This window comes from Ylistrum balloti, unplaced genomic scaffold, assembly GCF_031769215.1.
Source record: "Ylistrum balloti isolate Yb309-2 unplaced genomic scaffold, AGI_CSIRO_Ybal_v1 Utg370058, whole genome shotgun sequence".
In the NCBI taxonomy this organism is placed as follows: domain Eukaryota; kingdom Metazoa; phylum Mollusca; class Bivalvia; order Pectinida; family Pectinidae; genus Ylistrum; species Ylistrum balloti.
This window is the reverse complement of record NW_026782107.1, coordinates 19,534-80,481: the sequence shown is the minus strand read 5'-3', so window position 1 is coordinate 80,481 and position 60,948 is coordinate 19,534. Positions and strand designations below refer to the sequence as shown.

At 33.9% G+C, this 60,948-nt stretch overlaps 1 protein-coding gene across 1 annotated transcript; it reads right to left on the bottom strand.

The window, feature by feature from the left end:
- Window positions 1-6,477: 6,477 nt before the first annotated feature.
- On the bottom strand, window positions 6,478-36,000 carry LOC132549455 (centrosomal protein of 89 kDa-like). The gene is made up of 26 exons (XM_060213399.1): window positions 35,851-36,000; window positions 34,292-34,339; window positions 24,522-24,757; window positions 23,985-24,100; window positions 23,427-23,506; window positions 23,118-23,237; window positions 22,578-22,589; window positions 20,649-20,727; window positions 19,847-19,888; window positions 18,148-18,306; window positions 16,661-16,828; window positions 15,926-16,074; window positions 15,241-15,291; window positions 14,255-14,338; window positions 13,739-13,851; window positions 12,967-13,082; window positions 11,803-11,983; window positions 11,499-11,562; window positions 11,062-11,165; window positions 10,748-10,847; window positions 10,520-10,561; window positions 10,040-10,069; window positions 8,466-8,555; window positions 8,077-8,123; window positions 6,987-7,109; window positions 6,478-6,793 (listed from the first exon to the last, which is right to left on the bottom strand). Exons 1-26 carry the CDS (start codon window positions 35,998-36,000, stop codon window positions 6,616-6,618), a joined length of 2,682 nt encoding a protein of 893 aa, XP_060069382.1. The 3' UTR covers window positions 6,478-6,615.
- Between the last annotated feature and the right edge of the window lie 24,948 nt (window positions 36,001-60,948).

Below are 60,948 nucleotides of genomic sequence, written 5' to 3'. Positions count from 1 at the left end.
CTAAGTTGTTTAAAATTTGCTATCATTCTTGGATAGTTTTTTTAGAGATGTAATTTCTGAAATTCATGTATTCATGCTTCAGTGAATTCGGATGTTCAGGCAAAGTTAAAAAAATTTAGGTATATTTGAAGTTATATATTCTACGTTCATTAAAATATTTGTAAATATTTAAAAGTGATTTTACTGTACGCTACAAAACCAGTAGATATCAGTGATGGTAACACAATCTTTTTTAGAGATCAATAGAGTAAAATTCTGATAATAAATGGATACATTATATAGGTGAGACACTTCCTTTATATCAGAACTTTGGATCAAATCAACACCTCATCTGTAATTATATTCATGATAACATGTAATATACTTTTCATTTATGTAACAAACATGTAATTTTATACACAAAGATGAAATAAATTTACCATATTTTCTAGATAATATTGATTTGTGTTTTTATGACCCCTACTGACTTTAAAGTTGTTGGACGTTAAAGTTGTTGGCTGGTTAAGTTGTTGGGCGTTGCTGTTGGCTCGTATCCTCATTTGTCATGATTCCATATCCTTTATTTTACCCTTTGATGAATCATGATATAGAAGTGGAATTCCATAAATACTTGGTATATGGGGAAAATGCTGGTAAGTTTTCAATTAGTTTCAGTAAGATTATTTTTCCAGAGTTATGGCCCTTGAACTTCCAAAATTTCAAAACTCTGGTTGGTTGCTTTCATTTTCTCAAAGCTGGATGATGATTTTGAACAGAAAGATAGAGGACAAGATCATATGTTGTTCCAGTTGACTTGTATTTTCAGTTTAGTTTGTGCTTTTTTTTATCAGGATGGAGATGTCTGCAATTTGATATTTAGTTGTAATGTTTGCACAAAGTCAGCTATTTACTTGACGTGTGTCATCAGGCATGGTCAACCAATGACAGTCTAGAAAGCCAAGAACACAACTGTTTAAAAGCTGAAATTCTCTGTACACCAAATCTGTAGCCAATGCAGAATTTTTACCACAATGAAACATCTATTTTTAACAGTTACCAGGTATCCTTGAACTCGAATTTTTTTTTACAATTGTGACTATCCTACATCATATCGCCCTTTAAAAGTTGCTGTAATATTAAGACTTACCAGCATGACTTTACCATAGGCATGTACACTTACAGCTATTTCCTATGTTCCTCAACATGTAGACTGATAGCTATAACCTTATAGTTACATGTGGACTTCAGGCTATATCCTACCTTAGCGAAACACATAGACTTACAGCTATACCCTACCTTAGCAACACATAGACTTATAGCTATATCCTACCTTAGCGAAACACATAGACTTAGTTATATCCTACCTTAGCGACACATAAGACTTATAGCTATATCTTACCTTAGCGACATATAGACTTACCGCTATATCCTACCTTATTGTTACATGTAGACTTAAGGCTATATCCTACTTTACAGTGACATGTAGACTTAAGGCTGTATCCTACCTTATAGTTACATGTAGACTTAAGGCTATATCCTACTTTACAGTGACATGTAGACTTAAGGCTATATCCTACTTTACAGTTACATGTAGACTTAAGGCTATATCCTACCTTATAGTTACATGTAGACTTAAGGCTATATCCTACTTTACAGTGACATGTAGACTTAAGGCTATATCCTACTTTACAGTGATATGTAGACTTAAGGCTATATCCTACCATATAGTTACATGTAGACTTAAGGCTATATCCTACTTTACAGTGACATGTTGACCTATCGAGGCACGACCTCTAACAAATAATAAGATGGGACATGTTTCACTGAAACGAAAAGAATTGTCCTTGCTCAGCGATGCTTAGTTTCAGAAAAAGGGAACCAACTTCAGATTCATATCTACAAACTAACACACCTGATCAAAAAATCACTTCTCAAAATCTCTACCCAACATTTTAACCTTTGACCTACATCTATGAAAAATTTTGTGTGGGCCCGATCTTCAACACTGTTAATTATGTGAACTTTATTCTTATACTTAGTATGTATACAGGTTCGACTTGACAGTGTGTCGTGTACCAGAAGTACGTCACTTTGTCCTACATTTTGACCTTTGCCTTACATCAAAGGAAAAGCTTTGGCAGGAACTTGGTACTTGGGATATCAGGTCATTCTTTACTGATAAGGACAATGTGTATTAAAAATGTTCTTGATTTTGTTTTATCAATAATTGAACATTTTCACAAACCAAAAGTTAACTATTAGCTAATCTCTGAACAAGGGCCTGCATCCAGGAAACAAAACTAAGACAATGTTTGAATAAAACTGATTTTATTGATGATAAATTCATTCAACGATTTTTGTCAAATTTCACCAGAAACATACACACTGCGATTCCTCATATTCATAGCCACCGATTTCTCTCACTCAAACATCAGATTTCTATTCAGAAAAAAAAATGAATAAAAATTATTGATGATTAATTCATTCAATGATTTTTGTCAATTTTTTTGTTTTATCAATAATTGAACATTTTCACAAACCAAAAGTTAACTATTAGCCTCTGAGAAACACACTGTGATACCTCATATTCATAGCCACCAATTTCTCTCACTCAAACATCAGATTTCTATTCAGAAAAAAAACAGGTGTAAAAGTTGATCAATAAATCTATTGTACCCATAAATTTAAGACATAAATTATTTTTTTTGTCACCCAAGTATTAACAAAACAGAATTAAGATTGTATTGAATAATATTCTGATTAGTCCAGCAATTTCAAGTTAAACTTATAACCCCACCTCTACCCTAAAGACCTTCCACTACCTCGTTCACACTAAGTGAAATAATGATTGCACATATTCACATACCAACATAATAAATATCTACTAGCAAACCTCTTAATGTGAAAACTACACCATTATGTGACATTATTTACTATGAAATGAAAATTTGTGCTTGCCGAAATTTGAATTTTAACTCCTGACAACAATTTAGAAAAGTTTTGTATTTGAAAGGAAACTTAATCATCATCAGCGGTATTAAGAAAGCAAATTTTCAATTTCAATTTCAGTAAAAACCAAGTAAACACAAATGAAAATAATCTTATTTGTAACAGATCTCTCCGGTTGGAAGCTGAAAATTTAACAAGTTGTACCTGCCATGTACCATGGATTAGTATTTCTTAATCAGATAATTAACAGATAAATGGACGGAGCTCTTCTATAAAATTACACATAAAACACCATAAACACAATACTTAAGAGATAACAAGAACACATGCATAAACAATACACTAAGGAATATAAGGAAATTTGAAAAATTACCAAATTTAAACAAAATGAAACTATTCTATCACAATATTATAATTATTACATAAATAAGGATTATAGCAACAGAGAAATTAAATTGAACAAACAAGAATTAGATTCAAAGTGAAGCACCGACAAAGTACAACGTAATAGAGATATATCTATATACAACACGTGTAACAGACAACTATTAAATAATAAAATCCGTAACTTACAGATTATCTGACAAAAGATAATTGTATTCCTTACATTTTACGTAAAATAATCCATCGATCCACAACTTGCTTTTACTGCTGTTTAAAATATTTACATGTTACACCAATTTGGTATGGGATATGTTCATTTCTGAAATCTTTAAATCATGAAATTTTTGAATTCAAGAAATTCTTTCACTTCAAATCAATGAGATACGCGTCTAATCCTATATGATGTCATGATAAATGTCCATTTTACCTCATACTCACAAATGACATGTATGATTTTAAAAAAAATTATCGTTTACAATGTATACATCGTACTTGTTAATGTACCATGCCCAGGCATCGACCAAAACTTCACTTAGAAAATGTCCTTAAATATACATATACTTTATTCTATTTTAAATTTCATTTTTCCTCTCTTAAATTTCATTTTTCCTCTCTTAAATTTCATTTTTCCACAATTTTTTTTAATCTTTCAACAATTTATCCATTGTTTAATGGGTAATTTCTCTATTACAAATATTTTGCTTCTTCAACCAATGCCGAAGACATCACTAACCATGAAATTTGTCAATTCAAGCCTTGCATGGTAGAGGTGTTTTTGGTTCTAAGTATAGCACTGTGAATATATTTTTAAAATAATCAGTTAAAAAACGATAATGTAAAAGCTTTTAAAACTGTAAGATAAATTCTCATAAAGTATGTAGTATGAAAAAATTAAAAATTACAATTTTGGCAAATGAATTTAAGTCTACTGCAAGTAACAATTACTTCCATGTATCTTAGTATGTACATACAAGTTAATAGTTTTCTCTAGTGTCATTTATATAGATCATGAACACATAGTTATCTTGTAACTGTATTTCATACAACTGAATGTCTCCATCCCTTTTTTGGTAAGAGCATTCCAGCATTCAATATTGTCATCAGACAGTGCTTGTTTTGAATTCTGGGATGATGTGCAATCATTTTATTTTTTTCCAACAGCCAAACACTATGGACGCTTAAGTTGAAAATGGTTCCATGTTATATTCAGACTTGAAGTTTAAGTGTCCACATCACTGGTTGTATGGAGATTCAATTTTGCCTTCAGAATATTTGTAAAAGCAATATTTAAACATTGTAGTTTTGATGCCCACATATGGTTTTCAACATCGCCAGAAAAAACCAAAAACTAAAATTAACTACCTCTAACTCTACCCATAAATACTATCCTGATCATTTATCATTAACTAAATTGTCCTGTTCATCAAAATTCAATTTTATTTTACAAAAATACACATTTTGACAAAGTTTATTTATTCTTGCACCATTTAATTTTTAATGAAATGATGAAAAATTAAATGACAACGAATCATGACATCGATGTGATGCCTATGGATTTCTCCCAATCCATGTGTATTGTCTGCATCAACAAGCTATTTGGAATATTAAATGGTAACTAGAGGAACAAAAAAACTATTTTGTGAAATAATTGAAATCAAATTATTTTTTGAAATATGTATTTGATCAAATGATACCATCTATTGCTATCAATTATTGCTAATTAGAACTATGCCACATTTCTGATGTTTGCATGGATTTATGTAATTTGCGTTTCATTACATCGTCAATTTAATTTATCATAAAGATCGCTGCCTGATAATAGTTTAATCAAAATGACAATATGACAGTTAATATGAATCTTGCATATTTTTTTCGTGGCGTTAATCTCTTGCACAACCACCATAAATCTGTGTATATGATCAAACGTAAAAACAAAAAGCTGCACAAAAAATAATCTTATTCTATACAGTTGAACCTCCCTGTTTCAAACCCATATAATCCAAAGACGGCATTTAATTTGAAGCATTTCAACTTTACACAAAACATTCGCTCTCACATAAATGGCATACACGGTTATTTCAAAGATTTCCCATGGTCCCGCTGAGTTTGAGATAAAGAGGTTTGACTGTACACATCCTGGTCACATATACACAGAAAGACCAGCTCTCAGTAAAATACCTTGAGCAAGTCTATAAAAGAGATTTCAGATTATGGTACATAAGTTTATCTATTCACAGTAATCTGAATGATCAGCAGTCATTTGAAGGAAAAAATATTTCTACAAGCTGCGATAACTTAAATCATTCAGTGTTTTCATGTGCAGTGAATGACACATTGTCCTGCTGAACTGTATCATGATACATGAATGTAAAAACAGAGGAGAAACACATCACTCTGTATACAGAATTCTGAACACCTGATCAAACTATCACACAACTACAATGTAAAAACACTGAATATTTTGGCAGTACATATTTTGCTGTTGTTTTGAAATTACTTATCTCATTTTTCATGAGTTTTTTTTATGAGGAAAAACAATTTAAAACAAACATATACAAAATTGTCTTCTCAGTAGTGAAAAACATCCAAACAGATATTTTCATCGAAAAGCGAAATGAGAAAACATAAATATGTTATAACTTTTTGTAATAATGATGCCATATGGCAAATGTGGACGATTAAAAGCATGCAGAAGTGTGTTACATTTAAGTCATAGCCATAATAATCATGAAACACCTTTTTAGGAAATAAGAATTTGTGTCAAAGATTTTTTCCTTTCCAACATCATAAATCTGTTATTTCATGGCAATTGTGTCACAGCCAAGTTAACATACCATAAATTGGTTTGCTAATATAATATAAGCCTTTCTAACTACTTTCTGTTTAAAAGATATATAATAAAACACTGACTGAACTTCTCATATTTGTTAGTAATCTACATATAATTAAAGACTAGTGCATATTTTGTGGACGGAAAAATAACATTCAAGTCACAAAGCCATAAAGTTGAGGATTCTATAATTTCCAAAGCTCTCATTTTACTAGTAATCAGGTATTTATTTTTAAATCTTTTTACTTGTAGTCTGTGAATGAAAATTTCTATCAATATATCTTCCTCAATATTTTTTAAAATTATTTTTTGATAATCAAATTATCACTCTTAACACTTAACTTCTCTCTGCAAATTAATCAAAGCTGATTTTCAACTTAATAAATTAGGTGACATTGTGACAGACATTATGGCCAGGAGAACTGATAAGTAGTAATATGTCATAACACCAGAGATAAGGGAGACAACTCCTCCTAGTCCTCTCCATCAGAAGACACGTACAGGAGTTCCTTCTTTTCACTACTCTCCATGGCCTCTGACAGCCCTTCATGTTTCCGTAACTTTTTCATACTGTGTCGCAGAACCTCTTTCATGCGTTCATTTTCTGTGTTGGCTGACCTCCACATGACCTCTAATTCCTCTTCAACATCTCTGCAATATACACATATTGCATAAATTTTCTTCCTTTTGAAACCTTGTCACATTTATATTTCAAGAATCTTTATATCAATCAATGTAAAACATAAAGAAATAAAAATAATAATTAGTGGAAACATTACAATAATTTTACTCCTGATTATTCTGATAGGTAAACAAGTTACCAGGGTTCGATAGTCACACTTACTTCTTATCGTCCGCAATGTTGTTTATGATTTTTTCTTTCTCTGACACCAACAGTCTGAGATGGTTGATTTCTCTCTCATACTCCTTCTTCTGGTTACTGAAGTTAACATCTTGCTCTTTTAATCTGAAAACAATTTTACTCATTTAGCAGTAGATTATACAAGATATTTTTATTGTCGACAATCACAGGAAGGAATTCTCTTCCTTCTCCAACACTAAATGAAATATTTTCATTTTGATAAACACATTCTACAAATCTGCAGTCCACACCAATATATAATGTGTTTAAGCAAAGATTCATTAGAATCAAATATGTAATCTCCAAGTAAAAAAAAACACAAGGAACTTCAAATGTTATCTTCTACAACAGATCACATGACCGTTGACCCAAGGACATGAAGAGCAATCCCTTAGAACCCTTTCACACAAACAAAATGTGTACCAAATATGGGCATAAATTACCCAAAGGAACAGAAGCTATAATATGGAAACTGAAATATTATTGTTATTCTATCTTTAGTAAGAGGTTTTGCGAACTTTCGACCAACAAAGCTGAAAAGCAATGCTATGTGCCCTCTCCGCACAATCAACCAAATACAGTGTGGTCATGATAAGCCAATAAGAACAGAAGCTTGGAAACCTAAAATGTAGTGTTTTATCATAGAAACAACAGAACAATTAACTCTATTTCTATCCTTCCTTTAATCTACTGCTATATACTGTCACTCATTGATTTACCCATTCTACTCACATTCCTATCTTTTCTCACCTGCTGAAAGGTCAAAATATCTAAGGGCATATAGAAACTAGATTAACATCTGGCCCCAGTTGTTCAAAGCATGGTTCGAGTTAACCAGTGGTGAGTGCAAAATTTGAATTGTTACCACAGACAAAAATATGGAATTTCAGAGCAAAACTGGCACTAAAACTATCAATCTGACCTGTTTCAACAAACCTACAGCTGTGAAATAATAAAAAATGTTTCTAATTTCGTGTCATTCATATTGGAATATATTTTCTAACCACTGGGATAAGTAAACTTTTGACTTTTGAGGTCCTGGCCAACATTCTTGAATGTTTCATCAACTCACCTTCCTGCAACTGTGTTCAGCTTAGCAGCAGCCTTCATCTTATATAACTGTAACAGAATATACAGAATTTCAATTCAGAAATTCAATCACTTGACGGTTCTGACAATAAGCTCATGTATGGCAATAAGACCATGTCTGACAATAAGCCCATGTCTAGCCATTTGTCAATGTATGACAATAAGCCTGTGTTTGACAATAAGTCCATGTCTGACGATGTCCATGTTTTACAATAAGTCCATATATGACAATAAGTCCATGTCTCACAATAAGCCCATGTCTTACAATAAGTAAATGTCAGGCAAAAAGTCCATAAGATTGTGGCTTTATCATAGACTTGATTAAGATTGTGGCTATACACTAGTCAAAAACAAGACACCACAGACACTGACCTTTAACTTCTCCTCCATTTTACCCTTGGTCACGTTACCACTCAGTAGTCTATTTACAGCCTTTTTTGTCTCGTTTTCCTGCTCTCTTGCCTGCAACATTAAATTTGTTAAAAATCCAAATCATATTTCTGTTGATCGTAACATTTTAGATATACCAGTAACACTTCAATCAGAACAAAAACAACTTCGAAAGAAACTTTTATTGTTTTAGATATTGCATAAATTACTCGTCTTTTGTCTTTAATTAGCAAAATATAAACAGGTCTCTCGAGATACAGTAAATGTAGGTCACAATTTTTTTGTTTTTGTTTTGTTTTTTGATTTCCAAAGAGCAATAGAAGAACTGGGGAGGGATGTAGAACTTAAGGGCAAGGGAAGGGGACCTACAGGGAGAGGGGGGCTAGGGTGAGGAAAGAGAAAAAAAGGTCATCCATGATAAATACACAACATCCAATTCTGATATGGAATATAAATGTTAAGAAATCATGAGGATCGAGGAAAAGAAATATAATACAAATCCTAAAATAGTACCTAAATAGACTCCCTAATGTAACAATATATATCTATATTTATTTAAAAGAAATACTGTTACCTACATGGCATACACTTAAATACAATGTCCAATACATCTTTTCTCATTTCTTGTAGTGTGGTCAAAAATGAAAGCCAAACATTGTACCTATTTATTGTGTGGTCATGTTCAAAATGAAAGCCAAACATTGTACCTATTTATTGTCATTCGTCTTCTTTTGAAGATTTTAGTTAGTGTAATAATGAATTACAATGAGTTTCTGTTTATTTCTGATCTTGAATATTTAAATTACCTAATCCCACATCTGCAAATTTCGTTTCAATGTACATATTCCTACCTATCCTTTGATTGGTCAATGAAACATGATTATTCATGTCCTGTAATGTAAGGACAGCATGAACACTAGTCCTTGATCATAGATAGTACTCTGTGTAATGGTAGAACAATGTGTTACATGTAGAGCAAGTGAATTTTGTTGGTGCAAATGATAAATATATAGGTGAACACAGACAATACAATAGGACCAGAAACTTGAGAGTCCTTAAGGTTGGTGCATACACTTGGGTGAACAACTTGTGTGCAAGTTATGAATTTAATCAAAGACCTTGAGACTTAAAGACTCTCTGAGGTTGGTTGAACAACTTGTGTGCAAGTTATAAAAAGAACATCAATTTAATCGAGGACCTTGAGACTTAAAGACTACTAGAGGGTTTTTCCATCTGGAAATTATCCTAACTGTTCAAAGGGCCATAAATACAGCAAACAAATTAGATATTGAACTGAGCTATTCTAAAGCATGAAAGCATCATTTTCACTATCAGGTTTGTCCTCATAATGGGTTTGACTTCAGGAGATGGAGCTTCTAAACTAGTCTACTGGATCTTAAAACTTTCATGAAGGGACGACAGAAGCTAGGATTGAAAAAAAAAATAATTTAAATTATAAAATTTTATCAAATCAATATTCATAGAATTACAGAGAGATAAAACTTCACAAAAATATGACAACATCGATTTTTGAAATGTATCTGTGATATCCTTACATTGTCCCTGTATATCATTCTCATCACCAGCTGAAAAAACAGGACATCTTTAAACGTAATCTTGACTTTTTACTTAAAATTTCATGCTTGGTATATGTTAGTGATGCTTAATGACAAGTGTAATAACAAAGGTGTCGAAGAGACACAGCCAGACACTAAAGTTCCTTCACAGTCTCTGATACGTAACTATGACAAATTTGTTGTCATCAAAGGCATATTATAATGAGATTCCACGAAAGTCTAAACTGTAAGATTCCTGTATGGATACTGTAATGAGGGCACTGTTTATGCTGCTGATACAGCTTGTTACTGACCAATATATACAATGAACATCTGCATCATTTCCATCGTCGATGAACCCTATCATCAGTTGTGTAGATCATTTATCGGACGACAAAAGAATTTGGTAAATATTCTCCTGGTAAGATATTAAAACATATTACATCTGCTATATAGAATTAATTCTCTCCTATCACTTACCACTTTAGCGTAGGTGTCTCTCTCCTGAGCTGCTTTCTCAGCCTGTTAACAAAAACAGCTATAGTTACAGTATTTTTACAAAATTTTAGTCTTTGAAAAAAACCTGAATTTGAATAGGTATATATAGCAGGGCTTTTGAGTGTTTCTTGTCAATATTAATGATATCCATATCAAGGCAAAGTTTATTCAACAAAAAAATAGTTATTACTGTACAGTGTAAACACTCACCACTCGTATGATATTAGCCAGTTGTTCCTGTACGGTGTACTCTTTATTCTCAGATTGCTCCACTGCCTTCTGTAGGTACATGATTTTGGACTGAGCTTTCCTATGAATAATATAAATGTACAAACAATCAATTTTTTTAAAAAGAAAAAAAATTTGTATATTAAGATAATTTCTTAATTTCTGAATCTCCAGGTTACACTTTGGTATATATATATATATATTCACTGAAACTTTTTTTTTACAAACGTTGATAAACCAGCACAAAGGGCCTGTAATTTTATGTTCTCAAATCAAATTAATACTTCTCTAATTACCGAACAGCTTTTTGCATAGCCTTCATTTCAGCCTGTAGTCGTTTATTTTCTGCTGCCAGCTCCACATATCTGCCACTTTGTGCTTTCCTCTCACCCTGTACAGCCTGAAGAAATTTTTCAAAGCAAAACATGTCAACGAAGAAACAAGACCAAAAATTTGTGTTGTAGGAAATATCTTATCATTGTGAACTAAAAATAAGGCAAAATAATAAAATGACCCAAAACTAAAGTTATATGTTCACAATGGGTACAAGTTTGTAAAACACAATAATGCTAAGTGCAGTGTTTTAAAGATAAAAGTATAACAGCACAGAATTGCTATATGGTGGAGTTTTACTGATATAATTTAACTCTGTTGTCATCTTTTTCTATGATATATAATTTATTGTGGTCAGTGTTTTTGAGGTCAGTTTTTTGTTTGTTAATTGGTTCTTTACCTGTAGTTTTATTTTAAGACTGTCCATTTCATCTTTGTGAGCTTCCTCTTTCTCCACCATACTCCTATGAACAAAGTAAAAACATTTTTACACCTCACAGCTTTAAGTACTTGACACACAACTTAACATTTAGCTATCATATCATTGTTTGGAATCAACATATCTAACTACCATTTATGTTTTGAATATACATATATATCTTTAATTTGTTTTGTTAAATTGAGGTCTTGAAAATAAGGAGCCTAAAAAGAGAAAGATTATAATCTGAAATCTTAATCTATGACAGCCAGAATGTGGTGCTTACTTTTTGAGATCTGCTATACTGTTGATGTAGTCCTGTGTTGTAGACTTGTCTGGGGTTTCTAGCATCAAGGCATCCAACTTGTTTTTCGTGTCTTTGTACTTTTTACGTAGATCCTCCATCTCCTGGTCAATTTCTGTCTTCTCAGCTTTAATTAGCACCAGCTGTTTTGATAACTTTGACACTGTAAGGAAATCCAAGAAAAGTCACCATTAAAAATTTAACAACACATTTAAAACTTTCATTTTTGATACCATTAAGACAGTGGGCTTCACATTCTTTTATATATAAAAAAGACATGGATAACAGTTTTCCAGCCTTTCATCTAAAAAGAAAATTGACTTCATTCTTTATTGTGATAAAAGAGCACATTTGCCCTTGGCCAATACAATCATTTTGCCTTTGACCTTACCAAATCAATTTTATACCTTTGACCTTAGCAACTCACAATCCTTTTCACTTTAATCTTGGCCAATCATGATCTTTTTACCTTTGACCTTGAAAACCAGTACTGATGTAAGCTACCTAGTATCGTTGGATGTTTTACTGTTAACATCCAAATCCTGTTTCCTTACCTTCTACTAGTTGTCCTTGGGATTAGTCTGGCCTTAAAACTCTACATACTGACTCGCATTACAGTCATCTGACAACTATTAGTTTCTACATAATGTGTTAGGATTCCTTTTATGCATTACCTTCACCAACATGAGCCTGATGCATGTCTTGTGCCTACATAATGTGTTAGGATTCCTTTTACACACTTCCTTCTCGTACATGCATGTCTCGTGCCTACATAATGTGTTAGGATTCCTTTTATGCATTACCTTCACAAACATGAGCCTGATGCATGTCTCGTGCCGACATAATGTGTTAGGATTCCTTTTACACACTTCCTTCTCGTACATGAGCCTGATGAAAATCTCGTGCCTACATAATGTGTTTGGATTTTTTATGTGTTACCTTCACGAACATGAGCCTGATGCATGTCTCATGCCGACATAATGTGTTAGGATTCCTTTTATGTGTTACCTTCTCATACATGAGCCTGATGCATGTCTCGTGCCGACATAATGTGTTAGGATTCCTTTTACACACTTCCTTCTCGTACATGAGCCTGATGCATGTCTCGTGCCTACATAATGTGTTAGGATTCCTTCTATGTGTTACCTTCACGAACATGAGCCTGATGCATGTCTCGTGCCTTCTGGTCTTTCACCTCTATTTGTTCCAGCAGGTTCTGATTTTCCTCCAGTACAAGTTTGGCATTATCTTTGAGCTGGTCCCTAAAACAAATATTGAATAGATGTTAGAGTGCATGTTTTCATATGTAAAGAAACCAGACAATGATCAGAAACTCTGGTACAAAAAAGCTTTGTTAATAAATTTCTCCCATCCTTCACAAAATTGGTTTTTCCAAATTTCTCCCACCCTTCACATTAAAGTGGTTTCCTAATTTCTCCCACCCTCCACATGATTGTGTTTTCCTAATTTCTCCCATCCTTCACATTATGGTGGTTTCCCAATTTCTCCCACCCTCCACATGATTGTATTTTCCTAATTTCTCCCATCCTTCACATTATTGTGGTTTCCCAATTTCTCCAACACTCCACATGATTGTGTTTTCCTAATTTCTCCCATCCTTCACATTATGGTGGTTTCCCAATTTCTCCAACCCTCCAAATGATTGTGTTTTCCTAATTTCTCCCATCCTTTACATTATGGTAGTTTCCCAATTTCTCCAACTCTTCACATAATTGTTTTTCCCTAATTTCTCCCATCCTTAACATTATGTTGGTTTCCAAATTTCTCTCACCCTTTACAGGATTCTGTTTTCCATCAGAATAACCATCTGATCGTACATGTATTCATTCAACCTATAATAGCTTGATGTTATTGCTAGTCACATACACGATCACTATAGATCAGATTACTGCCTTACCATTCCGTGACGTCGATGGGGCCGCGTTTGACTGCGTGGTCTAGTTTTTTGTGTAGTTGTTGGTTTTCTATAATGATATCTTCAGCTTGAATGCGTAATTTTTCTAGTTCTCCCTGTAAACATACAAATTAATCACATACCAAATCAACAACAGATCCAAGCTTTTGTTAAATGAAATCTACAGTAGATGTGGATACATATAGTATTCTATGCCTGCACAGTTATACCTGAGATGATGAAATCGGAGTCATTTTACAGTTATACCCGAGATGATGAAATCGGAGTCATTTTACAGTTATACCCGAGATGATGAAATCGGAGTCATTTTACAGTTATACCCGAGATGATGAAATCGGAGTCATTTTACAGTTATACCCGAGATGATGAAATCGGAGTCATTTTACAGTTATAACTGAGATGATGAAATCGCAGTCATTTTACAGTTATACCCGAGATGATGAAATCGCAGTCATTTTACAGTTATACCCGAGATGATGAAATCGGAGTCATTTTTACCTGGTAGTGCTTCACAACATTATCCTTCTCCCGGAGCCTGTCATCATAAGCCAGGAACAGCGGAGACAAATACTGCACATTTATCTGGAAAAAGTCAATTCACTAGTTAGATTTTCAAATTTTTGGTGACTATAGTACAAAAATATTGGAATGTTAAGCTGTTAAAGCAAGCATTATTGAAATATGAGACTTGTTGATAATCTGTCTCAGGCTGTCTAAAACAGGTGACAGTTAAGCAGTGATAGATCAAAATTTTCAAATATAAATCAAACAATTATTGGAAACATTATTCATCATTTCACAGCTGAAGATTTGTTGCTAGAGATCAAATTGATAAATTTTGAGTCTTATTTTTGCCTTTAATACTCTTGATTTTTTCAGAGTCAACAATTTGAATTTTTCACTAACCACTGAGTTACCACTGCCAGGTCCCAGTTGTTCAACGGCTGGTTAGAGATCATAAACCAGTGGTTAGTAATATTTTTTCAAAAATGAATCAAACAAAATTTGAACCATTCTTTATCACAGCTGTAGGTTTGTTAAGAAGGGTCAAATTGATATATTTTGTGTTTGACGTTCTTGCTTGCTCAGTGGAAGTGGAATTTTTAACTAACATCTGGCTATCTTCAAGATTGCACAAAAGAAACACAAGTGAATAGTTTCTATTCATAATTTAGAGCCAGATACAGTAGATCCAAACAATGAATTGAACTGTGTCATACAGTTTTGTACTTCTGGGATTTGTCAGTGATGCTAAGGGCCTAAAATTTAAAGTCTAGGAGGCCACTAAGGAAAATCCAAAGTGATCAAAAGAAAAGTCAAAATCAAGATGGGGATCCAAGTAAATTTTGAACAACCCCCGGACTTGATCTCTTACGGAATCATGAAAGACTTTTTATAACAAGAACAGTGATTGGACACTGACTTACAGATTTATAGATATACAACTTTGGTTATAAATCAGTCAGAAGTTACAGAAAACTTACAAGCCAGGAAGGGATTGGACCTTTGTCTGGAAGTCCGAGCATTTCTCCAGTCTGGAAGTGAAGGGGATACATGATAAAAATGTAACAGATCAATCAAAGGTATTTCATCTGACTCACATCTTTATCTTAAATCTACATCTATGAAGGTGCGGAGGTGTGCTATGGTCTATAGGCTTTACTTTGCTAATAACAGCTTATTTACAATACCATATCACTTAAAACACTTATCACTACAAAACCTGTCCATATCATACTCCATTGCATGCAGTTTCTAAACAGTATCCTAAACTTCCTCGCTCTAAGACGATATCAATATCAACACTTGTTATATATGAGGTCTGACCTATAATCCTGTAGTTATAAGGTCCCTGTTTCATAAATCTTCCTTAATTTAAGGAATTCTCCTTAACTTAAAATTACCCATAGGAAAGTGTTGTAAAAAATAAAGAAATTTTCTTTAATTTAAATTTTTCTTTAACTTATAAAATGCTTTTCTATGGTAGTTAAGATTTCTGTAAGTTAAGAAAGATTGGTGAAACTGGTCTGGAGATCCTTCTACATATTGTGACATCCTACAAAGCCCTTTCTATTACATGTACCAGATATTGTCTCAATAAAAGGCAAAAAGGAAAACATAATTGAAGCATATCACATATTATTATCATACATCTCGTGAGTTGCTCACCTTTTCACCTGGTTGTATAGGCCTGTACTTGGCCTGGTAGCTACTCAGCTCTACACTCAGTCTGTGTACAGAACTCTTCAGCGTGTTGTTTTCTTCCTTCATGTCCTGTAGTTGCTTCTTCAGCAACAGGTTTTTAGCTGTCTCCTTGTCTGCAGTATACCAAAAGAAACAACAATGGAATTGAAATGTAACAAAATTACCTGATAATTTGAGTTCAATAGATACAAGAAGTTAAACGTTTGTCAAACTATATGGTGGTAGATTCCTATCATCTAAACATTTATCATTATAGCCTGTGAACATAATTTGTAATACAGTCATACAGATTTTGATTTGTGCACTGCTATTTTGCTTTTTAATAAAGAAATCAAATTTTGCATAATATAGATTTCCCTAGACTTATATCGACCTTGGTCTATTATCTATACACATATCAGCATATCTTATATAAAAAACATCTTTCTCGAGTATTTACTTTCTGTGGTAATTAAAACACGATCCACTGACACCTTCTGTACCAGACAATTTGTACTAGATTCTACTGTAATTGTCAGGTTTACATCCCTTATCCAGGACCCGTAATTCCTTTTCTACTAATCCTCAGGTTACCTCCCTTATGCAGAACCTCAGACACCTTCTGTACCAGACAATTTGTACTAGATTCTACAGTAATTGTCAGGTTTACATCCCTTATCCAGGACCTGTAATACCCTTTTCAGTAATCCTCAGGCTTACCTCCCTTATCCAGAGCCTCAGACACTTTCTGTAGTGAATGGACTTCTCCTTCCAGCTCCTCATTGCGTGACCTCAATAAGACATTCTCTCCCTCTATACTCCGTGTCAACTCATCTACACTTCGTGCTGTGTTAGAACCCGACATCATAGACCGATGAGACAATGAACCTGAAAATGACATTCATGTTCCTATAATTGCAATGTGTGTCACAAGAAATGGCTCGGGTAACTTAAACAATATTTCTCTAAACAGAAGGTAATGTCTAATAGAATAGCCAAATAAGGTTACATAACAATAACTCACAAATTCAAAACATCTTCAGAGGCAGAGTAACTATCATTTGCTTCGATGGAAAAATGTCTAAATTTACTTTACAAACATTGCAATACATAGAAAATTTCTTTGTGTAAATAAATTAATTTACAAAGTTATGTGACTCCATATTTAACATTAACAACAAATGAATGGATGATCTTTTAAGGAATCTGAAATTGTAAGTTATGAAAACATTTCAAAAATCAAACTTAAGCAATTTACACTTTATCAAATTTTAAATTTTCATCTTTACAAAGAAAAAATATTTTCCCACTATTTTATTTACATTCATTGTGATCTGTTGACCTCCTCATGTGCATAATATTTTATTGTTTAATATTTCATAAGTCAATGGTTGTGTAATGATAACCAATGATCAAGTGACTTGAGTAAGTAAAGAAGGATGATAAAATGTAAATTGATTTTATATCAACAAAACAATATCTAAATCAAACATCAAGTAAACATTGTGATCAAACAAATCAACAGAATTTTTTGAATGCTGGTACTTTAGTAGTCTACATTTATATTTTCAACTGGACAGATTATAAGAGAGGTGACAGGTACTACATGAACTGTAAAAAGGAACAACAGTGACAAAATGAGTGACAAACATTTTGGTTTTTATTTTCCTTAAACTTTCATGTCTTTCAATTAATCATAAATTATAAAAAAAAAATTCCTGAATTTTGAGAGGTTTCATGAAATCACAAATTACACAATTACTAAATACTCTAAAGAAGTAATATAAGGATACCGAATGAAACACAGACACCAAATTTACCGTCAAGGGGAGATAATGCAAACTACAGTACAATCAATATTCAAATAATGGAAAAAAAAAACCACCAAAGGTGTTACATGCTAAATAAAGAAATTTCAGAATTTCTTAATGTTTGGGATTTGGTAAACTATATCATTTATAATAAGCATTATTGCTGGTCAACATACATTCAGTAACCAGAAGGACCATAGTAAAACAAAATAATGTGATGATGTATGTACTGCGAATTTCAACGCAATATGAGGCAGGTCAGTTATCAATATGCTGAATCAGAAGATAGTTATGTGTTGAAGATACTACCGTGATTTGTGACACTAAAAGACAACTGTGTGCTGTAGCTGATATTGTCTTTAACATAAGTGATTTACATTAATTAAGGTCATTTACCCTTTGTATGGGGAGTGGGCCCCATTAAGGAGTCTCCTGTTTGGGCCTCCTCATTTATCAGGTGTATCCCTCGTTTGGACCCCTCTCCCCTCATTGGAGACTGGCTTTTCCTTGCCGACAGACGAGTACTTTTAATGCTGGTCTCATGGATACTATCCTCTACAGGGTCAAGGTCACAAGAGACAAAAATAGGTCAGAAGAAAACACAAAACAATATTCTGCATTTATCCTGCAATAAGTAATAACAATGGAATTCTGGCTATAAATCGGTGGGTAGGCATACTGGAGAGCAATGAAACAATATTTTATTGAAAACTCTACTGAAGACTAAGAGACGTAATTGGGCTTATTACCTGGCATGGCCTTATTGCAGATTAAATTCATTATTAAAAGAACGAAAAATTCAAAATATTACACCTGTACAGATTTCATGTGTTTTGCATTTTTTCTCAATTTACAAAAAGTTATTTTAAGAATCCCATCAAACAGGCTAAAAATGCCTTACAAGAATAATTAATTCAAACCCTGTACTATAAACTTTTGTCATTTGACAGGAACTGAGAGATAATGTACGTAGATTACAGTATAACAAGAGTTTGATGGGACTCTTACTGTGGGAGACAACAAGAGCAGCCAGAGATACTCCAACAGGTAAACTCAAAATGTCTTCTCACAATTGAAAATTAAACCACAGAACACTAGATTTAAATCAAGTGTGTAACCACTGTACTATCTGACCACCCTGAAACTCTGCATTTCAATGTACTTGTGTTATCACCAACATATATGCAAAACAGATGTAATCTGTATCAGTTGTACAGTGTATCATAATTACTCACTTTAATGTTATCAAACATCGTAAAAATCATTTCCAATATATGCAATTTTATTGATCCAATGTACTGGAATCAGGTTTTGGATATAGTCAGTATGATGTTACAAGCAGAGTTTCTACACCGTACAACACAAAAACAGGAAATAATAACGACAACATGAATCAAAATAACTATAAAATAAACGGTAATTCGTAAAATAAATACAAGGAACATACATTCAAAACATAAAATAGAAACTGCAGCTTTCCACCAACAGGTTTTCTTGAATTACTGATTTCCTGAGTGTTGTTATGTGTTAAAGATTTAGTCAGGTCAGAATGAGCTATCATGTACATTATCGTACTGATCCTAGGTAAATGAATATTCAATTGATAAGTACTGGTAGACTATTTGCTCAAAGACAATGGTCAATCCAGTTATTACAGGTGAAATAGACATTACAGTGATGTAATCACCCTAACTGAACACTCCACGTAAAGATCGACGTGACAGATCTTTCCAGAGAGAAGTTCTAGACTAAACAGTGTTCTCATTAAGTGCCAGTTGCCAGTACCTTGCTATGCATTGACTGTGAACTGAATATATTTTGAGTAAATATAAAGAATATTACTAATACTAAGCTGACTATTGTCTATACCAAGCATCTGTTTCAAATCTTAGTGAGAACACTGTTATGTCTGAGAGGAAATATCACGAACCTATTGGAAGCCAGTTCTGATTTATACTATCTATATTTTGTAAATATATATTTGCATGCAGTTCAGTGATTTTCAGATGATTGTTACTTGTGAAAAACGGCCATCCCCTCAAGCTTCAACATTAAGCCATTAAGCCTACACACAACATGGAAGTGTCAATTTTACCCTGAATGTTCTCAATCTCCAGTGGATCACCAAATTTTACACCTTGTTTTAACAGAGTTCATAAATTTAAATTAAACTAGCCAGACATGATATTTGACTCAAAATCCAGACCTATGGTAATAAATGTAACTTTTCAAATTCCAGTTATCACTGAATCAACATATCAAAACAAATTATTCATCCGTTAAACCGATATGAAATTTAATCTCGACCTTTGACCTCTGACCTTGGATCATGCATTTAATTGCATCATTCAGATCTTTTCTCTGTGATGTCATTACAAGATATTTATCCTTGACCTTAAACGGACAGTAACCTTGACTCTCATCATGTAATTTGACTGTGTCTATTAATCAAGTGACTTGTCAATTGTTTTGATCAAATTTATAATTGATCTTGACCTCTGACCTGACAACACTGTCATAAAATCCAGAGATTTCAAGTTGTATCTATATATCTTTTACTGTCTAAACCTTACAGCCTGTCTAAACCTTACAGCCAAGATTAAAAAATTATTTAAGAATTGCACATTTTGGATTTTTGACCTTTAGCTGAAACTCAGTGACCTAACTTCAGTGCACACCCAGCCACCTGATGGTGATGCAGGTGTACCTTACAATGGGAAAACACAGATATCCCTGCCCTGGGTTGTGTTACCCATAAACATAGGAACTCATATGGTGAGCATGTGAAACATGTACATGTCTCCTATTCTGTGTGGCCAACAGCTCTCTATAAGATATACAACAGTACTTGGAAGAGGTCTAACGACCAGACAATACTATGTAGGAAAATCTTGTACCTCTGAAACTGGGCTCCCGCTCGCTTCGACTGCTAGGTGGAGCTACTGATGGAGGATGTTCTATCGTTACCTTGGTAACCTAAGGAGAGAAAAGTATATAAAAATGTTTATCAAAAACATGAAGTTTATATTGATTGTGAGGCTGTTCATAGTGTTATGAAATGGTTTTGATAGGAAAATCCATTTCTATATTAAAGCTATCTCAGAAAGTTATCTTTTTTGTTACATTCAATATAATATGATTTAGAATATTTCACACAGATCTGATGGTACACTGGACTTATGTTTCAAAGTCAAGAATTTTCTTAATCATAGTCATAAGATGCTGAATTTGATCTGTCGGAAGATTAAACACAAAATCATTTATTTTTTCCTGAATCATGATGATACCCACAATGATATGGCACAATCACTACATCTACAAGGAAATCTGAACTACAGAGAAATAGACACAAACATTTTTATGTCTCCAACCAAAAATCAAAAACAATGCTAAAACTAAAAATCATCTTTTTTGAGTAACAGTTAGATATACCCCAGTACTTATATTCTCTACTTTCATACATTTTTTGTAAAAATTCAAATATAAACTGGTGAAATTTAAAGTCTGCAAATAACATCAGGTTCAATGCCCCATAAGTAAATCACTACAAGTACTTAATGATAAGGTCAGTAATGCATGACCTCTAACAGAATCACAAAACAACAACAAACTGAGAACACTAACAATACAAAACAAAAATATAAAACATGATCACAATTTTTTTTTTCCAAATTTAATGATAAAAAAAGAAGAAAAAATCAGAAAGATCCTGCCAAATAATTGTATTCTTGTTTTTTTAATTGCATTCAAAATTAAAGTTATTCAGATGTAAAACATCACAGTGTGTTCAAAAGCATGTGTTTTCACTGCAAGATGAGAGTGATAATGAAAATGTCAGCACTAATACACAACCCTGTAATACAGTACTCTTTCATTTTTGAAGGTTACAGAAAATGAAGAACGTTCAGTTCAAGAAATTGAAAATCAATGTATATTATGTAGCAAGTTTCTAAACTATAGATTTTTTAAGGAAAGAATCTAAGATCAATATTGCCTTTCTGGGTGATACAATAATTATTTCATAACTCATTCAATTTTTCTTATATTTCAATCAATCATGAATATTAAATTGGTAGTTTAATTAATATCAATATCAGAACACTATGATGCATCCTCTGAACCAGATATACAAACGAAATTCATTCATGGATCAGTAACCTTAATACAGGAATTTACACTACACAGAAATTTATTTAAAGGCATACAATATGTAATGGCTATATCCACAATTTCAACTTTACATGAAAAAAAAATTTCAAAAATTCAGCAAATTACAATTCCCCATCAAATGTAAAATCATATCCAAAGAATGCTCTGTAAATGAACCCATGCCCCAAGTAAGAAGTGTCCAGTGAGTACTAGTTAAGGAGATAGGGCCCAGAGAAAACTTTTCTTAGATTTCAGTCAAAGGTTAAAACAGAGGTCACAATGACCTTCTTTTGATACGTGACACACCATTTCACCAAGGTGAACCTATATCCTAAGTATTCAGTTCCTGTGATTAGTTGTGCAAAAGATAGAAGATAGGGGCATTTATGTATGTCAAAGGTTAAAATGTAGGTCAGATTGACATACTTTTGATATGTGACACACCATCTCACATCCCCTATAAGTTGTGTAGAAAATAGGGCCCAGACAAGATAGCAGAAGGACGGAAGGACAGACGGACATAACACAAAGTATAGTCCCCCTCAGTCCCAATAAGTGACTTAAAAGTCACATCCTAAATTTGTGTCTTGTTCGCTTCTATCCATACACACTACAATTCTAACTCTATACATAACAAATGAAACGGAGATGAGAACACATGTAACAAGCAAACCTACCCGAAATCTCCTCTGCAATTTGTGAAGAAATAAAATATCACATTCACAAATTTTATCATTGTGCTTGTATTTATCACAATAGACAGAAAACAAGTCATTCGGGCCTACACAATATACAAGTAATGTCTAACTAAAAAATACTTCTGAGCAATGCAGAACCAAACATACTTGTGCAGTCACAAAAGTGTATCAGTTACCATTTATTTGTGAAATATTCAGGCCTTCTTACAATTTTGATATTCAAATCATATTGTGTTTTATTATTTGAAAGCAAGCAAGCATGCAGTAGACTTAGTCTATGTAAATAAGTTAAATACTGAGAGCACATTCTGGCATTAAAACCACATTAGAGTTCCAGCTTAATGTTGCCTCGTTAAAACAATTTATGTACATAAAATAGATAAAAAAACCCCTGAAATTTAGGACATACTGAATATACATGTATGGAAATTTTAATTCATGCATATTCAGTTTTTAATATTTTCTAATTCCAAGCATATAAATATTTATGACGTTGATGTAGGTATATAAAATTCTCACCGTTTCCTGGGCAACGTCATCTGAATCAGAATCCATGTCTCTGACAGCCCGCATAGCCTCCCGAACCTGTTGACTGGTCTGTTGTAAAGACTGACCCTCCTCAGCTGACTGTTGTGAACCCTACACAACAAATTCAGGTATAGAGATAAACCAAAGTTAGTTGGGGTTTATACATTTCAATTTTTATGTCTTTTTTAAGTTCTAATATCACAGTCGATTTTAATGAAGCAATGATACAGAGGGTCCGCATGAATCAAAGAACGTTTTTTTTCTGAAGAATTGGTACAATAAGAATGACAATGGGATTACCTTGCTTCGTCTTGTCTTGTTTGGCATGGCGTATATATCTTTTTGTGCTTCCTGGGACTCCAGTATGTGGTACATGCGTTCTATCAACCAAAACAAACGTTATATATATATACATACAAATCATCTATAAACCCAAACTATATATAAAATAACACAACACAATCTTCCAAAAGTGTAACACACGATTCCTTTGACGCATTGCTTCCATGGAACAAATGTGAACATTTTAGAACTAATTCATAAGCTATTAAATCACAATCACTGACTACATTGTCACCTTGAAAAGATTAAATTCTTTATAAAAACTTTTTCAATCAGTTTTTGAACTGCTTTTAGTTATGGATTCATGTCAGTAAATCCTTAAGTGATATTTGTAATTACAGGTGAAACAATTCATAGAAATTTTACAATCTGATTCAATTCTCAGTATGTCTTTGCTATTTTATTATGATACAAGACAATAGAACTGAGAAGATGGACACACAAAGGTGACAATAAATGCATGTAAGAATATGGTGGGGGCACAAAAATACTTAATGTTGAATGCAATCTTGTTACCTCCTTCATCATCTACAGCATGCTCCCGGGACCCCAAGGGCGGTGTAGGGGCCTTCTCCCTGTCTGAGTAACTGATCCTCTTCCTGGCTCCACCCCGGAACTCCACTGAAGAATACCTACGATACAAACGCTCAGTGAAACAGCTATCTCTTAGTAGATGTCATTTACACCATTTCACGCATTTTCAAGCAGGTGGTTTTGAAGTGGACACTTACACAAAGGTATTTTTTTCAAAACCGCAATATTTTCGTAAACTTACCTACATTTCAATAAGAAATATTAGATCATCATGTTTAAATATTTCAAAGTGTATATATATGAAAACTAAAATCAACATCAGGACATTGGCTCATAACAATATTATGAACATATTAACTGGTCTAATAATTCAATAATCAACAACAATTTTTTTTCACAAAATCAAAGTAGAAAATAAGATTGATATGCACATTAATAAATAAGTAAAAAATAGTTCAATGTCCATCTCAACACTTTACTATTTTATTTCAGAGTCCAGACTTTTTAACTGATCATTACCCAGCTTCCTCCATCATCTGGTAGTCATACAGGCTACTCTCAGGGTCACTCAGGGGATCCTCAATCCCTGGTTGCTGCTGCTGATGCTGCTGAAGCATCTTGCCAATTAGTGACGAGTTGAGGACACCTGTTGTCATGGCGAGGCCGGGAAGAGTTCCTGGCGGGGTGGCGGGAGGTGGTGTGTGGGGTACAGCCATGAAGGCCACACTCGGCAGGAGACCTGCCGATACCGTACCCTGGGAGGAGAAAGGGGAGATAATTAAAAATGGTACATGGTATATGATGCATTACAAAAGATAGACAATCATTAACTATTTACCGAGTAAATATCTGTAATAATGAAGACATTAACTGATACAAAGAGTTCAGGTTCAATATAAATTCTTCTGATTTGATAACTATTTAATAATTTTTAAATTTTATTAGCAAATTCATTAAATTAATTATGAAATTATCAGAAAGAACCATATAACTGTACTGTAAAATAATATTTCAATGTACGGTACAATAATATTAGTGAGTATATCTAATCTAAACTTTATTATAAAATTCAGTTAGTAGACTAATTCAATTATTAGCAGACATTCTGAAACAGAAATGACAACAAAAATATTCAATATACACAAACTGAAATGACTAAAGCTTAATAAATCATGTTCCTGTGGGTTAATATTTTGTCTACAAAATAACAGAATTTATAGCGTATCATACATGTTAATAAGCTATAAACAATGCATTACCATTGTTCTTATACACAACTGAACATCTACTATATCTACTGTCTTTGTATAACTAAACCCTAACTCCTACTATCCTGATAACTTAACCCTAACTTCTACTTTCCTATATAACTTAACCTTAACTTCTACTGTCCTGATCACTAATCCCTAACTTCTACTGCCCTATATAACTAAACCTGAACTTCTACTGTCCTGATAACTTAACCCTAACTTCTACTGTCCTGATAACTTAACCCTAACTTCTACTTTCTTATATAACTTAACCTTAACTTCTACTGCCCTATATAACTAAACACTAACTTCTACTGTCCTGATAACTCAACCCTAACTTCTACTGTCCTGATAACTTAACCCTAACTTCTACTGTCCTGATAACTTAACCCTAACTTCTACTTTCTTATATAACTTAACCTTAACTTCTACTGTCCTGATAACTCAACCCTAACTCCTACTGTCCTGATAACTTAACCCTAACTTCTACTTTCTTATATAACTAATCCCTAACTTCTACTGCCCTATACAACTAAACACTAACTTCTACTGTCCTGATAACTAAACCTTAACTTCTACTGCCCTATATAACTAAACCCTAACTTCTACTGTCCTGATAACTAATCCCTAACTTCTACTGCCCTATATAACTAAACCCTAACTTCTACTGTCCTGATAACTCAACCCTAACTCCTACTGTCCTGATAACTTAACCTTAACTTCTACTGTCCTGATAACTCTACCCTAACTTCTACTTTCTTATATAACTTAACCTTAACTTCTACTGCCCTATATAACTAAACACTAACTTCTACTGTCCTGATAACTCAACCCTAACTTCTACTGTCCTGATAACTTAACCCTAACTTCTACTGTCCTGATAACTTAACCCTAACTTCTACTTTCTTATATAACTAATCCCTAACTTCTACTGCCCTATACAACTAAACCCTAACTTCTACTGTCCTGATAACTAAACCTTAACTTCTACTGCCCTATATAACTAAACCCTAACTTCTACTGTCCTGATAACTAATCCCTAACTTCTCCAGTCCTATATAACTAAACCCTAACTTCTACTGTCCTGATAACTAATCCCTAACTTCTGCTGTCCTGATAACTAATCCCTAACTTCTCCAGTCCTATATAACAAAACCCTAACTTCTAGTGTCCAGATAACTAAACCCTAACTTCTTCTTTCCTATAAAACTTAATCCTAGCTTGTACTGTCTTGATAAGTAAACTCTAGCTTCTACTGCCCAAGAGAACCTAACTATTGTTTTCTAATATAACTTATTTTGAAGTTTAAAGTTCTGTCCTATCAACCTTAATTAAGGCTTTAGTATTAGGGTACATTGTAATATCTTTTAGATAAATTATTTTTTAGTAAAAGAGTCTACAGTCCTAAAGCCTTACATCCTTTAGTCATACACTAAATTCTACCATATGTATTCTGTGCCATCTATTTACTTAAAAAAAACATATTAGTACAGTGGTAAAATTATAGATTTTTTTCTTGAACATGAGGTGAAACAAAGTAAATCTCAGCTTTCATGAACATGCATATTCAATGAGTGTTTCTCAGTCTGATTGTAAATTATAAAGCAGCATGTTGTAGAATTCACAGTTAAAGTAACGGCAGGCACACACATGCTGTTATCAATAAGTAATGAGAGTATAGGAGCCAGGGCCAAGTCAGCCATGGACTTGTTACACTTGTTATATTAGTCTCATCCAAACATACAGACAAATAGTGGATGGACTTATCAAACAGTATCACATTCCTTGAGGGAATTTCACAAATATAAATCTAGATACACGTGGCAGACGAATTAAAAGAATTGTCACATCAACTGTGAGATGCTGGAGTAATGTTGTATTACCCTATAACAGACTCTCCCTGGGTTAGATTTCCTTCTACACCGTTAGTCACTTTTTACGAACACTTTATTTTTGCGGACTTAACTCTTCAGATATATACACAAATACATTATTTCGTGAACACTGATGTAGAAATGACCTAATCGGCGAATGATGAGGTATAAGAGACATGGACTCTGCAAAACTCTGATATAGACATCCAAGTTAAAATGGATGTCATCCGCAGTTATCTTCATACAAATAACTGAGAGGGATTTGAATTTGCGATTGAGTCTCCTCACGTATTAACGCAATAAAAAATCTCACGCAAAATATAAGTGATGCACAGTATCTGACGTGGTATTATTGTCAATAGTTAGTTATGTTGATATTTAAACAATATTTCATTTTAACGTGCACCATAACTAACAGAATTAAGATCAGAGTAATACCACAACAACTTATCCGTGTAAAAAACCAGTATGATTCATAAAAAAAGTAATGTACCCTTGGTAATGAAAAAAATATATATACACACCATACAGAGAATACCAGGTAGTGTTTTTGAGAAAAATGCAGTGACCTTAGAAAGTGCAACATCTAAAAATATTCAGGAGTTTGAAGTATTAAAAAATCATTGATTGTTATGATAATAATATATATGTAAGAAGTTTTTAAAAAAATCCTAAGATACTGACACAATGAATACATATAGACTATCACTTAACATCCACACAATAATAAAACAAAATGTTGATGAGGAAAGAGACTCTGAGACTTTATGAAAAATATCAAAGTACAAAGAAAGTAGTTTCCTTAAACAACTAACCCTAGCCACAGGTGACTTTCGGACTATTGGGTCTGAAGATTTCAAGAATTTCAACAATTTGTTTTTAGGGTTTCTGTCCCCTAGTCCTCAGTGCAGGGAGAGGAATATTCTGTATGGGTCATAATTAAGTTTCATTTCTCCAAGACCCCAAACCGGTACAGCCAAGTTTTGATCGTAACAAAACGTTACTGAATATTGAGAAAGTAAACAAACAAATGTTATTCTACTATATAAACAAGTTTACTTTAGTGACCATTTCCTAGCTGTAGCTCAAGAAAATGGGTAAATTATTTAGATGAATGTACATAAGGCTGTCCTCTCTCTAACCATGGAGACTCTGATCTATGGTCTTCTAGAGTTTCTCTCGGAATATTTATATTTCTCAATGTTTCATTTTCATAACTCATTTTCATTTCACCATTTCAAGCTGAAAATAAAATTTGACTGAGAATGGTGCTATACTTTTGAAAAAAGTTTTAAAATGATAATCTTCTGCATTGATATAAAATGCTTGTTGACAAAGCTGTGAATCCGGTGACCTCAAAAGACCAATACAAGGACAACAAAAACAAGAGAAATTTTAAAAGTATAGGATTTAGCTTTGTGTATATGTTAAGTCAGCAGGTCTATACTACAACGTTTTAACACATTGACCTGAGTCGTCAAGTTGTAGGATCTTAATCTGGCCGACATAATTAACCACAGATTAATTCTACCTCCATGTCTCATTATACTGGTCAGCTAAATACAACTGTCCTTTTAAATGACCGGTATCTTTATCTCTTCATGTAGAGTATTATCAGAAAATATGGCTGAATATAAATCAATTGAAATCTATATAACATTCACAAAATATTGGAAAAGAATTTAATATATTAAGGAACAACTGGTTTTTTTCTTTTTAATCAGAATTAAAGCTAACAAAGCTTTGATCAGATATGTGTGTATTACAACTTATCGAATATTTGACATGGAATCGGGTCACCAGAACATGTTTGGTTGACTTGTTACATACGTTTTACAACCACAATTGGCGATTTACATCTAGTGCCTGTGGATAGCTGCCAGAAGTGTCTATAGTGTTACACGACAGCCCTGTCTACTACAACGAATAGTACAGCCAAATATTTTATCCTTATCATCCTTATCATATATCAACACACATCACCCAGAATGGATTTACAAAAAATACTACAAATCACAATAATTCAATGAACATGTCTTCAAGAATGATGTCAAAATTATGCAGGGATATTATACCATACTTGTACAGCTATATAGTTGGTATAGATAGACCCTATCAGAAGCCTTCAAATACAGAATTGTCAACATGATAGGATGCTTCAAATACAGAAATGTCAACATGATAGGATGCTTCAAATACAGAAATGTCAACATGATAGGATGCTTCAGATACAGAAATGTCAACATGATAGGATGCTTTAGATACAGAAATGTCAACATGATAGGATGCTTCAAATACAGAAATGTCAACATGATAGAATGCTTCAAATACAGAAATGTCAACATGATAGGATGCTTCAAATACAGAAATGTCAACATGATAGGATGCTTCAAATACAGAAATGTCAACATGATAGGATGCTTCAAATACAGAAATGTCAACATGATAGGATGCTTCAAATACAGAAATGTCAACATGATAGGATGCTTTAGATACAGAAATGTCAACATGATAGGATGCTTTAGATACAGAAATGTCAACATGCTCGGATGCTTTAGATACAGAAATGTCAACATGATAGGATGCTTCAAATACAGAAATGTCAACATGATAGGATGCTTCAAATACAGAAATGTCAACATGATAGGATGCTTCAAATACAGAAATGTCAACATGATAGGATGCTTCAAATACAGAAATGTCAACATGATAGGATGCTTTAGATACAGAAATGTCAACATGATAGGATGCTTTAGATACAGAAATGTCAACATGATAGGATGCTTTAGATACAGAAATGTCAACATGATAGGATGCTTCAAATACAGAAATGTCAACATGCTCGGATGCTTCAAATGCACAAATATCAACATGATGATGTACAGGATGGAAACATGAATCAGGTATATTATAAACAGGATTGAAACAAGAAATGAATGGCTGATGAAGAGGAATGCAAACAGGATGAAGATTAAGAAGTTTCATGGACTTTCAATACTAAACTTTCTAAAACACATAGGTTGGCTATACAAACAAAGATATGAGACACCATGAAAAGAACCAACACGTTTACTGTAAAGCAAAGTACATATCACACACAGTATCAGGAAGGTGATCAACCTTTTCTGACACACCCAACAAAATGCAGCCAGAATCTTCCCAACTAGACAACACTCAAATATTCTTCTCTTTTAAACACTTTCTTTGTCAAAAACAATAATATCTAGAATTACAAAGAGTGACAAGTACACCAATGTTAAAGGGATATTTGTGGGAACGTGAATTTTGAGGAGACAGATTTTAGAATAACACATCAGAATGACATTTAACAAGGTTTTTTTTTTTTTTTGTTTTTTTTTTTTAATAAATTTGAAACTGGTGATTACCAGAGTCCTACCAACATGTTTTATCATTTCAATCTCTTAAGTCCCTTTAACGATTATTAAATTAACTAAAGTTTAAAGAAGTAAGGTTGTTACAACACCATTAAAGAGAAAACATAGTCACTTAATAATGTATAGAATCAGGGGAGGGTAAACATCCAAGAGTTTAAATAAAAAATCACAGACAGTCCTACAATCTATTACTGACCTGATCATCGGCCATCTGTAAGACATCAACAACAATACAACAAACAACAATATATTATGATTAATCAATAAGTACTGTTTTACAGATACATGTATAACTGCAAAATCTACTACTACACTGCCAAGGCATCCAAGATAATGACACAAATCTCCAAACAGATTGCATATGTGGTTCAGTTGACACCTGTTCTCAGAGAAGCAGAACACAATGTTACCATGTTAACTGACAGGTCTATTCAATGCCCTGAAAGATTTTTGGGATATTTTCAACACTTTAATGGCAAAGACTGGCTGTAACAGTTATAGAAATTTAAACTGCAACAGGGAAGAAACTATAGAGATTCAAGCTTAAGTCAAAAACATATAGATAAGACATTCTGGTTACATATATATATACATATATATCATACCTCTGCTGCGAAATTCAGTTCCACAGCGACTGATCATGATTCGACAATGATAAAGAAAGATATATGTAGATAGAGGAGAGGATGCAGCATGCAGGACTCCCATGCTGTTTTAGCAGGTAAATGTATTCAGCATTATCTCTAAGAGAATGCAGACATACTTGCACCATTCAGGTTAGTTAGCACAATGAACCTGATATACTGCTCACGATCATCATCAACTCATGAGCCAACAGAAAACATCTCACCTTGTTGAGTTTGGGTGAATTTTGTGAACTCAAACATCCAACCTGAGAACAAATGTCACATTAATAATGTAGAGAATACTCTTCAGATACAGAAATGCCTGTCCAACATCTACAGAGCATGTTAAAACCTATTTCTAAGTATACAATAAAAATTCAGCTGTATATCTTAGGGTGAGATCCCCTCAGCAATCGAAAATTTTACTCCATCTGCCATCGTTCAACCTGTTTGACTGAATGTGTCACATGACGTTGTTGACAGCTGGTGGCAATGTTGTTGTTTCTTTCTCAATGTTCTCCCTATGTACAGTGTGTATACAAACATACCCGTCTAAGTAAAATTTTCTTAAATGGATCTATCTAAAGCGAATATTCCATGATAAAAGTATTTATGAATATGATTTTAGAATGATACTACACGAGAGAGCCAAGCAGAAGGCGAAACAGAGTATGAAGCAGCCATCTTCCTTCTCTTCGCCTCAGAGTCCGTCATAACACGTTTTCTTCCTCGCTTCCCTCGTACGCTTTCTGCCATGTTGGAAGACGGCAAATTTATTTATAGTTCTTTGCACATGCGTCAGAGGGCAAGACTTACCGCATCATTATGAATTAGCACTGAGTCGTTTCAAAATTCTTTTTTAAAACATTTGGTTGCGTTAGATCGGTAGCGATTTACTTTAAAATTGCGGTATTACAGGGTTAGTCAGAACTTCTGCTACCCGAGAAAAATAGAAAATCATGAATTTTTCTTTTATGTAAAATAATATCGGTCGAGGAGTGGATCTGGCTCTTTAATATATAAATACACAGACTAAGATCCAGCATTGAACAAACATTCAAAATACAAAATAAATTTAGGAAACATATCAACTAAAATTGATTTATAAGTGACCAAAACAATTTTTTGCATCCTTGCCATGTGTTGTGTTTCTTAATAAAACATGTGAGAGGGCACAATTCATTTTACAGCATATTGCTAAAATTGCAAATCCAATATCTACACAAACACTGCAGAAAATGGAACAATCCACAAAACCTGTATTTGGTGAAATCACAATTTAGCATGAAGCTTTTAGCATGGAAGCACGAAAAACCTTATCATCCTGAGAATGTTTTTCATGTTTTAATGTAGTATTATTTTCCTATCTAATCTCTGCTGTTTTTATGTATTTTTAGCTTGTTACTGTACTAATTATTTCAATACAACTTAATGAATGTTCACAATGCCTTGTACAAAATGATATAACTTCTTTCCTGATTCGTAGACCAAACTGCTTCAATGACATGGAAGTCTTACGACTTGAAAAAAATCTTCTAACCTTGAATTAATTCCAACGGATGGTTTAGATTTTGCTGATATACATACATGTATTGGGCAGTTTTTACTTGATGGAAGTAACTTTACATGTATTGACAGGTTCTGTAAGGTACTGATGAATATGCACTAGTTACAATATTCTTTTTAATGGAAATTTTAATGAATACTCACTTAAATCAGGTTTTTTAAAAAATTCTTTGCATCATGAAAATATTAGATTGTCTTATATAACTTTGTATTTCATAACACAAAATTTTAATTACAGTCATAATGATAAATCTACATGTGCTGCCTGTGTCCTGTAGAATGTTGATGGGACTCGTAGAATTTCAGGAAAAACTTAAATTTTACATCATGGGACATCCTGTCTTTAACAATTCAGTTGAAAAAGACTCCTAGTAAAATGGTAAATTGATTTCAGCATTCATAGGACTATAAACCTAATATTTGACATAAGACCATCATAAGAAATTATTAGTAAAGGATGTATGGCTTTTTCTGGAACAATGTCAGCACCTGAATGATGTACAACCTTCAAATCTCAAACATTAAGGAAATAGACTATAAGGACTGAATGGCGATGAATTTGTCCACACAGGATTGGTATATGTACCTAGACAACTAATTGATTGAGATACAAATTACACCATGTTTCATGATAAGGTATTTATCATAAGTAGGTTTACGTGATGTTGGTTAGTGCGAACATGACAAGTATATGAACGTAACATTGTTATCAAACAAGTTAGTGAGTTAATACAAATGTTAAACACAAAGATTTGTAAACGTCATTTTCACATCATGTTGCATTATAATTGGAGTTCTGTAAGATAAAGGGAGTCAAATGACATCTGGGACATTCAGGGTTAGAATGGTCTCACTGAAAAATGTATGACCTTTGGGAGATTGGCAAAGGAATTATATAGTCCAAAGAGCTTGTAATATTCAGAGAAATTGCAAAGGCCCAACCTCTAGGCTGGGAGTTTTCACAAAGTTTTGAAAGGTCATGGAAAGTACAAATTATTTTTGTGATATGCTAAGATTGGAAAAGAAATTTAGGTTTGAGAGAAAATTAAAAACTCTAAGATTTATTTATGTAAAGTATGGAAAAATAGTAATAAAAAGAAAAATATTAAGGAATTGCGAAGGAAAGTTCTGTATAATGATATTAATGAATCCCAAGAAGGCTAGAAAGTACTACTAAGCATAGTCCATGATGATGGTGAAAATTGTAACGGATTAATAACAGACAGTGGTCTTACATTCTAAGAAAGGGATATACACCAGTACTTAAAATATCTATGATTATGGAAAATGTTGATGTTTTTTTCTGATTTGGCAACAAGTCTGGTTAGTCCCTGTAAATAATAAATAAATATTAATATATTTTTAAGTAATATAAACTACTGTTAATTAATTGAAAAAAATAGCATTAATGTTAGAACGAAGCTGGAACCTAATACATTTTGTACGGCTTCATACACAAATGTGTAAGTTAGGTTACAGCTTACAGCACTATTCTTATTAAATATTGTAAGCGGTTACAACTAAAACTATAGAAACAACTGTTTCAGCTTTCAAATAGAAAGCAAACCATAAGCAAACCTTTTTTTCGAATGTGATTCCAAGACCAGTTTGGGATTGTTGTCTTTCCTAGTAAAAGCAAACTACTCAGTCAGCACATAGAAAGCGGTAACATGACGGTAACAACACAAGAAACAATTACAAAACCAGGGCTCTTTTTTTTTCTTTTTGCAGAATTTGGGGCAGAATATGGGTCTCATTGCCAACAGTAAAAGCTCGATATATTCTTCTGAATCTAGATATTGGAAATCTCAAAAAATCTGTATGGTGTAGTCCCATATATAATTTGTTGATGGTCATCCCTCGGTTATTTATTTTGTTCACTGAAAGACCGAAAGGCTGTCGAAGTGGACATAAAACCCAGTAAACAAATAAATATATTAACTAATCAACAAATAAGCCCTGGTTTCAGATGTCATGGATTTGTGGCAGGATTGACTTTTAACATAATGTGAATTGCATAATTCCCAGGTTCGATTCCTAGAGGAGGCATTAAAATAAATAATGACCACTGTTACATTGGCGCCAATGTAGGGACCTGGAAATAGTACTCAGCCATGCCCCACCAGCATCGCTGTGACCCCTGCACACTCGAGGATAAGCTATTTCCTGGATGTGGAGTATGTAACCTTTGTTAAAATACTAGCCGCAATATACCCCTCGGTTAGAGAGAACTTGTCTTTGGCTCAATTGGTTGAGCGTCATACTAGTAAGCCAGGGGTCCCGTGTTCGATTGCTAGCGGAGGCATTGAAACAAATAATGACCTCTGTAATAGTTTGGTATTGGCTGTAGCAAGGGCTGAGAGGGGAGTGATAAACCTATAGATGTTTTCCCCAATTGGAGATTTTGTCACTTTTTCCACCAATTCAGAGCCGATGAGACCCTTTCAAAGAGTTGCAAAAAGAGAAAAACCCTGGTCAAATAAATGTATAAAAAGTAGACACATATATGTACAAATATAATCAATGTTTGTAAAGTATCCTCATCAAATCAGCAAGTTTCTCTTAAAGCTATTTAAAATGAAATTTAGCCACATATTGGACCAAATTGCAATGTATATCAACTTGAAATGGTACATTTAACATTAATCCTAGTGTGCTTTTGACTGGTTGTGTTACATTTCTGTCAAATCAAGACATACAGACATCGTATGTTATTAATATGTTGTTTCAGAAAGATCTTTTTTTTTCATTATTTTCACATGCCTACTACAGAATAACAACTCTCGATCATACCATCCGAGAGGAGGTATCCATGTCTATAGGTGTTTCAGCAAGTTTAATCATGATTTTTCCATACAAATCGTGTTGTAATATCGGAACTTTTCAATAATAAATGCACACCATTGATTAAGGAGATTGATCTGAAAGAACCATCTGTCATTTAAACAAGGGAGACCAGCCATGTTGCTGTCAGTGAAGAGACATGCTACGGCATGCCGAGAGGAGTGCCTCCGAGAACTTAAAATTTGTTTAACTTCCCTGCACGAAATAAATAACATGCATTGGCATATGTACCAGGGAAAGATGTATTCGACATGTATGCATGACTCTTTGTGTAAATACTGGTTAAAACTTACCATGTCCCGCACATTTTTCTTTTTCTTCCCCCGCTTCCCGGCCATTTCGAATCGTGCACGGCCACTGTAAACAGTCAGGAATGCGCAGGCTTCATTAGCAACGAGGCTGTGCAGGGATTTCCCACCACTTCCGGATTCCCCACTCGACATTAAAGAAAACCAACGGGCAAATCGGGACGGGCCTGCAAATGAGCGAGGCTCGTCAGAAACATCATTTGACACTTTTATATATAATTCTAAATAAAGTCAAATGCATATTCAGAAGAGTTGTATAACACGAATGGTCTCTGGTATTCATTCATCGTTTTCAACAGTTGCATTTCGTCAGAGACGTATATACGTCTCTGATTTTGTGGATAAATTGTTTTCTATAAGAAATTTAATTAGAAATGTATCAAAGTTACAAATTATACATATAACCCAATTTTTTCCCCAGAATTATCCCCGCAAAAAGATATATTGGCTAGATTTTCAAATTCATGTAAAAATTGATTTTATTTCTTAATGAAGAATGTGTGCTCATTATAGCTTTGGTACCAACTTACCAATCCCCCTATATAAAAATAAAATCAAAATCATGAGAAAAAACATGTTTTCTTGCTTTCAATCTACCAAGAAGTCCGGAACTCCGATCTCAAAATCAGCATTTTATCAAATGCTTTTGCATTGCATGCTTAATGCGTTTCCACGCCTGCTTACGTCAGGCCTCTTCTGGCTTTCGGTCTCTCCAAATATTCGTTCTGTTGCTGGGCTTCGTCGCAAGCGGGTGTACGTATTTACTGTTGTCAAATAGAAACTGGGTAGATTGTCGATGGTGCAGTAGTGATATTGTGTATTTTTCGTATGCGCATGTGGGACTGTTTTCCTTGACTCTGTAGGATTTCGCGTCGATGCATTAAAACGAAAATAACTTTGTCCCGAGTTTCATCTCCTCAAGTCGTCACACCGACATGTAAATTAACAAGGAAGTTGTATAATCTTGCAACAAATTAAACCGAATATTGAAAATTATATACATGAACAATGAATAACCTTAAATCTGCCTTCATGAGCAATGTGAATGCCAACCGTGAAATTCAATTTGAAGATTTATTATTTATTATGATGGTTGTCAGAAAAATAGCTAGTGGGAACGAGGTTTATGTTTCCCATCAAAGAGCTTAAGTGACAGAGCTTTAATTTGGAAATATTTAAAGTATCAAACACAATAGGCATGTATGACATTGGTGGGCTTTCCGATCCAGAGCGTTACAGACCTTATGGGCCTCTTGTTTTTGTACACATTCTATAAAGCCTGATGCTTTCTACTACCTGTGACATAATAAATTAAACGATAGAGTGACTGATTTTTTTCTTCTTGTTTTGTATTCTAATGAGCCAAAGACTGGTTCCTGAAATAATGTTGAGCCAAGACTTGTATGCATTGTAATTGTTATCAGTAAACTGTTAAGGATTCAAGGCTTCCAGGATGATGGATTCTGACCAGTTGCATTTCTGAGTAATCATTTATCAGAGGGGAACTATATGGTCTTTGGCCTTTTACATAAAGTGTAAAGGGAGGTACGTGTGTGGCACAAAGTATGGGCACTACTGAATTTGACTTCCAAAAAAGATGCAGAACATTTTAAAGTAAAAGAACACGCAGTATAGAATTATTATATGCCCTCTCCATAATATTTTGGAATAGAATACCTCCTACATACTATTCTAATGACTTTCATAAATGTATCTCTTTCCTAATATTTCAGATAATTGTTCTCCATATACTATTCTGATAACCGGATACTTTAGGATGAGGGATACAAATATGATATGACACCGGGTGTCCATGTTACGTATTATTTTGATATTGTGATATCTCATCTGTGATGTATGATAGGGTGTCCCAGATATTATGTGCTATTTTGATATTGTGATATATCATCTGATATTATGTGTTATTTTGATATTATGATATCTCATCTGGAACGTAAGATCGGGCGTTCCTGATATCATGCGTTATTGTGATATCTCATCTGTGACGTGTGGTAGGGCGTCCATGATATTATGTGTTATTTTGATATTGTGATATATCATCTGGGACGTATGATAGGGCGTCCATGATATTATGTGTTCTTTTGATATTGTTTGATATCATCTGTGACGTATGATAGGGCGTCCATGATATCATGTGTTCTTTTGATATTGTCAGATATCATGTGGGACGTATGATAGGGCGTTCCTGGTATCATTGTGTTATTTTTATTTAATATTGTTAAATATATCAATATCAGTTCAATTTTGAACATCACTTGATTTAACTTTATAGAAATGATCGAACCTCTTTATGTAAATTTAGAACCCCAAATCAAAAAAATTCCTTAGGGACATGAAGATGGAATAAAGTTCTATATAATTAATATTGCACAAATGTACCATTGGATTGTGTATCTTCCATTATTAATGCTGTACATCTTCTGTTTTTACGACCTCTAGTTGCACGAGGTTTCTTGAGTGAAGGAATAAAATCTTGAGCCAACACTCATGATTCGCCTATTTGAAATAACCATTATATTATAAATACACTAGTACAAACAAATTAATATTAACTAGAGATCGAAGACGGATTGTAGCAGATTGATACATCATTCTGGGTTATAAATTACATATTTCAGTCTTAAACGAAAGAAAGTCGCATGCCAAATATCACAGTTTCAAAGATCGAGTTTAAGTGATCTGAACCGCTTATGTTTTAAAGTAACCTTTTTCTACATCAAACTTTATAAAACATGTATATTATACACAACAGTATACAACTCTATATTTTCTTCCATGACACGTATATCATGAATGCCACAAAGCGCGATTCGTGTTCAGATACTTGAAAATCACGTGCACGGCGCGTTGTGACGTTGCCTTATAGACACCTTGTATGTGCATACAAAAAACTGTTCAAATAGAAGAATTGAACCACCAAAATACGTAATTTGAACAAGTGACATACATGTTTACATACATTTTATTTATTAATTTTAAGTTTCGTTTAAGCCATAAAAGCAAATTTGGTGGTTTAAACCAGAATTTTTGACGCACTTTATTTGGTAATTATTTCACAACAGTGTGAATGCGCGACACTGGTAAGCGTATGAAATTTAGTCACGTGATCACATTGACGAATGAAAATCGTAATAAAAAAGCGTTTTCGCGGGAGAGTGTGCACCGTCATTCAGAAGATAATGACTGACCGTGTCAGAGGCGTAAGTAAATGCCTTACTGTTTTATATCCGATGCCAAGTAAAACTATAGGTATTTAGTATCGTGTACATGTACCGACTTTTAATTGTTAATGCTGACATGTTACCTTTTTATTGAAAATATAAGTTGAACTGAAGTTAATTATTCTTGGGAGAATCTGGTTACAGGCAGATTCATACAGATAAAAGTCGGATACTCCGATAAAAATCACGGGCTTTATAACTCAGTTCCATAAAAGAGTAAACAGAAAGTTGAAAAATCGATTTCATGTAATTTTTTTTTAAAAATAAACATTTTTTTACCCCCCCCCCCCCCCCCCCCCGTTTTGTACATGCATCATGACAATAAATGGTAATAAGTGTAGAGGGGTTTAATGTGAATTCAGAAGGCAACGGAGAAGGCAAACTATGGTACAGAATGTGGCTGACATTAGTGATGATGATTTCTAAAGTGAACAGTGTAAGCTTATACTATCGGCATTGTTTAATCAATTGATAATTATAAATATCCATGATTATTTATGTTCACATAAATAAAATATGTCTCTATCCTACTGCCCCCCCTCTCTAAGTATATATCCAAATGTTTTATCTTGATGATAGAAAATTGTAAAATTTCTATTGGGCAAAGGCAACATACTAATTTGAAAACTTGTGCCCGATCCTATTTTGTACATCGATCCTAATGAAATGTGTTTATATCAAATGTGATCACATACACCACTTCACGACACACCTATTAATAAAATAGACTCTACCCTAAACCAGGCAACTGACTTTGAGATTACCTATGTAAGTGAAATGTACTGAAATTCCTACAATACATGTATGCTACCGTAGGGCTTAGGATCCACGGACAATATACGTGGCACAATGCGTGCCAAAATGTACTCAAGCGGGCCCTTGTTTTCCCTAGTTTTCCTTGTTTTTGTACTTCAGCCCTTATATTCCTAATTAAAGCTCCAAAATCCTAAAAAAGCCCTTCACTTTTGGTGAAAATCCTAATTTTTTAGATATTTAAATTTTCATAATCCATATTAATACTTTTCGAATTCATGAAATCTACCCTTGGTTGCTTTCAGTCCTTTGATAAAGTGTAAAGCTTAGAAGACATGTTGGTGGTTATCACGTGGGGTATTCCGCACTGTCTCAAGCCATGCCCATGCCGGTCTACCTTAATATGGTATATCATAGCTATAGATATTCTGATTGTATCCCAATGAAAACTGAGGGATATCAGATATGCTCTTTGTCTTGTATAAAAAATAGAAGCATATTGTTCTTTGCTATGCTCATAGTACACCATTTGTGATTGTTAGTCATTCATCATCAAAATAAAGGGAGATATATAAACCTGTTTATGTATGGGTTTTTTCATAAGCAGGAGATGATGATCATCTATTAGATGAAAAGTTAGATAAAAAGGAGAATTATTGAATTGTGTACTTATATTTTTGAATTGTTTTTGTTAAGTTGTCTTAAAAAGAACCAGACGTTTTTTATATTGTTGTTACACTTACCTATATACAAGCTACTATTGCATTCTTAGTTTAATTGTCATGTGTTTAAGGGAGTGTTTTGAATGAGTGAAAAACACGTTTTTTAATGGTTATTGAGCATAATTATTTTGAAGCAGGATCTACATGTAAATATTGACTGCCCGGTTTGGAATGCATATAAAATAACTGTAGGTTTATTGATGATGTAATTTTGATTGCCATTTGATTCCATGCTTTGTTCTTATTTGTTGTAAGACAATATTCAACTGCTGTTTATTTGATGCAGCCAATGGTCCATATGTGCATCCATTATATGTGTACTTTGCATTTGGTATGTGTTAATCCAAGGAAAATTGTTATCCTTTTATATGCAATAAAGGTTTTTCTTTTTTTTTTTCCAGCTTGAATTGGAATGCTGAATACCTGTTGATGGCCACTGGTATGATCTTCTGGGTTGGTAATTAGCTTTAATAATCTTTGTAGCCATCCACCCAATGGTGAGTACAAGTTTAGTTTTGTATTTAAAAGTGAACTTAATCCCATATTTTGTCATAAAACCCCCCAAAAAATCCTAAAATTTGCCCATGTTTTTTTAAAAATTTAGCCCTATGAAAGGCCTTATTCTTTTATCACAAGTGACTTGAACACCTGTAAATAGTTTTTGTGTCGCCTGTAGAGCTGGCGGACACTTAGGGATCACTTTGTCCGTCATCATGCGTCACCGCCGGCGGCTTCTTCCGTATGAAAGTTTTCCAGACTTTTTATGCCCCCGCCATAAATGGTGGGGGCATATAGCATTGCCCATGTCCGTCCGTCCGTCCTGTCGCGTTGCGTCGCATCCCGTTCCGTCGCGTTCCGTCCCGTCACGTCGCATCCCAAATCAGTATATACCACCTAACAACTTCATTCGGAAGGCAATTTTCATGAAACTTCATACAAATATCAAGTATGGAAAGACCTCATGCAGTGTTGAATTTCTCGGCATTCTAAAAAAAGATGGCCACCAGGGGGAGATAACTTAAAAAAGAGTAACATCATCTTATTTCTACATAATTTGGTACTTGTGGGTTTTAAGGCATAAGGAACTAATATACTCCCTCATTTTTTCCAGAGAACAAAATTCCAAATTAATGTACGTTAAATCAACTTGTCAATTTAAGTATGAAACTTAAGTTGTACATAGTTGCATACAAATTAACAAAATCATCTCTTTCGGACATTTCACTATTATTTCACATGGGGGGGGGGGGGGGGGGGGGGGGGGGGCATTCATGTCTTACAAACATTTTCTAGTTTCGGTAATGCTTTGAGTTATCAAAATGAAATTTGGCATGTGGCTTCTTGTTGCAAGGGTACAGATTAAGTTCAATTCTCGGCTGTCTGTTACCCTTTTTCGCAGAGTTATGCCCCTTTCAACTTAGAAAATTTCCTGGGAATATTGTTTTCCGGACTTTTTTGGCTTATGCTTTGAGTTATCCAAATGAAATTTAGAATATGGTTTCTTGTTGCAAGGGTACAGATTAATTCTTCTGACCAAATTTAAATAAATTCTAGAGGTGCTTTTATTGCAACTTGAAAGATGACATTACTGTAAATATTTTTATTACTTTTCAATAATGGGATCAAAATATTGTGAATTGAAAGTTTTCTTGATTTAAGAAAAAATCCAAACATTGATTCATTCAAATTCATTAGTTTTACTCAGTAACTCTGTATGCTGCATACAATCATAGTTCCATTGTCCTCTCTAACACTTGCACTGTTAACAGGCACACGCTACCCTACTAATACCTGCACTGGTATATTGGTCCCCCTAACAAATTGGGAACTGTGATTAGTTGTAGTATGCTACACATGTATTAGTTTTACAAAATGTAATTGATAAAGAAAAGTTGCTATTGATCTTGAAGTAGCAAATCCTTTCCAATTTTATTTTCTGGTTATTTTGCTTTTCAAATGGGAAAATTATTTCCAAATTTACTGCAAAATGATTCAGTAAATTCAGGGCAGACAGCAACTGTTTTTCATCAAATTTTGATAAAAAAGGAACAATTTCTGAAAGATTTCAGATTTTATTGTACGCTCAGACACACAGTGTGTTACAAGAGGTCACATATAAACAACAAATAGTAAACATGGCGGAACACAATAATAACAGTTTTGATACATGTATACATATATAGGTTGAGTTTTCATATCATCAGAAGTTTTTCAAGTTTTTCTAGAAATCAATTAATATGAATTAGCAAACCAACGTTACACAGAGAAAAAAGACCTTCCATTTTCGTACGATTAGGATATATACAGTAATATTTTGGAATATATAAATGTCGGATTTGACATACCAATTCATGTTCACAAATAAATAATGATACTCATCGCCAATATCTCTAGAGCACAAATTACACATTCTATCCTTACGAGGTGTACCGTTCCATCGCCCTGTTTCTATGGGTAAATGCAAATTTGATGTACGTAGTTTTAAAGTATACTTCCGGTCTCTTTCATTTAATTTCATCAGATAATCTTCTATTTGAAACTTAGACTTAAAAATTGAGTATATCTGTCCTCTAGATGACACATCTATATCGTTAAACCATTTCTGAATAAACTAGTCCCTTAGTCGTTGTTTTAATATAGATTTTAAAGTAGCTTTACTTATTGTGCACATTTCCTGTAGATTCTATACAAAGTTTAAACCGGTGTTGGAAAATATTTTTCACGTAAGTAATCCATTTGAAACTCATTTCCATTTATTTTCATGTAGATAATACAATAATTTATAAATGTTACTAGATAACTTATTACTAGATATCAAACTATACCAAAACATAACCATTCTGCATTTAATTTCGATACTTAATGGGTATCGACCTAATTCACCGTAAACCATATAATTCGCTGTACTGCATCTCAAACTCAAAATACGTTTACAAAATTACAAGTGAATTTTCTCAAGAATTTTTGTATTTTCAAATCCCCATATTTCTACTGAATATAGGAGTATAGGTTGTACAAGGGAATCAAAAATCTTCAATTGTAGATCAACTGGTAAAGAAATGTTTCTAATCTTTCTATACACAGCAAATAAAGTTTTTTTTGCTTGTTGTGCAAGTTTATCCTTTGCTTTGACAAAAGAGCCATTATAGTTAAATAAAACACCTAAATATGAGAAAGATTCCAAGATTTCAAATTCTTCATTACAGAGTAAAAACTGACCTCCTGTATTATATTTTCTTTTAGAGAATATAACCATTTTAGTTTTGTGAGTGTTGACAGTGAGTTTCCATTCATTACAATAATTTTGAAACGTGTTAAGTGCAGATTGTAATCCATCTGCTGATTCAGAAATTATAACGTATCATCTGCGTACAAAATAAAAAACAATCTAATATATATACCTATGTCATTACCCAAGTTTTTAATTGATTGGAGACATCTGATATCATTTTCTAGAAAAAAAACCTAAATCATTTAGATAAATTGAAAATAAAAATGGGGATAAATTTCCCCTTGTTTTACCCCGACATTACAATTGAACAGACCTGACATATTGTTTCCTTGTTTGACACATGATTTAGTGTCATCATACAAATTTATTATGACTTTCAAAATTTTCCCGGTAATATTACTTTTCTAGACTTTTTTCCATAATCCGATACGCCAGACCGAGTCGAAAGCATTTTTAAGATAAATAGATATTAGAGACTGTAAAATGAAAATGTTATCAGCGGTAGAATGTTTCCTTCTGAAGGCAGCTTGCGCACCACTAATAAGGTTAATTTCATCAGATAGCTTAATCAAACGATTATTCAATATAGCCGTGAAAACTTTTCCTAGGCATGATACAAGACTTATTGCTCTATAGTTGTCAAGGTTTTTCGGGTCGCCTTTATTTTTAAATAAAGGTTTTATAACGCCTACTTTCCAAGAATCTGGAATACGTGCAGTATTTAAAATAATATTAAACAACTTATGATATACATGTACAAATAATTCAAGGGTGCTTTTCATATATTCATTGATCATTCCATCGGCCCCACTCGCCTTGTCATTATCCAGACTTTTAACGGACTGTTTAATTTCATCTATAGTAATTTCACCATTTAGAACCTCATCAAACATGCCGTCATTTACGAAAGGGAGTATTTATATTTATAAATTCCTTAAATTAAGGCCATATTTAGTGTTTATAGCTTAAGAGTCAGATGGCTCCCTTTAGACTCTATTCCTTAGTCCCTTAGGTTCAGACCCTATAGACCCTATTCCTCCGTCCCCAATAATCAGACCCTTTAGACCCTACTTCCTATGTTCCCTAGAATCGGACCCTTTAGACCCTACTCCTTTGTCCTATACTTATAAGGTACAAATTTACCTCACTGCAACCTACAGCTACAATCCTCCAATCCATCCTCCAATCCAGGCCAGCCATGCGAGGTAATCGGCTAAAACAGATCCAGTACGGTACAGTCAGCATTTTGTGAATCCCCAATATCATCTTCACTAATCCTCGCAATCTTCATCATCTCCATGAAACCAATCACCATCACTGCCATAACCATATCAATCCCTGAAATCATTACCATTACCTACAACAGCTAAATACAGCCATGCCAGGTCAGCTCATCCCAGAATCCACCTGCAAAATATTATTCGGAGAGAAATTCATACTTAGATTATCAACAAAAACACTATACCCATCGGTTTTGGTAAAATTGGTGATGCTGCACCACCATTGTGATTACTGTTGACAAAACAAATGTAAAAAAAAATCATGCTCAATTGATTTTAAAGAATTTTTCTACAAAGCATTAACACTATTTAACGTTCCTCACAATTACTGCATTAATAAAATATAATTAAAACTTGGTACAAATATACCTCACTGCAACCTACAGCTACAATCCTCCAATCCAGGACAGCCATACGAGGTAATCAGCTAAAACAGATTCAGTATGGAACAGTCAGCATTTTGTGAATCCCCAATATCATCTTCATTAATCCCTGCAATCTTCATCATCTCCATGAAAGCAATATCATTGTCATTAATCCACGCAATCTTCATCATCTCCATCAAACCAATATCATCTTCATTAATCCCCGCAATCTTCATCATCTCCATCAAACCAATATCATTGTCATTAATCCCCACAATCTTCATCATCTCCATCAAACCAATATCATCTTCATTAGTCCCCGCAATCTTCATCATCTCCATCAAACCAATATCATTTTCATTAATCCCCGCAATCTTCATCATCTCCATGAAAGCAATATCATTGTCATTAATCCCCGCAATCTTTCATCATCTCCATCAAACCAATATCATATCCATTAATCCCCACAATCTTCATCTCCATCAAACCAATATCATTGTCATTAATCCCCGCAATCTTCATCATCTCCATCAAACCAATATCATTGTCATTAATCCCCACAATCTTCATCATCTCCATCAAACCAATATCATTGTCATTAATCCCCGCAATCTTCATCATCTCCATCAAACCAATATCATATCCATTAATCCCCGCAATCTTCATCTCCATCAAACCAATATCATTGTCATTAATCCCCGCAATCTTCATCTCCATCAAACCAATATCATTGTCATTAATCCCCGCAATCTTCATCTCCATCAAACCAATATCATCTTCATTAGTCCCTGCAATCTTCATCATCTCCATCAAACCAATATCATCTTCATTAGTCCCCGCAATCTTCATCATCTCCATCAAACCAATATCCCCGCAATCTTTTATCATCTCCATCAAACCAATATCATTGTCATTAATCCCACAATCTTCATCATCTCCATCAAACCAATATCATTGTCATTAATCCCCACAATCTTCATCATCTCCATGAAAGCAATATCATTGTCATTAATCCCCGCAATCTTTCATCATCTCCATCAAACCAATATCATTGTCATTGATCCCCACAATCTTCATCATCTCCATCAAACCAATATCTGCATTAATCCCCACAATCTTCATCTTCTCCATCAAACTGCCAATATCAATCCCTGAAATCATTACCATTACCTACAACAGTTAAATACAATCCAGGTCAGCTCATCAAACCAATATATAATATTATTCGGAGAGAAATTCATACTTAGATTATCAACAAAAACATTATACCCATCGGTTTTGGTAAAATTGGTGATGCTGCACCACCATTGTGATTACTGTTGACAATGTAAAAAAAAATCATGCAATTGATTTTAAAGAATTTTTCATATGTGCATTAACACTATTTAACGTTCCTCAAACAATTACTGGATTAATAAAACATACTTAAAACTTGGTATACCTCACTGCAATACAATCCTCCAATCCAGGACAGCCATACAAGGTAATCATAAAACAGATTCTATAGAACAGTCATTTTGTGAATCCCCAATATCATCTTCAAATAATCTTCATCATCTCCATGAAAGCAATATCATTGTCATTAATCCCCACAATCTTTCATCTCCATCAAACCAATATCATTGTCATTAATCCCCACAATCTCATCTCCATCAAACCAATATCATCTTCAAATCCCCACAATCTTCATCCAATATCATCTCCATCAAACCAATATCATTGTCATTAATCCCCACAATCTTCATCTCCATCAAACTAATATCATTGTCATTAATCCCCACAATCTTCATCTCCATCAAACCAATATCATCTTCATTAATCCCCGCAATCTTCATCATCTCCATCAAACCAATATCATTGTCATTAGTCCCCGCAAACTTCATCTTCTCCAGGAAACCAATCACCATCACTGAAACCAATCAATCAAATCTTCATTCATTACAGACAATTCAAGCCTTTAACATAAAAAGATCACATTTACAAGATGCTTCAAACTATGACATAAAACCAATATAAATTTGTCATTAAATCCCCATAATAATTGTATCTGTGGAAGGCACCAGGAAACCAATCACCATCACTGCCAAAATTAACAATGCCCATCAGAAATCATTACCATTACCTACAACAGTTAAATACAGCCATGCCAGGTCAGCTCATCCCAGAATCCACCTGCAAAATATTATATATATAAGAGAAATTCATACTTAGATTATCAACAAAAACACTATACCCATGTGCATGTTCCAACTCCACTAGGTTTTGGTAAAATTGGTGATGCTGCACCACCATTGTGATTACTGTTGACAAAACAAATGTAAAAAAAAATCATGCTCAATTGATTTTAAAGAATTTTTCTACAAAGCATTAACACTATTTAACGTTCCTCACAATTACTGCATTAATAAAACATACTTAAAACTTGGTACAAATATACCTCACTGCAACCTACAGCTACAATCCTCCAATCCAGGACAGCCATATGAGGTAATCAGCTAAAACAGATTCAGTACGGAACAGTCAGCATTTTGTGAATCCCCAATATCATCGTCATTAATCCCCGCAATCTTCATCATCTCCATGAAAGCAATATCATTGTCATTAATCCCCACAATCTTCATCTTCTCCAGGAAACCAATCACCATCACTGCCATAACCATATCAATCCCTGAAATCATTACCATTACCTACAACAGCTAAATACAGCCATGCCAGGTCAGCTCATCCCAGAATCCACCTGCAAAATATTATTCGGAGAGAAATTCATACTTAGATTATCAACAAAAACACTATACCCATCGGTTTTGGTAAAATTGGTGATGCTGCACCACCATTGTGATTACTGTTGACAAAACAAATGTAAAAAAAAATCATGCTCAATTGATTTTAAAGAATTTTTCTACAAAGCATTAACACTATTTAACGTTCCTCACAATTACTGCATTAATAAAACATACTTAAAACTTGGTACAAATATACCTCACTGCAACCTACAGCTACAATCCTCCAATCCAGGACAGCCATACAAGGTAATCAGCTAAAACAGATTCAGTATGGAACAGCATTTTGTGAATCCCCAATATCATCTTCATTAATCCCTGCAATCTTCATCATCTCCATCAAACCAATATCATTGTCATTAATCCCCACAATCTTCATCATCTCCATCAAACCAATATCATTGTCATTAATCCCCACAATCTTCATCATCTCCATCAAACCAATATCATTGTCATTAATCCCCACAATCTTCATCATCTCCATCAAACCAATATCATCTTCATCCCCACAATTCATTAATCCCCACAATCTTCATCATCTCCATCAAACCATTATCATCTTCATTAGTCCCCGCAATCTTCATCATCTCCATCAAACCAATATCATCTTCATTAATCCCCGCAATCTTCATCATATCCATCAAACCAATATCATTGTCATTAATCCCCGCAATCTTCATCTTCTCCAGGAAACCAATCACCATCACTGCCATAACCATATCAATCCCTGAAATCTTCTGCAGATTCATTACAGACAATTCAAGCCTTTAACATAAAAAGATCACATTTACAAGATGCTTCAAACTATGACAATAAATACCATTTAAGTAAATTTGTCTATTAAATATTGTTATAAAAATAATTGTATGTACCGGTGTGGAAGGCACCAGATTGGAATTAGCCATGGAACTCCCCCGGCTTTCCCAAAATTAACAGATGCTCCATCAGCACAAAAACCGACTAAGTGGTTTCTATAAGTAGGGAAATCTGCATCTTGTAGTGTTCTGTTGATGGCATCAGCTGTGCCTTTATAAAAATATTATTGTCTAACATAATTTGTCTAATAAATTAAAATATATATATAATGAGAAATTTTATTTTCATTAATTTTTTTCAATTATTGTTGTTAAGTTTCAGTTACAAATATCTACGTGTATGTTTACCATCTGCATGTGCATGTTCCAACTCCACTAGCCCAAGCAACTTTGTCCCCACTTTTCCCTCACTAATATAACGCACATTGACTGCCTCATTTTCTTTTACTGACGTATCTGTACCTGCATCTATCATTAAACTGAAATACATACTCTTTCAACAAATGTAAAAAAAAATCATGCTCAAATGATTTTAAAGAATTTTTCTACAAAGCATTAACACTATTTAACATTCCTCACAATTACTGGATTAATAAAACATACTTAAAACTTGGTACAAATATACCTCACTGCAACCTACAGCTACAATCCTCCAATCCAGGACAGCCATATGAGGTAATCAGCTAAAACAGATTCAGTACGGAACAGTCAGCATTTTGTGAATCCCCAATATCATCTTCATTAATCCCTGCAATCTTCATCATCTCCATGAAAGCAATATCATCGTCATTGATCCCCACAATCTTCATCATCTCCATCAAACCAATATCTGTTGTCATTAATCCCCACAATCTTCATCTTCTCCATCAAAACCAATCATCACTGCCATAACCATATCAATCCCTGAAATCATTACCATTACCTACAACAGTTAAATACAGCCATGCCAGGTCAGCTCATCCCAGAATCCACCTGCAAAATATTATTCGGAGAGAAATTCATACTTAGATTATCAACAAAAACATTATACCCATCGGTTTTGGTAAAATTGGTGATGCTGCACCACCATTGTGATTACTGTTGACAAAACAAATGTAAAAAAAAATCATGCTCAATTGATTTTAAAGAATTTTTCTACAAAGCATTAACACTATTTAACGTTCCTCACAATTACTGGATTAATAAAACATACTTAAAACTTGGTACAAATATACCTCACTGCAACCTACAGCTACAATCCTCCAATCCAGGACAGCCATACAAGGTAATCAGCTAAAACAGATTCAGTATAGAACAGTCAGCATTTTGTGAATCCCCAATATCATCTTCATTAATCCCTGCAATCTTCATCATCTCCATCAAACCAATATCATTGTCATTAATCCCCACAATCTTCATCATCTCCATCAAACCAATATCATTGTCATTAATCCCCACAATCTTCATCTCCATCAAACCAATATCATCTTCATTAATCCCCACAATCTTCATCATCTCCATCAAACCAATATCATTGTCATTAATCCCCACAATCTTCATCTCCATCAAACCAATATCATCTTCATTAATCCCCACAATCTTCATCATCTCCATCAAACCAATATCATTGTCATTAATCCCCACAATCTTCATCATCTCCATCAAACCAATATCATTGTCATTAATCCCCGCAATCTTCATCTTCTCCAGGAAACCAATCACCATCACTGCCATAACCATATCAATCCCTGAAATCTTCTGCAGATTCATTACAGACAATTCAAGCCTTTAACATAAAAAGATCACATTTACAAGATGCTTCAAACTATGACAATAAATACCATTTAAGTAAATTTGTCTATTAAATATTGTTATAAAAATAATTGTATGTACCGGTGTGGAAGGCACCAGATTGGAATTAGCCATGGAACTCCCCCGGCTTTCCCAAAATTAACAGATGCTCCATCAGCACAAAAACCGACTAAGTGGTTTCTATAAGTAGGGAAATCTGCATCTTGTAGTGTTCTGTTGATGGCATCAGCTGTGCCTTTATAAAAATATTGTCTAACATAATTTGTCTAATAAATTAAAATATATATATAATGAGAAATTTTATTTTCATTAATTTTTTTCAATTATTCTTGTTATGTTTCAGTTACAAATATCTACGTGTATGTTTACCATCTGCATGTGCATGTTCCAACTCCACTAGCCCAAGCAACTTTGTCCCCACTTTTCCCTCACTAATATAACGCACATTGACTGCCTCATTTTCTTTTACTGACGTATCTGTACCTGCATCTATCATTAAACTGAAATACATACTCTTTCAACAAATGTAAAAAAAAATCATGCTCAAATGATTTTAAAGAATTTTTCTACAAAGCATTAACACTATTTAACGTTCCTCACAATTACTGCATTAATAAAACATACTTAAAACTTGGTACAAATATACCTCACTGCAACCTACAGCTACAATCCTCCAATCCAGGACAGCCATATGAGGTAATCAGCTAAAACAGATTCAGTACGGAACAGTCAGCATTTTGTGAATCCCCAATATCATCGTCATTAATCCCCACAATCTTCATCTCCATCAAACCAATATCATCTTCATTAGTCCCCGCAATCTTCATCATCTCCATCAAACCAATATCATCTTCATTAATCCCCGCAATCTTCATCATCTCCATGAAAGCAATATCATTGTCATTAATCCCCACAATCTTCATCTTCTCCAGGAAACCAATCACCATCACTGCCATAACCATATCAATCCCTGAAATCATTACCATTACCTACAACAGCTAAATACAGCCATGCCAGGTCAGCTCATCCCAGAATCCACCTGCAAAATATTATTCGGAGAGAAATTCATACTTAGATTATCAACAAAAACACTATACCCATCGGTTTTGGTAAAATTGGTGATGCTGCACCACCATTGTGATTACTGTTGACAAAACAAATGTAAAAAAAAATCATGCTCAATTGATTTTAAAGAATTTTTCTACAAAGCATTAACACTATTTAACGTTCCTCACAATTACTGCATTAATAAAACATACTTAAAACTTGGTACAAATATACCTCACTGCAACCTACAGCTACAATCCTCCAATCCAGGACAGCCATACAAGGTAATCAGCTAAAACAGATTCAGTATGGAACAGTCAGCATTTTGTGAATCCCCAATATCATCTTCATTAATCCCTGCAATCTTCATCATCTCCATGAAAGCAATATCATCGTCATTAATCCACGCAATCTTCATCATCTCCATCAAACCAATATCATCGTCATTAATCCACGCAATCTTCATCTCCATCAAATCATCTCCATCAAACCAATATCATTGTCATTAATCCCCGCATTCTTCATCATCTCCATCAAACCAATATCATTGTCATTAATCCCCGCATTCTTCATCATCTCCATGAAAGCAATATCATTGTCATTAATCCCCGCAATCTTCATCATCTCCATGAAAGCAATATCATTGTCATTAATCCCCGCAATCTTCATCTTCTCCAGGAAACCAATCACCATCACTGCCATAACCATATCAATCCCTGAAATCATTACCATTACCTACAACAGCTAAATACAGCCATGCCAGGTCAGCTCATCCCAGAATCCACCTGCAAAATATTATTCGGAGAGAAATTCATACTTAGATTATCAACAAAAACACTATACCCATCGGTTTTGGTAAAATTGGTGATGCTGCACCACCATTGTGATTACTGTTGACAAAACAAATCTAAAAAAATTCATACACAAATGAATACACAAAATACACAAGAATTTTTCTATAAAATATTAACATTATTTATCATTCATCATGATTACTGAATTAAACATAATTATAATAAACTTTATTTCCTGATGATTACATATTTAGCCAACAGCTAATCTTCCATATGGTCCTCTTGTTAGTAAAATACAGTATATATGTGTTAAATAAAAGTTACATATTGTATATACATAGTAAATCTGTAGTAAGAAAGCAAGATATCAGATAACAATTCGGATTGGAATATCACAGGATGCATAAATATCATACATAATATTAAATCAATTTAAATAGCTCCAGCCTTATACATATATATATATATATATATAATAGTGTAGCAAAGAATAACAAAAATGACATAAGAAAATACCAATAATATAAAAATGTGTGTTAACAATGTTGACACAAGAAATACACTGGAGGATAAACAGTTAATTATGGGTTAAAAGTTTTATAGGTGAGGCAACAGGATAGTAATCTGCTAAAATATTGAATAGACTTAAAACAGTTCTTTAGAGAATTTTAATATGAAATCTGATCATCCATGCTCCATGAGGTGATTGTTGAGGGAACGTTTGAAGGAGGCAAAACGTGTTGCTGTCCTTATCTCATTTGGCAAATTGTTCCAGAGTTGGCTTCCTGCAACTACAAAATTATTGCCATAAAACTTGGTACGATGTTTAGGAATATGTAAAATATTGCAATGGCTTGATCTTGTACATCTGGTATGGATATCAGACTTAAACAAACTACATAAATATTCTGGAACACATTTGTATACCATTGAACCTGTCCTATAACGATAAAAATCAGCTAAAGGCAACCAGTTAAAAACACCAAACAAATCAACAGATGGAGTGTCATATGGTACATCTAAAATCACCCTTGCTGCATTATTTTGAGCTTTGTAAAGCTTTTGTGACAGAATTTTTTAACATCCTCTCCAGACTGTTGAACAATACAGGAAGTGGGGAAAAACGCATTAAAATATTTGATTCTAGCATTCCTTGGAAGGTATTTCTTAATTCTTCTCAACAGACACAAACCTTTTTTTATTTTAATACATAGTTGACATGATCTTCCCAGCATAAACATGTATTGATTTTTACACCCAGCAGTTTAGCAGACTGTACCTGGTCAAGCTCTGTATTGTTTAAAGACAGATCTAAGACATAATAATTTCTGCTGTTTCTGCTTTGTAGTTATAATCATACAGTATGTTTTTTCAGCATTTATAATCATTCTATTTTCAGCACACCAGTTTTCAACTGCATTAAGGTCACATTGTAATTTATTTTGGACATTTAAAATAGAAGAATCAGAAGCTGATAGAGTTGTGTCATCAGCGTACATATCAGTTTCACACTGTGTTTATAGCGGAAGATCATTTATAAAAGTTGAAAATAAAAGAGGTCCTAATATAGATCCCTTAGGGATTCCATGAGTAATAGTCATGCTTTGGGACAATTCACCTGAAATACATACTTTCTGTAGTCTATTGGTGAGATAGGATTTAAACCAGCTCACCGCTAGATCATTGCACTGGTAAAGTTTCAACTTCTGGATTAAAACATGATGATCTACGCAGTCAAATGCTTTTCTAAAGTCTAAAAATACAACACCATTTATATTTCCTTGATCAACTTCCTGTGTCCATGAGTTAACAATATTCAATAAGGCAGTTTCACAGGAGTGATCTTTTCTAAAACCAGATTGAGAGGACACCAACAGGTTATTTGCACATAGATATTTGTAAAATTCACAGTGGACATGCCTCTCAAGAATCTGATTTAGATCTACTGTTATGAATTGGTAAAACTTTGAACATACCTATATTTGGTACAAATGTACCTCACTGCAACCTCCAGCTACAATCCTCCAATCCATGGCTGACTGCAGGGGACAGAGGAGTAGGGCAAAGGGTCTGACTCTAGGGGACAAAGGAGTAGGGTATAAAGGGTCCAATTCTAGGGTACAAAGGAAGTAGGGTCTAACAGGTCGGCCTAAAGGAGACTGAGGAATAGGGTCTAAATTGTCGGACTCTAGGGGACAAAGGAGTAGGGTATAAAGGGTCCCATTCTAGGGAACACAGGCTTTCAAGTGGGCCCTTATTTTCTTAATTTTCCTTAGTTTTTAACTTCAGCCCTTATATTCCTAATTAAAGCTCCAAAATCCTAAAACAAAAAGCACTACACTTTTGGTACAAAAACACAGCCTGAGAAAGCGAGAAGGGAAGAGACATAGAAATGGAGATAGTAATAAGTAAACTTTATGTTCCTGAAGCTACATGATACTGGGTGGTGGTGGATATTTGATACATGAACGATTATATATGCTATTGTATATAAATACTCCACAAAAGTGCATTTGTCAAGGACTGGAGACGGAAACTGAAGTTTACTTAACCTTTTGACAAGACAAAATACATGTAGGTAATAAATGTGTCAATGTAACATTTGCATTCATTTTTCCCACTTTCAACCATTTACAAATTTCTCTTTTGCTATTTCCCCTTTACTGTTAAAATGTACTTTTGAACTTTATAATGGTCAAATATAGTAAAACTCAGAGCATTAATATTCAGTGACGTCTTGTGTAGGCATCTTGTTCTATAAATGTATTGTTTGATTAGTAAAATTATTTGATTGTCAATTTTATATAATGCAGAGTTTTTAGTATTGATCTTGCCAAAAAGTAGGGTGTGTTTGTTTAAAGTAAACGGAATAAAAAGAGCTTCAAATAACAATTCTAATCTTTGAAAAAGATTTTGAGTTTGATCACATTCCCAAAACAAATGTTCAATGGTTTCTCTTCCTGAGTTACAAAGATTACAACGAGGACTACCTACACGTTTTACTCTAAAAAGAAAGGAATTGGTGGTTAGAATATGGTGAGATTAAACTGTAACCACTAAAGTTTGGAGTTTTTATCAATTTGAAAAGGCATTGCATATATATTCTTCCAGTTATCCTTGTTAAAATCAAAGGTCTCTCCCCATTTTTCTTTGCCTTTAGCAACTAGAGAGTTTATATTAATAATTCATAACTTTTGAACCTTTAGTTCTTTTTAGACATATATCAGTGTTGACTGGTAGAACAGGACGAGTTAGTTTGTATTCCCCAATGTAATGGTTTTGTAAAGATTTTCTAATGGCTGATACTATGCCATTATATTTTAAAAAGTCTCTGTCAATGTTGTATTTATGTATAAATTCATCATATGTAAAGAAAGTATTTGTGTTGTAGTCCTTAATGAAATCTATTAAGTAAATGCCTTTTTCATACCATCTCCGATAAAAAAACTGGTTTGCCACCATTGTTACATTATCATTATGTCATATAGGTGTTTGCAAGAGTGACTTCCCCTTTAGTAGTTTCATGTTATCGGAGTTATCAAATATATGCCCAGCTCCCAAAACATCCTTCCAAGAAATCTGTATATAGTTACCTCCAATATCTAGCAGTCTATTTACCAGGGCTCCAAGTACACCTGAAGTATTGGGCGACCTACTGAATTTTTTACTCGCCATTTGAAATTTTAGGTCGCCATCAAACAAATGTTTGGTAGCCATTTTAGAAATCATTTATTGAAACTCTTGTCAAGTTTCACTTTATTTATTTGTAACATCAGTTGTTTTATTAATATTTTTTAATTAATTATTAATTAAAATAAATAAATAAATAAAATTAATAATAATTAATAAAAAATACAAAAAGTAATTTTCAGTATTTTCATCCTTCTGCTTAATTACTCATTCTCACTGTCAAATTCAGTGGCATTTGGCCACCCCTTATAATGTACTTTTCTGGGGCTTATAAACCATCTTGAAATGTATGCATTTGGTTTAAACTGAGATATTTCAGGTCCTTCTCCACTAATACGAATTAAAGTCTCAACAGTTGTTGGATCCAAGCAGCTCCTGACATCAGATTTAATTCTATTGGCAGCAGAAATCGTTCGTTCACATTGTGCACTTGATACTGGTATGACAAGTATTTTCACAAGGTACAAGATGTTCTAAATAAAAAGAAATAAATATAAATTAAAGTTAACATCTTGTGTTTATATTTTCAGTCATAATATTAAATTAGTGTGACTGAGATTTTACCTCAAAATATGTTGCATTCCCTGCATTTCAATTCCCTGATACTTTACATCTGCAGTATTTTGGTTTGAAATCATTTTTAAAAAAAATGATAAATATCCACCCTGTTTAGGTCTTCCTTGTAAAGCTTCAGTGCCCAGAATACATGTTTTAAGGCTATTTATAGCTATGGGCAAGATTGTTTTGTTACTTTGAAGTGTAAAACTCAAAGTTGTAATGTAACTGAGAATATCAAGAACAAAGTGGCAATATGCAAGAAATGTAAAGTTTTTCAAGTAGGGAAATCTGCATCTTGTAGTGTTCTGTTGATGGCATCAACTGTGCCTTTATAAAAATATAATAAAATATTATTGTCTAACATAATTTGTCTAATAAATGAAAATATATATATAATGAGAAATTTTATTTTCATTATTTTTTTCAATTATTGTTGTTTCAGTTACAAATATCTACGTGTATGTTTACCATCTGCATGTGCATGTTCCAACTCCACTAGCCCAAGCAACTTTGTCCCCACTTTTCCCTCACTAATATAACGCACATTGACTGCCTCATTTTCTTTTACTGACGTATCTGTACCTGCATCTATCATTAAACTGAAATACATACTCTTTCTGAGATTTTCAGTCAGTTCTGATTTCATTTCATCACTGATACAGTGAATCATTTCTGCACACCATATCATTTGCATAATTGTTATTGATTTCTAACCCATTCCTTCGTTGCATGAATTGTCAAACTCTCCCTTTTAAATGAAGAACATCCTGTACTGACGAAATCTGATTTACCATACAACTGTGGATAAGACTGACATAGATGGCAAAACATTTTTCCATCTCTCACCCGAAGCCAACTGAATTCCTTCAACCATTTTGCTGCTATTTTTCGTTTCCCAGAATGACAGGATTATCCGTGGTCATAAGGAGTTTTTTTTCTATCTGGTCTTTATCTGAAGGGTCGTCTTCAGGGGGTTTAGCCTTTTTGCTTGCCTCAGAGCTAGATTTGTAGCCGAAATCGGCAAGCGTCCTTTTCGCCGCCATTTTGGGTTTTTTTTAACTGGACAGCGTTGTTAACGTCAAGTCAAATCAGTCAACACTTTTTCTGAAAATTCCAGGGTTTTTTTTTTTGTCGCCAAATATCGATCATGCATAAATTTTTAGTCGACATTTTGAATTTTTGGTCGCAACTTGGAGCCCTGTTTACATTCACTAATTTCTCCAAAATTACTCTCCATTTGCCTAGAGATGAATATAATCTTTTAATCCAACTCAATTTCAAACCATCAATGAAGTTATAAATATTAAGCATTTTAAAACCACCATGAGTATAATCTTGTACAATAACTTCCCTTTTAACTTTATCAACCGTACTGTGCCATAAGAATTGATATAAAATAGAGTTTATTTTCTTCAGTGTTTTTTATCCAGATTCAGAAGGGAAATAAGTGAGTGATTACATTGTGAAATCATTAGTGGTTGAACAAGTGTATTTTCCCCATTGGTGTAAAGTTTCTTCTGCTCCACATACTAGTAAGACTTTTTAATTTAATCATTTTTTTTTTGTCAAAATTCATCTTGATCATCTCATGTAGATTAACACTAAAATCTATTCCTAAAAATACAAAATTCAGTTTTCCCCATTGAAGAATTAATTCTGGTAAGAATTTGTCCTGACTATGTTTTTTACTCCCAATCCAAACAATTTCAGTTTTGTCCATATTAACCTTTAGGCCAGAAATACTTGTTTAATTCAATTATAGATTCTCTCAATGACTGCTCAGTACCATCATAAGTATCATCTGCATATTGTGATAGTAAAACATATGTTTCATCAACTTAAATACCTTTTATTCTTTTATTATTTCGAAATCTGATAGCAAGAATTTCAGCACATAGAATAAAAATGTATGATGCTATCGGGTCACCTCGCTGACATCCCCTTTTTACATTAAAAAATGAAGAGAGATTCCCCCCTTGATTGAAAACAGCCCCTGCATTATTATGAAACAGTTTTACCCAGTTTAAAATATTCCGAAGCCAAAAAAGCGCAATATCTTGTATTAACTTCCAAGAAACTGAGTCAAATACATTTTCAAAATCTATCATCAGAACCATACCATTATAATGTCTTCACAAGAACTAACACAGTACATTATATTGAAACACACTAGGCCTACTCACATTCACTGAAACACTTTAAATACCAGTCACTTTGGCTAATCCTCTGGGCCGAATCCTCCGGATAGGAGAGTCTGGTCATCGGACTCGTCTGAATCAAATAAGATGCCGTGGGCCCGTGTCGCATTTGAGTTCCTGCTGTAGGTCCTCATCCATCTCGTGGATGTCCATGCCGACGTCCTCACGAGACAGTGTGACATCAGATAGTCCTCGGCTCCAGAAATGGCGCTGGGTTGGTGCCAAGCTTCTTCTTCTTGTAGTCTGTTCCTTTTCCATGGCCAAGGAATTTCTCTGTCCCACTGTCTGACGAGTTTCCTGTCAACGGAGAATTCTCATGTTGTCTGATGGAGATTTCGGCCATTGTCCCGGAACCAGTTGAAGATGTCAAACTTCTCCTTAACTGTGTAACGTCTTCATGTAGCAGGCATGATGATTTGTGTCATGGTTGGATTTTTACTCTCTATTTAACGACGCTGATATGGCTTGGGACTCAACGTGTCAAAGTCTTCTCAATACATCAAAGCGACACTGTTGTTTTAGCGTGTTTTGAGTGCGACCCTCTCGCTCAGTCGCTGTGATGGTTAGCTAATTATCACCATTTGAAATAAAAAATAAGTGGACACCTGTGAACACTAAAAAAAACAAGCCCCAAATAATTACACCTGGCAATTAAATGTAAGTACTGCTTTATCGTTACACGTGTTGGTCTTTTTTTCACAAAAAAAAGTGGGGGGATGGGGGTTTAATACTTGGCATTCTTCCTCTCGTAGGCTTCTGCACATCTTGTTTCCCAGGGTACTGTTAGCTCGATCATGATGAGCTTCTTTCCTGTTCCAGACCACAGCACGATGAGGTTTGTCTGGACAATGCCAGGAAACACAATCTTTTTGCTAGGTGCACCTCCATGTTCCAACCTGTGGTGCCCTCTAGGATTGATTACTTTTGTTTTGGCTGTGACCTAATGGTTTCACTCGGCTTTGCATAGTTGATGTGATGCTGTTGAGGGTTGCTCCTCTGCTCCTTCTTCCTTTCTACTTCCAGCCAGTCACCCACCTCTCTTAGCACTCTGTCATGACGCCATCTGTATCGTCCTTGTGTCAGTGATGTGGAACAGGATGACAGAACATGTTCTAGAGTTCCAGGGCGGTTACAGAGCTTGCATGATGGGTCTGTTGTCAGCCCCCAAAGGCAGAGGTTAGCTGGGGATGGTAGGAGATCGTGGACTGACCTGAGGAGGAGGGCAGCCTCAACGGTTCGTACTTCCCGATGTCCTCTCAGGTCAGCTTTCTGTTAATGGTATCCCATGTGGACCATGCTCCTTGTGCTCTCATCTCCATTGCTCTAGCCTGCCTTCTGTTCTCTTCTGTTCTCCCGACTTCTGACTGTATCAGGGCTCGTCTCTCGTCCTGGGCTGCCCAGCTCCACCAAGTGTCTTGGTTTCACCAATCCCTTGCCGTCCGACAGCAATCATTCCCACAATGTCCTTGTGTTTGAGTACGCTCTCCGCCTGGAGATGTGCATTCATATCATAATTAATCATATCTTTTGACATGTATGTGAATATGTTTATTTACATACTAAATTGTTTCTACAACTTAGTAAATATTGAAAGTAACTATTGGTATGAAACGGTGTGTTACATCATATTTCATATTTATAAAAAACACAATACCATTTGTACTTAATTAGTGTTGACAATAGTATTATTGTAGCTTGTAAAAACATTCACCATCCTTTCATGTCTTCTATTAATATGTATATATATATTTAAATGTAATATAAATTATATCTAACACACAAGGAACACATAACACAGGAAAAAAAAACAGATTTT

What these genes read in the sequence shown, in the direction of transcription:
- LOC132549455 (XM_060213399.1), bottom strand. Translation starts at nt 36,000, where the DNA reads ATGTCGAGTGGGGAATCCGGAAGTGGTGGGAAATCCCTGCACAGCCTC. An exon ending in AGTATAGCAGATCTCAAAAA is followed by an intron (nt 11,563 to 11,802) that starts GTAAGCACCACA and finishes CTTTGTTCATAG; the next exon opens with GAGTATGGTGGAGAAAGAGG. An exon ending in AAATGGAGGAGAAGTTAAAG is followed by an intron (nt 8,124 to 8,465) that starts GTCAGTGTCTGT and finishes ATTCTGTTACAG; the next exon opens with TTATATAAGATGAAGGCTGC.